Here is a 72,089-nt window from a genome sequence, read left to right on the forward strand (position 1 = left end):
ATAGACATTTCTCAAAGAGTTCAGGGGGTCAGACAAAGAAATAGCGATGTCGTCAGTGAAAAGGCCTATTTTATGTTGTCTCAGGCCAATTGGGATACCCTTTATCTCCGGAGACATTCTTATTGATTCTGCTAATGGCTCTATTATCATAACAAACAATAGAGGGGAAAGGGGGCAGCCCTAACGGGTTCCGTTGGATATATAAAATGGTGTTGACAAAGCCCCATCAACTAGAACTCTGGCAGATGGTTTCACATAGAGGGCCCGAACCGCTCAGAGAAAGTTGTCGCCTACTCCGAATTTTTGGAGAACGGGAAAGGCAAACCCCCAGTGGACTCTATTGAACTCCTTCTCTGCATCCTGGGAAAGGAGGAGAGAAGGCTTCCGACTCGAGTTTATCAACTCCACCAGATTTTGGGTTCTTCGCGCGCCATCCGCTGCGTTTCTTCCTCTCGTGAAACCCACCTGATCATTATGAATGATTTCCGGTAGAACCTCTAGGAGTCTTGTTGCTAGCATTTTAGAGTATATTTTTACATCAGAGTTTAGAAGCGAAATGGGTCTGAAGTTTGCTGGAGATGTGGGAGCTTTTCCTGGCTTAGGGATTGTAATTATTGTGCCTTTTAACATTTCTTCTGGCATTGTACCTAGTTTCATTGAGTCGTTAAACATGGAAGTTAAGTGTGGGGACAAAGAGGAGGCAAATATTTTGTAGTATTCGTTAGATAGACCATCTGGTCCCGGTGATTTGTGGTTTTTTGAACTATTTATGGCTTTGTCTACTTCCAAACTAGAAATTGGTTTGTTGAGGGGTTCTTTTTGTGAATTTAGAGAAGGGAGGTTCACACTGTTTAGGAATTTATTTATTAGGTCTGGAATAGGTTGGGGAGTATTTTTTATCTTCGGTTAGGTTGTAAAGGTTAGCATAGAAACTCCTAAATTGTTCTGCTATTTTTTGAGGGTGGGAGATTTTCATCCCAGGATCGTTAGTGCTATTCATATAGGGAATTTTAGACCTTACCTGTCTCTTTTTAGCTAATTTGGCCATCAGTCTGGAGGGCTTGTCTATGTAGGAGTAGAAGTTAGCTTTAAAATAAGTGAGATTTTTGTTGTAATTGTCTAAAAGAATTTTTCTCAGTTCTCTTCTCATAGAGGTTAATTCTGCGTGAAAGTAATCTTGCAGGGATTCCTGCTGGGCTTTTTCTTGTTTCTTGATATTATCTAGTAGACTGTCTATTTTTGCTTGTTTGTTTTTTCGTTCTTGAATTTTAAGTTTTATCAGGACCCCTCTTATGACCGCCTTGTGGACGTTCCATAAAGTAAAGTAGCTTATGTCAGGCATTGCATTTGTAGAGAAATACTCTACCAAAGCGTTGGCAATTAATTTTTGGGTTGGTAGGTGACTTAAACAGATTTATGTCATTGCGCCATATTCTGGCTGGGTTAAAGGGGGCATCAATATTTAATTTTAAGTAGATAGGGGAGTGATCGGATCACGTTGTTGTTCCTATTGTGGAGCTTGTGACTGAAGTGAGGGTCCACCTATCTACTAAGAACAGGTTGATCCTTGAGAAGGTTTTGTGTCTCAATGAATAATAGGTGAATTCTTTTGAGGAGGAATTAAGGCATCTAAAGGTATCATATAGGCCTTCTCTATGGAGCCAGGGTTGGAGTACGGCTGCGGTTCTTTCATGTGCAGTGGAGTCTGTTTTTTTTTTATCAGGGGTGATATTGAAATCACCACAGATGATTAGTTTACCTATATGATTTTTTTAAACTTTTTTATTTGTTTGTTTAAAAAAGAGATTTGCGCTTTGTTGGCACATAAACGTTGACTAAATTAATAGGGATCTCATTGAGTGTACCTATCAAGATGATACCTTCCTTGTGTGTCACTTATTTGTTCTTTTAGGGAGAAACTCATATTTTCTTTAAAAGCTATCAGTACTCCTGCATGTTTTTTCTGGGCGTTTGCTAAGTAAATATTAGGGTAAAGTTTATTTGTGAATTCGGGACTTGCATTTTGTTTAAAATGTGTTTCCTGGAGACACAATACGTCTATATTTGACGCTTTTGCGTCTTTCCAGGTCATTGCCTTTTTGAAAGGGGAGTTTAGACCCTTAACATTGTGTGAGTAGATTTTTATAGATATGGTAAAGGTTGGATAATTGCTTGTTACATGGGATTAATTTGGCAGCATAATTAACAAACAAAACAATAGTTGTGGGGGGCATGGCTAGCTCATGGAGAACTGAGACGCACGTTTACTGAGCTCCCTGCACCAGCCCACTGAAAACAGTACCCAGACCCGCCAAGACCCGGTAAAATCATACCTGATGCCGAAAGGAAAGAGGAGGGACACCCCAGGAGGAAGCCAAAGAACCCCGGTGGGCTCCCTGTCAGTGTTTCTCCGAAAGACAGCGGCCCCAGACCTGCAAGAGGAGACCGACAAGATGGCGCCGGAGCGCAGCATGAGGGAGAAGCTCCCCACAGTCCTGTGCATGCTCGGCAAGCCCAGCGATAGGCAAGTATGCCTGCACAGAGGAGACCTCCTCTGAAATCAGCAGCAGCAGCTTCACCGGAGGGGAGGAGGAGAGAGAGGCAGGGAAGCTGAGACAAGCACTGGAGGCTGCCGCCACAGCAGAGCCCAATACCCTCCCCCTCCCCCCTGAGCACTACATGCCGACAATAAGGGAGGTAGCCTGGTAGCCCTCAGCACACTTCAGCAAGCAGAGGACAGCAGCCACCCTGCAGAAGTAACCAAGACATCAAACAAGGTACGCAGGGGACAGCAGGAGCAGCCAGGAAAAGATAAGGAAGAGCTGCAGGCTCTATCCAGCAGAGAAAGCTCCCCTCATGAAACACCCCAGACAGCTCAATATTTAAAGGGGAAACCAGCTAGGGATTTCTACCAAGAGAAAGAGCTGCAAAGTACCTCCCATAGTCCACAACCACCAATCCCAGATAAAGTACAGTCCCAGGAGGGAACAGAGGACTTGAGAAATCCCTTGGAGAAGCCCGGGAGCAAAAATCCCCCGCCATCCCCAGAGTCCGCCTCGCCAACTCAATCAGAAAGGGAAGGCAGCAATCGACCCTCAAAGGCCCAGAACGACAAGATGGCACAAAGGGCCGCAGGCACATCTTGGCCGCCGTTACCACAGCGTGCTTCCAATAGACAAGGTGAGGGAGACCAAGTTCTACAGGAGAGAAACACGCAGCGCAAAGGGACGGACCCACAGCACCATTCGATAATACCAGACAGATGCCCCAGCAGTCCACCCGCCTCCACCTCCACTGCCAATTACCATACAACAACACAAACCGCTCGATCACAAAAAGAGGGGGAAGAGTGGGATTGGAAGGAACACCTAAGAGCCATGCCAACCAGGCAAGAAATGGATACCTTATTTCACCGAATGGAAACGGAGCGTAAAAAAGATGTCGCAGCCCTCCACCACGAGATACGTCAGGTGGGCCAAAGAGTAGAGACGATAGAAGAGACGCAAGAAAAAATAGTAGAAACCATCGATGCTCACACTCTGGAACTACACTCCCATTGCCAGCAAATCTCCGACTTGTTCACTCTCATCGACGACTTGGAGAATCGTCACAGAAGGAACAACGTGAGAATTAGAGGCCTGACGGAAGAGATAAAACCAAATCAGCTCGAGAAGTGGGCGTGGGAATTTTTCAACGACATCCTAAAACGACCGCCAGACACAACTATAGAAATGGACCAGATACACCGCTCCCTAGGCCCAAAACCAACAGACCCTAACAGACCAAGGGACATTATCTGTAGAATACATTTTTACAAAGACAAAGACCTGCTCCTACAGAAAACCCCAGCAATAAAAGACCTGGCATACAGAGGAACAAAAATTAGGATCCTACCGAACCTCTCCAGACGTACCCTTCAATTGCGCAAAGCATTAAAGCCATTACTCATACTACTTCAGGAAAGAGACATTCCCTACTGATGGAGCTTTCCATTCCATCTTATTGCCAAGAAAGACGGAAGACAAGCAAGCTTTAGAGGATTGGGAGACATTCCAGGATTCCTCAGCGCATTAGAACTTCCCTCGGTGGCGCTCCCGGACTGGCCAACTCCATGCATCCTTCCAATACCACCTCCAAGACAACCCTGGCAGACCGTAGAAAGACGCTCAAGCAAGCAACGTAAAGCCTCACGCCGAAGAGTGGGAGAAAAATCCAGAAGCCCAACGGGAGACTGAACCAGGACTGCGCCCTCCTTAGAGAGAAGTGTCTCCTTTTCTTTTCTACATAGCTAACATGGTTTAGCAAGATGGGTCTTTGAGCGGCAGGTAGCTACAGTTTCTAGAATAGTTCATACTTTATTTCAGAGCGGGCGGGGGGATGGGGAGGGTGGGTTCTCCATAGGTTATCACTAACCCACTTAGGGTAGACAGCCTAGTAGACAGCTGTTGATCGCCTAGAGTAGGCAGCTTGTAGTTTGAGTTAGGGACCATAGGTCCTGTTTGTCTTGTTTTGTTATTCGGTCATGTTCATTCCTACCCCCACCCCTAACCAGGCCACACCTATCCCTCCCCTCCCATCCCCTTGTGTTCTTTCTTACCTACCCCAGTCGTGCTCAGAGGATATGGAGAATAAAGTGGGGCCTCCGGTCCTGCAACAGCGGTCACCATGGCAACTTTAACTTTTTGCACGTTTAACGCTAAAGGCCTAAACGTCCCCCAAAAGAGGAAGCAAATCCTCTATCATCTTCATAAAAAGGGAATCATGGTGGCCCTGCTCCAGGAAACGCATTTTAAAGCGGGAGGAGTCCCGATATGCAAAACACAAAACTATCCATACTGGTTCCATGGGCCCGACCCGCTGAGGAGAGCAGGGGGTGTATCGATAGCACTACATAGGACCCTACAACACCAGGTGGTTTCCTCCTGTGTAGACCCTGAGGGCAGATTTCATTTCCTCAAACTAGAAATGATGGGCACCATACTAACATTTGCCAACGTTTATCTCCCCAACTAGAACCAGACTTCGCACGCTTCCAGAATTCTCAGAAAATTGTCCGAGTTTGCAGATGGCTCGAAGATTATCCTGGGAGGAGACTTCAACCTGGTGCTGGACCCTGCCTTAGATACGTCCTCGGGTAAGTCCTCTGTCTCCCGAGCAGCACTGCGGGCCCTTAGGAAAACATTAGATTCGCTACATCTGGTAGACATGTGGCGAACACTCCACCCAGGAGTCAAGGACTATTCCTTCCACTCCGCGGCACATAACTCCTACAGTAGACCTCATTATGGTTTCCCAGGGTCTCCTGGACTGCTCTCCCAGCTGCTCACATGGGATCTTTTTATGGTCGGACCATTCCCCAGTGTTCGAAGGGTTGGCTCCGGGGAAAATAGCTCAGAGGGGTCGCTCCTGGAGATTAAATGGTAATCTGCTCAGAGACACTATCTGCATCTCAGACATTAGAGAAAAAATTAAGGACTTTGTAGAAGCCCATCGCAACGATACCACCTCACCTCCTGTGAAATGGGAGGCGCTAAAATGTGTATTGAGGGGTGTCCTGATCTCCCACGGGGCACGCCTCAAAAAGGAAAGATCCACCAACTTAACCGCCCTCCTGACGGAATTAAACATCAAAGAGACTAACAACAAACGCCAACAGACACCCTCAGGGCTCAAATTTCATCCCTCAGACAGCAGATCCTGAGCATCCTAGATCAGAGATCTCTAACATACAGAGATAAACTAAGAAGAGGATCATTTGAATATGGTGACAAATGTGGTAGTTGGCTGGCCAGAACCCTACATCCTAGAGCACCGTTAACCCACGTCCCTAAAATACAGTCGTGCCGAGGACACTTGGTCCATAAGACAGAAGACATTCTGAAAGAATTCAGAACCTTTTATAGTAAATTCTATAACATTGAGTCGGAAACCCCTGGAACTGAGACAACTAACAGCCCAGAAATAGAGACATACCTGGCGGCTAACGCCCCAGGGAAAATCCCAAACATGGAGAGAGAGGACCTGGAGTTGGACTTTACAACACAGGAACTGTCAGAGATAGTCAAAAAGTTAAAAGTAGGCAAAAGCCCAGGGCCAGACGGGTTCACCGCTAGGTTTTATAAATTATTTCAGAAAGAACTGTCCCCTATGGCACTAGAAGCGTTCAATGCAATTAACAGGGGTCAGCCCTTTCCCCCTCAGGCGCTACAAACTCATATAATGGTCATCCCCAAACAGGGCAAAGACGCATCGATTTGCGGGAATTTCAGACCCATCTCATTAATTAATATAGACATCAAAATGTTTGCCAAACTTATAGCCAACAGACTACAAAATATTATACCGCGACTTGTCCACAGAGAACAAGTAGGCCTTGTTCCAGGCAGAGAGGCAAGAGGCAACACCATAAAGACGTTGTCCCTTATCGATAGGGCCAAGCGTCACGGAATCCCCTTGTGCCTAGTGGCGATTGATGCCGAAAAGGCTTTTGATCGAGTAAGTTGGCCCTTCCTCTCTGCTACACTGGACAGCCTGGGACTGGGGACGCGTATGAAACAATGGATAATAGCATTATACCATAATCCCACAGCTAGAGTCAGGGTCAATGGGGCGTTGTCTGAGACCTTCCGAATCGGGAATGGAACCAGACCAGGCTGTCCGCTCTCGCTATTCTTATATGTTCTGACCATGGAGACATTGGCCAACTCCATCCGCAACAATGGGTCCATTAGAGGAATCCAAATCGGGAACATGGAGCATAAAATGGCCCTCTTCGCGGATGACCTGCTCCTCTACATGTCTAATCCCTGTGTGGTCCTCCTTGAAGAGTTCAAAAAATTCATTAAGATCAACAATTATAAAGTTAATACACAAAAAGCTGAGATATTAAATATAACACTTCCGCAGACAGAGGTGTCCCACCTAGAAAAATCGTTCCCCTTCCGCTGGTGTAAAACAAGCATAAGATACCTTGGAATCCAGCTCCCGGGAGATGTCTCACAGGCGTTTAGACTTAATTACCTCCCTTTCGCAGAAGGAATAGAGAGGGACCTAAGTAAGTGGGGACCCTTGCTCCTATCATGGAGTGGCAGAGTTAACGTTATCAAGATGGACATACTCCCTAAATTTCTCTATCTATGCCAGACCATACCGATTAAACTCCCAAGATCATATTTGAGAAAACTGAGAGCTTTAATAACAGCGTTTATATGGAGAGGACACAAACCTCGTATGCATTTCATTCTCTTAACGAGGAGGAAGGAGAAAGGAGGCCTAGGCCTTCCCGACTTCACCCTGTACTATAGGGCCTGCATCTCTAATTGTATATTGGACATACTAAAACATAAATCCTCGAAGTTGTGGGTGGAGACGGAGCAAGAGGGAGTGGGAGGTTACCTACAGGTGGCAGCCTAGATCCCCTCTAAAATGATTAGGACCCTACCCATTCAGTCCCCATTCTGCGTCCAACTCCTTGAGAACTGGGCAAGTTTCGCAGCATCAAAGGGCCTTGTGGGAATACCAGGTCCACTCACACCCCTATCCATCAACCCTCAGTTCGAGACCACCTTCCGGAGCTCCCATATCCTGACACTCCCAAATGATCCAATCCCAAGGCTGAGAGATGTGGTATCGGATTTAGGTTTAAAGCCGATGCAGGAGATCCTGGGAGACAGAGAGACCAAATCAGGGATGTGGCTACAATATTTTCAGCTGAGGAGTTTCATGAACATATTGACGCCACGAGTGAGCGAGTCAAAACCCCAAACGGAGTTTGAAAGAATGTTCCTTTCTCCAGCAACCCATAAACATATGATCTCCAGACTCTACGGGATGCTGCTGTCTCGGGAGACGGAGGGCGAGAACCCTGACTACGTGGGGGCTTAGGAAAGGGAGCTAGGTGGAAATCTCTCCCCTGAGAATTGGAATAGAGCATGGCTCTTGACACACAATCTCTCCTCGGCGGGCAAAGTCCAGGACCTAAACTTTAGAATATTGTCAAGGTGGTATAGAACGCCGGATCGACTTCAGAGGATGTTCCGCCAGATCTCCTCCGCCTGTTGGAGATGTAACGACAGTAGAGGCACAATGCTACATATCTGGTGGGGGTGTCCCCAGGTGTCAAATCTATGGAGGGAAGTGATAGAGCTATATAACCATATCTGCCACGGGGGAGGGGGGGTGTCTCCTACCCCGGAGCTGGCTCTTCTCTCTATGATACCAGGATTGATAAGTACAGCCAAGAGAGGCATCCTCCGATTCTTTATCTTTGCAGTCAGGAGGATCATCCCGAGATTGTGGCGCTCCAGCGTCGCCCCAAGCCGCGTAATGGGGGTTGAGGAGATGCATACACTAATGCATTTTGAAGAGCTGGGAGCAGACGAGCCAGAAGCCTGGGAGGAGCACTACCGTACATGGGAGATCTGGACGACATTTAGGTCCTCGGATGCGCTAGGAAAGGGGTTGGAGACAGGCACTATCTAAAAAGTGGAGGAAGAGCGTTGGAAGAGCCTGGTGGGTCGCCTGTATGTTTAATTGTTTGTCTGCCTTGATTTAATATCCGAATCTCTTTTCTGTTGAATAAGTAGGAAAGCAAGAAGGAAGCCTAAGAAGAAACCCAGCTAGACGACAGAGAGAGAGTAATAGATAATTAAGACCAACAGACAGAAGCATAAAGAGATATATAAGTTGAAACTAGATCATACCAATACAGGGAGAATATTCAATAATGTCCAGGGGAGAAAAAAAAAAAAAAAAGAAAAAAAAAGTTCACCAGGATTCTTCCCTAGATAGTGATGTTTGAAGTCCGGGTATCCCGGTCTTGTTTAAAGAAGCCAAATTGTTGGACTGTTGGACTATAGAAATTGACCCAGACGATGCTCAAGCTGTTCTACTTATACATTGTCATCGAACTCATTATACTGAATAAAGTTCACGACTGCCCCCCCATCCCCTCCCACCCATTACCATTTCCTTCCCTGTTACCCCTCTTTTATTTTTTGCCAATGAATATTTGTTTTGTCAAAATGCTCAATAAAAACGTTTTTGTACCAAAAAAACAATAGTTGTAACACTTACAAAAACATTGATAAGTCTTCTGATAAATGGAGACAAGGATGGATCTCTTCTAGAAAGATGGTTGAAGACAAAAACAGGAGAAGGTCTTTTGTTGGTTGAGGATAAGAATGAAAGTCTTCTGGAACTGTAACTGAAGACCTGTAAACATAAACAAGTAAACCAGAGTAGGAGAACAGGTGTTAAAACCTAGTACATTTGGGGGGAAAGAAAAGTTCGGCAGGTTAGATGCATTGGTTTGGTCTTTCAGTGAGGAGTTGCAGTAAGCGTGCGACGGTTGGAAGCTTTTTAAGATCCTTGGTGTTTAGTTGGATGGGGGTTTTCTATGAGTGGGACACCCATTTTATTAAGGTTTTTTTGCCAACTTCTGGAGAAGAGATTATGTGCACTGCATTGTCTTTGTGGACTATTATTTTAACTGGGAAGCCCCATTTGTAAGGAATTCTGGCTGATCTCAGGGCCGAGGTTATTTGCGAAAAAGCTTTTCTAGCTTGAATTGTGGACTGTGATAAATCTGTGTAGAGGCTGATATTGGTGTATGGAGATGGGAGAGAGCGGAGATTTCTTGATGCTGACATCAGAGCTTCGTTTACGTGGTAAAAATGGAGTCTTGCGATCACGTCGCGTGGAAGTCTGGAAGAAAACTCGATTTCATCAGTCTATGAGCTCTATTAATTGTACAGTCTAGTTCCGTAGAGTTTGGAAGAATGATTTTCATCAGTTTAATAAGGAAGCTTTTTAGATCTGATTGGGCTACTTTATCAGGTATGCCTCTGAACTTAATATTATTTCTTCTACTCCTATCTTCTAGGTTAGTTAGTTTGTTTTTGATAAATTCCACTTCTTCTTCCAGTATATAGTGTGCTTCTATTAATATGTTATGGGAAGTTGTGATTTCTCCCATTTTGTTCTCAATATGATCTGTGCGCATTTCCAACTCCTGTATAGAGTGGTTAAATGTATTTGAGAGAGCCTTGATATCTTTTTGTAGAGAGCCCCGTAGAGCTATGATCATATTTTTAATAAAGTCTTCCGAAGCATGGAGGCTAGAGGAAGGAACATCATTTATTGGGTCATCTTCTGATATAAGTATCTGCTGGCTCGGGTTAGAAGGAGGGGAGAGACGGGGTCTCTGCTTTTCAGGGCTAGCATACGGAGTAGATAAGATGGATGGGGAGTGAGAGCTCACCGATGCCATTTTAGGTTTGTTAGCGGCACTGATGTCGGGCCTTTCGGCGCTGTCACTCACCCGACGTTGAGCTGGTGTCTTTAGCAATTCTCCGTGTAGCAGCTCCGGAGTAACGGCACAGGCAGCTACAGCAGTGGAGGTGTTTGCTGAGTATTGTGTAGTTTCAGTGCTCGCACCGGAGCTCGAGAGTGAAGGGGAGCCATCTTTGTTTGCAGATCCTGCTGGTCCCGGACTTCGGGTAGAAAAGAAGTCGGAGACCTTTTGGAGAGGAGCCCTTACGCTTCTTCTCTTCGGCATTCTCTTCGGTTGATCTTCTGATGCACCTCGGTAAGCTTTTGTGGTGCTGGAATAGCTTTGAGTAGCTGAAAAGGCTGGTAAAGAGCGGAGCTCATTTCTAGACAACCGTCTCTGTCTGCATCTAGGCCACACCCCTGACTAAGGAAAATAATTTGTGACTGCTAGGGGTTCCAGAAAAATGGAAGGATTGTATCCGAGAAACTTTTTGGAGGCATGGCTGAAAACCACTACTGGGAAAGATATTTTGTCAGCTTTCTTTGCTGTGGAAAGGGCTCATAGAGTTGCTACTAAATTACCTCCACTTGTTGCCATGCCAAGAACTGTTTTGATAAAACTTCTGCATAATTAAGATCAGGGCATTATTTTTAAAAAAGCAAGAGAAATGTAAAAGATAATTATGGATGGCCATCACATAGCTGTTTTTCCAGATTATTCAATGGACATACCAAAAAAATGCATGCAGCTATCTTATGCCATTTTATATCCAGCAGGGCTGAGAGTTGTGATGCTGGGGGAGACTCTTTTCTTTGATAATCTTTTGGATGCCTGCTGGATTAATAAACATGAACAATTTTTATTTAACAGTAATAATTAGTCCTTTATATTAGTGCATTATTGGTAGAGCATTTGACCATCTGAAATGAGATTATTTGTTATATTGGTGAGAGTTCCTGGTGCTGCTCCTTCATACCGTGTTTCCCCAAAAATAAGATGCTCTCTTATAAAATAGAAAAATAGTATCTTATTTTCAAGGTACCGGGGAGGGGGGGGGGTGTTTACACTCACCTGGCCAGGGTCCTTTGAGTCCCTTGTGCTGGTCTCCGGCACTGTGGCAGGTTTCCATGTCCTCTGCGCTGACATATCACTCTCTTTCTGATAAAAGGGCTTTGAATACCCCGTCTCCAGCAATCGAGTGCTGTGATTGGATCATGAGTGCCGCGGGCTTAGCCAATCAGAGTCGGCGCTTGATGAACCAATCGCAGCCATTCAGTGATGTCATTTACTGAATGGCTGTGAATGATCAGAGCCGGCACTGGAGGCGGGGTATTCAAAGCGCCATCACCAGAAAGAGAGTAATATGTCAGCGCAGAGGACACAGAAGCCTGCAGCAACGCTGGAGACCAGCACGAGGGACTCAAACACCGTGGACTATGTGAGTATTGATGTTTTTTTGTTTCATGTAGTTTAGCTAGGGCTGATTTTTGGGGAAAGACTTATATTTCAAGCCTCTCCAGAAATTCGTAGTAGGGCTTATTATTGGGGTAGGGTTTATTTTCTGGGAAAGACGGTGTTAGTGATCTTACTGTGATATTGCGATTTTTTTTTTTTTTACCATTATCACTACGCCTAGGCGATTAGAGCCCTGGGGGGTATGGGAATATGTGTATAGGGTTGAGTTTGGCGGGCTGTTTTTTTTCTTCTCCTCCTCTACTATGCAATGCAACCAGCATCCTAAATTATATGTGTAAAACATAAATAATGAATATCACTTACCATGATTCAAGTGGTTAATATAATTTTGTGGTATGTGCAGGGTATGGGAGATACAACTAAAATATACATTTTTTTCATCTATTCAACAATTTCAACCAGCTATTGTTTGCTACTAGAAACATACTCAACAAAAGATACTGCGCACTCGCTTCATCAGTCTGTATGGGCACATTCCTTAAATTCTGTCTACTCAAGTTATTTGCGTTGAGTGAGTGTACTGATTCATAAAAATATTTCTTTATGGAAAATAATTATTGTTGGGTGGCAATATATATTCCCCTCCATATTCCAGAAAATGTATTAAGAAGGTGATGGAGTTTTCGGCTATATCCCCTGCTTTTCTTACATTAATTGTGGGTGATTTTAATAACTTTCTGGATCCCTGTTTGGATAGATTTAATAAAAGCCCTATAGTGGCTTCCCCTTCCCCAACTACTATTGAATTTTATTAATGGAATTAGGTTTATGTGATCTGTGGGGGTTGAGAAATCCAGAAGGTCGGGAATATTCTTGTTATTCCAGTTCACATAATACACTTTCTAGAACAGATCTCCCAATTGGTACTCCATTTATGTTTCCTTGTGTTCGTAGAGTAGAACATCTACCATGAACTGTGGGATCTCTCTCCTCTCCATTTTGCGTTGATTATGAATGGTGGGGGATTTGGTTTGGATTGAGTTTGGAGGTTAAATTCCTTTTGGTTGAACCAGCTTGGTGGTTATGCCAGAACAGAAGAATTATTTCAGATTAATGTTGGTTCTTTCACATTGTCTGTAATGTGGGATGCTATGAAGGCATTTATAAGGGGTGATTATATACAGAAGATTAGCTTACATAAGTCTAAATCTCAGGATGTCAATAGTGCCCTTCAGTAACTAGCTTTAGATGCAGAGCAAGCATATATGTATATTCATACACTAATCAGGCAGAAATTAATAGAGGCACAGTCTCGACTTGAGGATCACCTGGGAGCTGTTTCAAAAAAATAGGTGGAACATCTTTGAGGAAGGGAAGCAGGGGGTCATTTTTCTGACTTCTTTAGTTAAGGCCCAGGAATCATAATCTTATGTGCCTGAGAGGGCCTGATAATTCTTTGGGTATAAAGGAGGATGACATTTTGAGGAAATTTTTTTTCTATTTTTTAAAACCTGTATGCCTCTAAATTAAGTGTGGATTGTGAAAATCTCTATGAATATTTGGCTTGGGTATTATTGCCAACTTTGTCTGATAATCAGAGAGTTATATTAGAGGTTCTTCTGACACTGAATGAGTTAAAAGATGCAGTAGCGACACTTCCTACTGATAAGTCAATCAGGTTGGATGGTCTTCCAAATAAATTTGTGAATTGTTACCAGGATATGCTTCTGCCACATTTATTGATGGTGTTTCATGAATCATTGTATGAAGGTATACTACCACCATCAATGAGAGATGCTAGGATTGTCTTAATTCCTAAACTGGGAAGGGATTTGTCTCTTCTTGATTTCTATTGCCCAGTATCTCTGACCATTGGTGTTACAATTTTGGTGAAGTCACTTGTGAATAAATTACTTTTAGTAATTCATTTAATACATAAGGATCAGTCTGGCTTCATGCCAAGCAAATCAACTGCTATTAATTTAAGGTAGTTATAGCTGAATCTTCAGGCGGATCATCCAGTTTATGAGAGCAAGAATGTTTTTTACTTGACAGTGACAAAACTTTCAACAATGTTGAGTGGAATTATTTATGGGCTGTTCCTCATAGGATGGGTCCTGGTGAGAAAATTGTGACTGTGGTTAAATTGCTCTACTCAATGCCAGGAAGAAGAAGGAGAATAAAGAGTCTTTTTTCAGGACACGTAGTATTGGAGAGAGGAACAAGGCAGGGGTGTCCCTTGTCCCCTATTCTCTTTGCCTTGGCAATTGAGCTCCTGGCTGGTTTGATGAGGCAATCACCCAATACAGTTATATTACAGTATGGGGAAATTGAGCAGCATATCTCATTATACGCAGATGATGTGCTGTATACAGGGGATATAAGTAAATCAATGAATCCTATTATGTCCATCTACTACTAACGACCACATGTCCTTTAGTATGTATGTATGTGTGTGGGTGCTTCTCATGCTCCTCCCCTGATCACATGCTGGTGACATCATCGCAGGTCATACAGCATGAAACATGCAGAGCATGAGAGCAGCCGTGTGCTCACATGAACTTTGATTATGTCACCGTCACATGATCAGCCACTGACACTTAGCTTCACCCCCTGATCACATGTTGGTGACATCCTCACACAGTCACATGGTCTCTGAGCTCGGCCCTGTGATGTCATTGCAGGTCCTTCAAAAGCATAAATATAAAACACACAGCATGCCAGCAGCCCTGTCGTCACAGGACCTGTGATGATGTCACCATCATGTGATCAGTCACATGGTGTCTGACCTCCGCTCTGTTATGTCATCACAAACCCCTGTGGTCTCAGTTGCTATGGATACAGTTGTAGTCACTCTGAAGTTTGTAGTTTGTTTTGAGACACCTGGACACCAGTGTGGAGACTCCAATAAATGACACCTAACAAATGTACACATACATAGCTGGTGGTGCATATTGACCAACAACCCTGAAATATAGTCCTTCACCACTAATAGCATACATATAAAACATACAGCATGCCAGCAGCGCTGTGCTCACAGTCACCGCATGTCATCAGTCACATGGTTTCTGTGCTCCGTCCCGTGACATCATCGCAGGTCATGTATTTTTGTTAGCCATTAAAAGGTATCATATCTACAAGATTTCTTGGTTTCTCTCACAGAGAAGAACAATCACATTGACTAACACAGTACCAAAACTATTTCATTTCAACCAATCATATAAAAACATACACAAAAAACTGTGGGATGTATGGTGTTTGTAACTCTTTTGTCCTTTACATCAATACACCAATCCATCAATTTCACTTTTTACCAACCCCAATCTCTTCAGAAGCTTCACAGGTTTAAATGTTGCAGTATGAGTATTGCAATTTTGTACATTTACTGAAGTTATCTTTTCCATAGCTGTTCGCAATGTTCAGAAAAATTGTAAATAATGCCAAGAGCTTGCTATTTGCATGGAAATATTTAGACCAACTCTAATCTCTTTCACTATATATATATCACTACATTAGTAAGTGGCACATTGCGCCACCAGAAATACTGGTACTATAAATAATACTAATAACTAGTTTTTGATATATTAAGTAAGCTGCCTGGTCTCGCTATTAACTGGAGTAAATCTGTAAATCTTCCTTTAGATCCCATGCCATTGGACTATTCATTAGAACATACGCAATTACAAATAATAAAGAAATTTAAATATTTGGGACTTGTGGTATCTTCTAAGCCTCAAGACTACATTTCTGCCATTTCTGGTTTTCATTAGTTTGAATGTTTGAGGATAAGGTGAAGGCCTGAAATCATCTCCAAGTGTCAATAATTGGGATAGGAAGTCTTATTAAGGCTGGATTCACAAGAACGTATATCGGCTCGGTTTTCACGCCGAGCCGATATACGTCCTCCCCATCTGCGGGGAGGGGGGAGGATGGAAGAGCCAGGAGCAGGAACTGAGCTCCCGCCCCCTCTCTGCCTCCTCTCCGCCCCTCTGCACTATTTGGAATGAAAGGAGGCGGGACGGGGGCAAGGCTAAGTTATGAGAATTAGCCCCACCCCCGTCCCACCTCTCCCCGTTGAAAATAGCACAGAGGGGCGGAGAGGAGGCAGAGAGGGGGTGGGAGCTCAGTTCCTGCTCCTGGCTCTTCCATCCCGCCCCCCCTGCAGATGGGGAGGACGTATATCGGCGTGAAAACCGAGCCGATATACATTCGTGGGAATGCAGCCTAAAATGGTTTTGATGCTACAACTCCTTTATATACTTCAAAACTCTCCAGTTTTGATTCCATCACAATATTTTTAAGACTCCATATGATGTTTAGGAGTTTATCAGGGGACAAGAATTCTGCTAGAATTAAATTGACAACCCTTCAATGGGATAAACGGTCTGGAGGGTTGTCAATTGCAAATGTTTGGATTTATGTTCTGGTATCTCAATTGTAACAGTTGAAGGGATGGGAAAAAGAAACAGGATGGGTGTGAATCATATCTTAGTTTCTAAAATAACAGGTTGTAGCTTCCCTATAAAAGTATGTGAGCAAAGGATGAAAAGAGAATAAAATGGATATATCCAACAACTGCTTTAATAATTAAACTATGGAAAAATGTAAGCAGATTTTACAACTAGATGGATTTACTATATACCGTATTTTTTGCTTTATAAGAAACACCTGATGATAAGACGCACCTAGGTTTTAGAGGAGGAAAATGAGAGAAAAATATTTTGAACCAAAAAGTGGGTTAAAAAATATTTAACAAAATAACAGAATAATATATAAACATGAGCAGCAGTCAACAGCAGCATTAAGAATCATTATTACTGTAATTAACAGATGAGGAGATTTTTTATCTTAGAACAATACACCTCTAGTCATCAGGAAACCCCCAAAACACCTCACTACTGTCAGAACTTATCAAGCTCAGTGGCTCACTATCACTTGTATCAGCATCTTCATAAAGGATACCATCCTCAGTACCATCCAAGGCATTGATGGCTTGTTAATTGAAACATCCAGAGGTTGCAACTGGCTGGCAAGCTCCCCAGGAATTGCAGCTAGATGGATCTTTGCTTTTTTAAAGATCTTTTTGGTGTTTTCACTGTATGTGCCCTAAACTGGTAAAGTACTAGTAGGGCAGGTTTCTTCAGAAGCCCTCCAGTGCATTTGGACAACCCTTTTTGACCCATATTTTCATTCCACTTTTGTCCATCCATCCTTTCTCATGAACATGGACAATAACTCCTCGTGGGATCACCTCTCTTACCATTTTTTTTTCTTTTAAAGATTAACATTTGTGGAAGTTTGGTGCCATCTGCACTGCAGGACAACAGAACTGTGTAATGAGTTTTCTCATATTCTGAGGTTTTCACGGTTGCAGTTTTTGCACCTTTCACATCAACAGTACTATTTGATGGAACATCAAAGGTTAATGGGACTTCATCCATAATTCTAATCTGGCCTATTTCAAAGCCCATTTTCTTAACTTGCATCAAATACAAATTTATGAAAAGACACAATCTTGGATTCATATTTTTTAGGCTTTTTTGTGCAATTCTAGTTTTGGTGTGCATAGAAAGGCAACATCTCATGAACCTGTAGCACCACAATGCTGATCCACTGAAGTCCTCAATGCCTTTCTCTGAACCAAAACGCTTGGCTTCAAATTTCATTTTTATAGAGACTGAAAATCCGTTGTTCCTGTGATGTGTGATCCACTCTTTCATTTCCACGTCTATCTGTGGCCATTTTGCAGTATGCCCACAAAAAGTGTGTCTGCTTTTATCTGCTTTTTGCCGCTCATCCTCCTGTTTCCTCCATTCCCATATCATTTTTTCACATGAAGGCAGCTAAAAATGTCTCTCAGCTGCCCTGTTTCCATGTTATTTGGCATATTTTATTACCTCCAGTTTAAAAGGGATTTTATATGCTAGTCTTTTCTGCTTTGACATCTTCCTAAAATTGGATGCAGCAGGAGACCAATGTAGTTTTTTTAATAATGAAAGGACTGTCAGCACTGTCCTTCATAGAAGAAAGGAGTAAGCTGGTCAGTGAAGGCGGGAGAGTAACAGCAGTTCCCGCCGGCGCTCACCACCAATCAGCGGTACATATGGGCAGCAGTGCAGAAGAGAGAGAACTGCTCTCCTATCTGATCGTGATTTTGTTTGAACAAACGCCCGATCGTGACTTCCAGCTTGAATTTTGGCATGTTCACTTAATGAGACGCACTGACTCCCCCCCCCCACCCCACCCCACACACACACTTTGAGGGGAAGAAAATTGCATCTTATAAAGCAAAAAATATAGTACTTACCCCTCTAGAGAAACCCTAAATTACCACAGTTTTTTTTTAAGTTGGAGGAATTTTCACCACGTGAGAAGAGAGGGGTAATGTTTTTTGGTACAGGTACATTCAGTTTTTTTATAGTGAACAATTTAGATGATGTTCCCATAGTTATTTTTTCCAGTTTCTTCATTTGCGACACGTTTGCTGCATAGGTCCTTTGGTGAATTTTTTGGATGTTCTGGAGCTACAAAGGATGTAATATCTTAATTATATAGAAAGAAGCGTTCTTTTTATTTATAGCAATTTTCAATAAAGGTAAAAGAAAATTAGAAAAAAAATTATCCGTATTAGTGATGATTAATGGGCCGCAGTATTGTGTATTATTCCAATGATATCTCTATCTAAAGGTTAGCAGGTATCCCAACTGTATTTAGTGCATAGAAATTGACCATATACCTACCCATGTACAAGAGGGCAGATAGAAGCACCCCATCCCTCAACATGCAGACATCCCAACTACTAATAGAGCGGCATTGCACTCATACACCCTCCTTATATTGAGGTGGTTGGCTTCTTAGCACTATACTTGCACATAGATAAAGCATACCAAGGGTTGTAGGCTATGCAGGCATACAACCTATTAGTAATGCCATATTTGAGTCCAGCAGGTTGCCCTGCACCTCATTGGTGAACCACACCGGCACTGACACTCTAGGCTTCCCCCAGCATTCAAAGCTACACTGCATGTCACTGATACATACTGATAAATACAAGGTTAATATTTTGGCCAAAATGCACAAGCTCACAAGCCTGCGTCAAGGGTGCTCATTCTCTTGTGAGACCCTACACTAAGATCATTTTAAAATCACTGAAAAAGGGAAAATACAGAAAAAGTCACAGAAAGTGGCCATATACTTACCAATGTACTAATATAAGATGGCTGGTAGAAGAAATAAAACCCTCAACATGCCGACAGCTAAACTGTCTGCCAAGGGGTTAGGGACAGCCACTTATGGTAGTGCAGGGTAAATACCAACATACTTAGTGGTGTAAGGTAGTGAAGATCTTTTGGTTCTGAAAAAACAGCACTCCATTGTGTAGGCTATATGGCATGATAATGAGCAGTGATACCGGGAATAGTTGTGCTCGCAGCATAATGCACCAGAGACCCTATCTGCTGCAGCCACCTCCATCTGGACAATGTAGAGATCTCCATTTGTAGAATCAAAGAGAGGGAGAGAGGAGGAACAGGGTGTTCTGGGTAGATAAATTCAATAGCAGGATACATATAAGGATGAGCTTATTCGGGAATGCATTTCAGAATTGTATTAATGCCTTCCAATGGCCAATACTAGATCTTACAGATACCTTGCTTAAATGGTTTCAAAAAGCCCCCTGTTTACAACTGGAATTTTATGAATGAATCAGCCAAGGAAAAAAACAATAAACATACATAACTGCGAAATTGCAATAAAAGCAATGCACAAATATGAGGAAAATAGGCTCCAAAGCTACACTAATGAATATGATAAAAACAATTAAATGACTAATTAAGATTACAAGGTAAAAATCAAAGAACATTTTGTTGTCTACAAACAATAAAATAGTCATTGTCATTACAACATCACACTGTTTCTAGCGTGTTTTGTAATTCCTTATTGACCTACAGCTAATATCTAGACGTGGTGTTTTTTTGCCACAGAAAAGTGACAACAAAATGCCTGCGGCAAAATCAACGAAGATGTTGCATTTAAAAAAACAAACTGTGACATCAGCCATTTTACACAGGATGATTATTGTTCAAATAACTGTTGAATCATGAGAAAATGAATCGTTTCTTGTAAATATGGCCAATGACTAAATGATGAACGAAAATTTGTTTGCTTATCGTTCATCATTCATTTTATGCAGGCATTAAAAAATCATTATTCTTTGTTTGCCAGCTGTTCTATATAAAAGTTGATTGTTCAGTCATTTGCAAACTATTCCCAGGCATTTCCAGAACCTGACAGACCAACAACGAACTGAACAAGCTATGATGAAAATAATTCTGAAAAAATGCAAACGATTATCCGCACGTGTAAATGGGCATTGTTTGAAAATAAATGACTCGTTTACTTATTTGCTTGTTTTAATGATTAATTGCTCTGTGTACCCTAACACTTGAGATTTCCCATGCCTCTCTGAACTCCACATTAGAATATCCCCATATATATAGTGCCAACAGACTGCCTCTATTAGCAATTGTGACAAACACAATGCAACACATAAACAGAGCAAGAAAACTGCTTCGTTTCATGCAAGCCAAAGAATGAAATGCTATGGTCTGTGTAGCTCATAGAATGGTAGAATTAGAAGGGACCTCCAGGGTCATCGGGTCAAACACCCTGCTCAGTGCAGGATCACTAAATTATCCCAGAGAGATATCTGTCCAGCCTTTGTTTGAAAACTTCCATTGAAGGAAAACTCACCACCTCCCATGGTAACCTGTTCCACTTATTCATCACCCTCACTGTCCAATATTTAATCTATGTCTCCTACCTGTCTGTAGCATCCCATTGCTTCTAGTCTTTCCTTGTACAAATGAGAATAAGGCTGATCCCTCTGCACTGTGACAGCCTTTCAGATATTTGTAGACAGCTGTTAAGTCTCCTCTCAGCCTTCTTTTTTTGCAAGCGAAACATTTCTAGATCCTTTAACCGTTCGTCATGGGACATCCTGTCATGGGACAAAGCTCACCATCCTGGTAACATCTTTCTGAACTTGCTCCAGTTTGTCTGTGTCTTTTTTAAATTGGGGTGCCCAGAACAGGACGCAGTATTCCAGATGAGGTCTGACTAAGGAAAAGTAGAGGGGGATAATTACTTCACATGATGTAGACTTTATGCTTCTATTAATACATCCCAGAATTGTGTTTGTCTTTTTTGATGCTGCATCACGATGAAACACCTTAAAGGATCCTCTGATGCTATTTGTTCCTGGAACCAACATCTGTAATAGAGAAAATTCTTTTTTTCTCTAATTCTTCGGTGCACCATCTGGACAAAGCTCTCCCAGGTCATAAACAAAGACTGCACTATTTTCTGAAGAGTGATGTTTCAGCCCAATCCATTTGGAACAAGAAGGCTAGTTTTCCAGAAAGATAGCCTTTAGTCCCGTGGCTGCCGTGAAGGGCAAGAGCTTGCAAGCTCCCGTTGAGTAACGGTATGTATTTGGGTCCAGATAGCCATAATTGCCCACAAGGGCTCCTGTGGACTGCAGGTTGTCAGGTGTGTAGTGGTGTAAGTATGGACTCAAGACCAGAAAGCCTGAATCAGAGGACAAGTCCATAAACTGTGGAGTAAATTAGCATTTAGTGCCTTGCATTTGAAACAGTTTGAGGTGGGGTAAATTCTCATATAATATCCTCTCACGGGTCTTAGATAAGATCTGTGAATGACCTGAAGCCTCATCTCCAGGAACCTAGCCGAGGGCAAGTATGATCAATGTGGGAGTTAGATCTGTGTCGTCTAAAGACCATTTCCTGACTCCTGGGTCAATGTCACCCTGCTCCCACATATTACATGTTGATCTATATAGCCTGTATATCAGTCCACGCATGCACGCCAACCTAGAAATCCATGTACCACCCGTCAGTGCCCAATCAAACTCTCAGAATTGCAGCAAAAGCTTTTGGACGTAGTGTCTAGCTTGTAAATATGAAAATATCAGGACTGGTAACTCAGGGAATTTCTGTCTTAGTTCCTTGTGAGATAGGATGCGTTTTTTTTTCTTGTGTAGCAATTTGCCTATTGAATCACCCACCAATTAAAAAATCTCTGAGGATTATTGTCCAGAAACTAGGGTTGTTAATGAGGGATAAGTGTGGAGATACATGAGGGGATGTATGACTATCGCAACATAATTTATCCCACGTCCTCTATATCGTAAGTATTAGGGGGTTACGCTTAATGAACATTTTGCAACTGTCTTGGGCCAGTCATTTTTTGCGCCAGCAATATATTTGTGAAATTCGACTGGGAGTATATCTAGTCGTGAATAATATGGGCCTGTACTGCTAGATTGTAGTCTCTTATATGAGGGAAATTGATTCCACCATTAACTTTATGTTTTTGCAATGTTTTTTGTCTCAAAATATTTTATTAAGATTTTGCAATATGCATAAGGTGATTCTTTGATAAATTTCCTATGCAGGGGGCATCTAAGTATCAATGAAAATACGGAAAAGAAATGACCCAAACATAGAATCAAAAATCCACACATTTTGTCGAGGTATGCTGAGTTAGCCGTTCTACTCATAGTCCTCCCTTTCTCTTCCTCTCTCCCCTCCTCTTCTTATATGCAATATGTGTTATGTGTAGCCCTCGTCGTACCTTTCGCCTCTCTCCCCTTCCCCCCCCCCCCAGGCATCTAACATAGGCATGTAGGCCTACTTTATGCAAGAAAGTATGTATGTCTAGGATATTAGATGGCTCTGCTCTATAGAGATCTTCAAAATAGTTGTATAATATCTGAGCCACCTCATCCTGGTTAGTTAATAAATTTCTGGTGGTGGAATGTCTTAAGGCTAGGATTGGCTTGTGTTTTTGGCGCTGCTTGGCTAGATTAGCCAATAAACGTCCCATCCTGTTACCCCATCTATAAAATTTGTTTCTTGTTAGTTGGGTCTGCCAGTGTGAGTGGGTATATACAAATGTGTCCAGGAGGTGTTCTGCTGTCAGGAATGCTTGATATAACCTATCATTTGGGGAATCAATATGTTCTTTCTGTGCCATCAACAGGGAGTTGTGCAATGCCACAAACTCTTCATGAAACTTTCTCCATCTACGAAAAATGTAACCTATAATATGACCCTGCATTACAACCCTTGAGGCCAACCAAAATAATGCTATGTCATCCTCATGTTCCCTGTTATCATCCACATATTTATTACAGTGGAGTCTCAAGTACTCCCTGAAATCCTCCGCTTCCCACAGAAAGGTGGGGAAACGCCATAGTCGCGACAATCTCCGGGAAGGGACCCATTGTATTCCAGTGTGACTGGTGCATGGTCAGGGAGAACTATTGGGTGCATTGTAGATTCACTGTGTTCAAAAAGGGAGGAAAAACTCGATATAGGAGAATGAGTGATGTGCATTGGAGCAGCAGATGTATTCTCTGCTAGTAGTGAAAAGATGGCTAGAAGGCTGGATGAGTGTTTAAACTAGGGACTGGTGGGGAGGGCAAAAAGAGAAATAGGGGGGTAATCCGTGTAGCTAGCGACCTGGGTCTAAGCAATGGGAATGGGGGTCGAGCAGGGGATGGGGTTAGTACAGTTAGAACTGACAGATCAGCCAATAGTACCATTAGCAACAAAACGAATTTAAAGAACGAAAAAAAACTGTATAAATTGTATGACCACGAATGCAAGAAGTCTGATCGGTAAAGTGGGTGAGCTTGACGCGAGAATGGCCGATGAAAACTATGATATAGTTGGAATAACGGAAACATGGCTTGATGATAAGTACGATTGGGCGGCGGATTTACAGGGTTACAATCTCTTCAGAAGAGACCGTGGGAACCAGAAAGGGGGAGGGGTATGTCTGTATGTTAAATCGTACTTAAAGCCGAGACTACAGGAAGATATAGGTGCAGGAGATGAACACGTGGAATCTCTGTGGGTAGAAATACAGGGGGAAAAAAAGAGCAAAATCCTAATAGGGGTTTTCTATAGACCACCAAAAGCAATAGACGAAACTGAAACCTTACTACTAAGGCAGATAGAAGAGGTGTCAAACCGCAATGAAGTAATTATCATAGGGGACTTTAATTATCCAGATATAATATGGGTAAACCAAACCTGCAAATCTCATAGGGGTGATAAGTTCTTGAGATCAATTAAAGATAACTACCTTACCCAACTTGTGCGGGAACCAATGAGAGGGAGGGCCATTCTGGACTTAGTACTAACTAACAAACCGGACCGAATAAAGGGGGTACAGGTTGAGGGGCACTTGGGGAACAGTGACCACAATATAATCAACTTCCAGCTGTCATTCAATAAGAAGCCTTATCAGGGAGCATCAAACAAACTAAACTTTAGTAAAGCAAAATTTGATCAGCTTAGAACTACTATAGGTAACATTAATTGGGACAACACCCTCAAAAATAACAGTACAGAGGACAAATGGGAAAAGTTTAAAAGGATCCTAATCACCTCATGTGAGCAGTTCATTCCCTTTAAAAATAAAAAAACTTCGAGTAAAAGGAAACCAATGTGGCTCGACAAGATGGTAAGGGGGGCAATAAATGAAAAAAAAGAAAGCGTTCAAACTACTAAAGCAAGAAGGCAGCGAAGAAACACAAAAATCGTACAGAGAAAAAAACAAAATATACAAAGATAAGATCAAAATTGCTAAGGAGGAGGCAGAAAGACTAATCGCCAAAGAGAGCAAAAAACTATTTTTCAACTATATTAACAGCAAAAGGATTTGCACCAAGAGCACTGGCCCTTTAACAAATAATGCAGGAGAAATCATTGAAGATGATGGAGGGAAGGCAAATCTATTAAATAGTTTCTTTTTAAGCGTATTCACAAACGAAAAGGAAATGCCACACGAGACGCAGGAGGAAGTGCGGAACCGGTTAAAGAAGATTAAAATGGATAAATCGCCAGGCCCAGATGGAATAGACCCAAGGGTACTAAAGGAACTAAGTGATGTGATAGCTAGGCCGCTATATCTAATATTTGTGGATACTATCAAGACCGGGGTTGTACCATTGGATTGGCGCATTGCCAACGTGGTTCCAATTTACAAAAAGGGGGCCAAAAGTGAGCCTGGTAACTACAGGTCAGTAAGTCTCACTTCAGTAACGGGAAAAATATTCGAGGGGTTTCTGAGAGACGCCATTGAAGAGTACCTCAAGGAGAACAACAGAATAACTCCTCACCAGCATGGGTTCATGAAGGGTCGATTATGTCAGACCAATCTGATCAGCTTCTACGATGAAGTAAGCTCTAGGCTGGACCTGGGAGAGTCTATTGATCTCGTATATCTGGACTTCTCTAAAGCATTTCACACCGTGCCGCGTAATAGGCTGATATATAAAATGAGACAGCTCGGATTGGGTGAAAATGTGTGCATCTGGGTAAAGAATTGGCTCAGAGATAGAAAGCAGAGGGTGGTAATAAATGGTTCGTACTCTGATTGGGCCACCGTCGCTAGCGGCGTGACACAGGGCTCAGTATTAGGCCCCATTCTGTTCAATATATTTATCAATGACCTGATAGAGGGCTGCACAGCAAAATATTAATATTTGCAGATGACACAAAATTATACAATATAACCAATGCAACAGAGGACAAGGTACGGCTACAAACGGACCTAGATAAGCTAGGGGCTTGGGCAGAAAAATGGCAAATGAAGTTCAATGTTGAAAAATGTAAGGTTATGCACATGGGCAGGAGCAACGGATGTCACCAATATACACTAAATGGGGTACTGCTAGGGAAAAGTGATATGGAAAAAGACCTGGGGATACTAGTGAATTGTAGACTAAACTGGAGTAACCAATGCCAGTCAGCTGCTGTAAAAGCCAATAAAGTCTTGGGGTTCATTAAAAGAGGTATAGGGGCGAAGGACGAGAACATTATCCTCCCACTATATAAGGCACTTGTCAGGCCTCACATGGAATACTGAGCACAGTTCTGGTCACCGGTGCTCAGGAAAGATGTTACAGCGCTTGAGGGGGTTCAAAGAAGGGCAACTAAACTAATACATGGAATGAGGGCATTGGAATACCCAGAGAGGCTATCCAAATTGGGATTATTTACCCTGGAAAAAAAGACGGCTAAGGGGCGACCAAATAACTATGTATAAATACATGAGGGGACGATACAAGGATCTCTCCCATGATCTGTTTATACCCAGGACTGCGAAGGTAACGAGAGGGCATCCGCTACGTCTAGGGGAAAGCAGGTTTCACCACCAACACAGAAAGGGGTTCTTTACTGTAAGAGCAGTGAGACTGTGGAAATCTCAGCCTGAGGATGTGGTGATGGCAAAATCCATAGAGGAGTTTAAAAGGGGACTTGATGTCTTTCTGAAGCGGAAGGATATTACAGGATATAAATCTTAGGCCAAATTGAGCCAAAACTTTGATTGTCACTAGAGATGAGCGAGCATACTCGCTAAGGACAATTACTCGAGCGAGCATTGTCCTTAGCGAGTACCTGCCCGCTCGGAAGAAAAGATTCGGGTTACGGCGGGGGTGCGGGGAGCGGCGGGGGAGAGCAGGGGGGAACGGAGGGGAGATCTCTCTCTCCCCGCCACTCCCTCCTGCTCACTCCCGCAACTCACCGTTCCCCCGTGCCAGCACCCGAATCTTTTCTTCCGAGCGGGCAGGTACTCGCTAAGGACAATACCCGCTCGAGTAATTGTCCTTAGCGAGTATGCTCGGTCATCTCTATTAATTGTTAATCCGGGAATACAAGCAGGTAGGAACTATTAGGGGTTGATCCAGGGATTAGTCTGATTGCCATTAGGGAGTCGGGAAGGAATTTTTCCCCCAAAAGGGCTAATTGGCTCCTGCTCTTGGGGTTTTTTGCCTTCCTCTGGATCAACAACACAGGAGGATAAACAGGCTGGACTAGATGGACATTGTCTTCATTCGGCCTTACATACTATGTTACTATGTATGTTAAGCAGTCGCCATGGGTCACATAAGTTGAGTTGATCTATCAGTGTCATTAGTGTGTGCATGGTCAGTACTGGTTGTATGGTCGAGCCTGTGCTGTCAAGGGAGTCGTCTTGCACACTTTTAAAATCACCCCTGACTATTAAACAATCTCTTAGATATGGCTGCAGTGCTTCTATAAGAGCAGAATAGAATACTAGTTGGTTCACATTTGGGTCATAAATGTTCACCAAGCAGTATACTTGTGAGTCTATACAAATTCTCAATATGAGATATCTTCCCCGTGGATCAGCTATAGAGTGCAGTAGTTCATATGGTGTGTTTTTTCGGATCAATATGACAACCCCTCGAGAAGCTGATGTATGTGAAGCTGTTTAGCAAGAGTCTATCCACGGTGCCTGTAGATCACCCCCTCCTCCCTGCTTCCAATGTGTTTCCTGTAGAAAAATGATATCCGTCTTGTGGTGTTTTCAGTGTGTGATACTTTTCTCAGTTTAACGGGTGTGTTACGTCCTGCTACGTTCCAGGATAGAAATCATAGTGTTGTGGGTGTTTCAAATTCTTCTACTTCTGTGTTTGTAGGCATGGTGGGTGTATGATCTGGAAATAATTACTTTGACAAATGCCTCATAATTACTTTGACATATGAAAGGTGTTGTTGCACCTTTCAGTCCCAGCGAGCGCGCAGGTACAACTGAATAATACTTGTGTCATGCTGGGAGGCCCCACATCCCCCTCACAGAACCAATCCCTGAAAGTCAAGCAGGTCAAATGAAAACATAAGAAAAACTTAATAACAATTAACGAAAACATTAGTATTTGCTAGAGTCCCCACATCTATGTTACTTAGAGTGTGGATGGGAAAGAAACAGGAGCGGTATTTCCTCATGCATATTAGCTTCGTAATCCAGCCTCTTCTAAGTGCATGTGTCTCCTAGCTTCCTCTGGGGTGTTGAAGAGAAAGGATCTATTGCTGTCTTGGATACAAAGCTTTGCAGGGTATAAAAGCTGAAAACAAGTGTTCCTTTCATGGAGGATTTGACATATCGGGGTTAACAGCTTGCGCTTTTGTGAGACCACCACTGAAAAGTCCTGTAACAACAGAATCCTCACCCCTTGGATTAGCAGTTCACCTTGACACCTGTAGGCTTGCAGAATAGCTTCTTTTATTACCCAGTGCATGTACTTGGCTATAACTGGATGGGGTCGGGCTATGATCATTGCGGTCATCTCTAGGTGGTCCAATGCAATGAGCTCTTTTTATCATTAGAGGATCAGTAGGCATATTGAGCTGAAGAGGTCGTGGAAGATCCGTAGTCAAGTATGTGATAAGTTGATTATTGGTTACTGATTCCGATATCCTGACAAAACATAGATTATTGTGACAATGTTTATTTTCTAAGTTATCAAGTTTTTCTTGAAGCATTTCAGTCTCTTACTGCCATCTCTGTAATGAGGCCTTCAGAGCTGTGATGGTATGTTCTACGTTTTGGGTCTCCGTCTCCAGTTTTACCAATCTTTGGGGTGCTATCCGTAATTTCCAATAATGCTGAGTTTATAGGTTTATGCAATGTCTCCAATCTACTATCAAATAAAAGGAGGAGTATTTTTGACACCTCCTGTGCCACCAAAGTCACCTGTGTCACCTCCATGTTGTCAGAGACCCCAGCGGCTGAAGGAGAGGCTGTCGGAGAAGAAAGCCCCTATTTCTCAGAGTGAGAGTCAGATATAGCTGTGCCACGAGGCGAGGCAGAGACATAGGCTGCTGAGATCCTGTGTGTTCTTTTTCCTTAGCAGTTATGGAGGATCTGTTTTTTCGTTTTCCGGTTATTGCTGTTGTTTCCGAATCGAGTTGGTGTGCTCTCCATGCCGGTGTTTGTAATGATATTTAGCTTATAAGATGTTAATAAATGTAAAAATTTGTGTGCTATTAGGCGTGCTTTCTATTGATGCCCTCCAAGTAGCTTGACATGACTAAACCCAGCAATCACCCCACTCACATGGACTCTTCACTTTTCCCAAAGTGCACCAGAAATATATAAATTGGAGCTCAAATCACTGGTCTGGCAAGGTCCTCTAAGCAGCTAAACCTAACAATTGTTAAACTCACAGCAACTCTTCACTCTTCCCAGAATGCACTGGAAATAGGCAAATTATCTTCCTGGAGCTCCGGTCTGTGGTCTGGCGATATCCCCTGAGCAGCTAGACCTGGCTAAGCCCAGAAATTGTCCCACTCGCAATGACTCTCAACTCTTCTCAGAATGCATCAGAAATAAGCAAATTATCTTTCTGGAGCTACAATTCTTTGTCTGGCAATGTCCTTTGAGCAGCTAGACCCGGCTAAACCGAGCAATTGTCCCACTTACAGCGACTATTCACTCTTCCCAGAATCCACAGGGAATAAGTAACTTATTTTTTCTGCATGATGCTATCTGGCTGTAGCTGTTCCAAAAGGAAGCTCACTGGAAACTCCCATTAAAGGCAATGAGAACAAAATTAATGTATATGCAGAAGTCACCCCTCTATTTGAATTTTCTTTTAAAGCCCAAGAATGTACTTTCTTCCACCCAAGTAAAAAAAAGTGATGCAAATCACAGTGAAGTGCACTAAGATTTAGTACATTGGAATCTCATTCTGAAAATAGAAGGGTTCCAAATTACCTGTGTCCTCCACTCGCCAAAGTTTAAGGAGACCTATCTGTGCTTTGGCATCTGTTCAGTTGCCTCTCAAACATCGCCCAGTACTCAACGGTAATCATAGCTCTCAAACTCCAAACTAAAAAAATCAGAAGCCCCACTAAGTAATGATGATGTCACTGTGGCCCCACAAAGTAATGCTGACTCATCTGTGGCCTAACTAAGTTATGCTATCCCCCTTTGTACTTCAGTATAGGGACCCTTGCCTCCTAATACTGAAGCAGGTAGAACTTTCACTACATATGCACCGACTGCTGTCTCCCGTCTCGTTTGATGTTCCACTCACTCTCTCTAACATGACCTCATTCCTTCCTCCCGGCAGTACATTGAATGCCAGAGATTGGGGGAGGAGTAAAGTCATGCTGTGAGAGAGTTGCATAGCCAGATGAGAGACAGCAGTCTAAGTGTGTCTGTAGTGAAAGTTCTATCTGCTGCAGTATTAGGAATGGGATGGGTACCAGTTAGAGATGAGCGAGCACCAAAATGCTCGGGTGCTCGTTACTCGGGACGAACTTTTTGCGATGCTCGAGGGTTCATTTCGAGTAACGAACCCCATTGAAGTCAATGGGCGACCCGAGCATTTTTGTATATCGCCGATGCTCGCTAAGGTTTTCATTTGTGAAAATCTGGGCAATTCAAGAAAGTGATGGGAACGACACAGCAACGGATAGGGCAGGCAAGGGGCTACATGTTGGGCTGCATCTCAAGTTCCCAGGTCCCACTATTAAGCCACAATAGCGGCAAGAGTGCCCCCACCCCCCCACTGTCAGCATAAAGATCGCTCTCCTCTGCCATAGCTGTAACAGCTGTGGAAGAGAAGAACGATGTTAGCCCATTGAATTCAATGGAGCCGGCAATACAGCAGGTTCCACTGAAAGCAATGGGTTGCCGGCGATCGCAGGATGAATTGTCGGGAAGGGCTTAAATATATAAGCCCTTCCCTGCAATTCATCCAGAAATGTGTTACAATAAAAATATATACCGTATATACCGGCGTATAAGGCGACGGGGCGTATAAGACAACCCCCCAACTGTTACCTTATACGCCGGGAATACAGCGGAGCAAAGAATAAAAATCATTACTCACTTCTCCTGGCGTTCTGTGGTGCTGCTGCAGACTGTCGCTCCCTCCTGGTCCCCGGCAGAGCATTGCTTTCTGGACACAGGGCTTGAAATCCCCGCCTCCAGAAAACACACGTGCCTTCAGCCAATCACAGCCAATGACAATGATGTCATTGAATGGCTGTGATTGGCTGAAGGCACGTGTGTTTTCTGGAGGCGGGGATTTCAAGCCCTGTGTCCAGAAAGCAATGCTCTGCCAGGGACCAGGAGGAAGCGACAGCCTGCAGCAGCACCACAGAACGCCAGGAGAAGTGAGTAATGATTTTTATTCTTTGCTCCGCTGTATTCCTGGCGTATAAGGTGACAGTTGGGGGGTCGTCTTATACGCCCCGTCGCCTTATACGCCGGTATATACGGTATATATTTTTATTGTAACACATTTCTGGATGAATTGCAGGGAAGGGCTTATATATTTAAGCCCTTCCCGACAATTCATCCCGCGATCGCCGGCAGCCCATTGCTTTCAGTGGAACCTGCTGTATTGCCGGCTCCATTGAATTCAATGGGTAAACATCGTTCTTCTCTGCCACAGCTGTTACAGCTGTGGCAGAGACGAATGATTTGTCTTCTATATGTTCTCAATGGGGTCGGCGCTGCTGCCGCCGGCCCCATTGAGCGCATATAGAGAAGAGAACAGGAATCGCAGATCGCACATAGGTGCGATCTGCGATTTCTATGGCCTAAGAACGACCGTTGGGGTTCTTGAAGCCTAAAATAACTCCTAACGCTCTCCTTATAGCAGCAGCACTTTCCCTGATTTATGTCAGAAGGCATCTGTGGCGAGCCGCGGGCGGGCAGATTTTAATACTCGGGTGACACCTAATCTCGCCAGCCACTCACTGCAGGGGGGTGGTATAGGGCTTGAACGTTGCAGGGGGAAGTTGTAATGCCTTCCCTGTCTTTCTATTGGCCAGAAAAGCGCGCAAATTTCTCAGGGAAGAAAATGAAAGTAACTCGAACATCGCGTGGTACTCGTTACAAGTAACAAGCATCTCAAACACCCTAATACTCGAACGAGTATCAAGTTCGGACGAGTATGCTCGCTCATCTCTAGTACCAGTGGGTGGTTCGTGCGGCCATGAGCCCCCCAGGACCTTAGGCTCAGGGCAGCAGCCCCTTTCATCTCTAGGTAGATCTGCCATTGGTTCAATAACAATAGGAAACAAAGCACTTAATGTTGCTACGAACTTTCACCTGGTTGTAAATGAAATACCAGATGGAGTTTAGCTGCATTGGTTCCCAGGAGGGACTAGCAATCAGATGTACATATGTTGTACCAGCAAAAATGACAAACAAATATAATGCTGGTCCAGGTCCTCATGGATGGATCTGAAGGTATCTAAAGGATTTTCTTTATTCTACATATAGAAACAACACAGCCAGGCACAATGTATTTCCACTCTGGATCGGAGCCTTCATCAGTTAAAAAAAAGAAATCCCTTTTTTAATCTGAAGACGGCTCCAACTAGTACTCAGTGTCTAGGTTTAGCCAGTCAGGAAGACTTCCCTGGATGCCCAATCTCCCCTATTTTTGGAGACTCCTTGACAATCAGGGAGAGTAGGCAAGTATAAAATTAAGATCCAGAGTAACTATTAGAATGTTTTACATTACTCGTAAAAAAAATTTTTCCTAATCAAGTACGAACAGCATAAAGAGGTGTTCTGGTTATGAAAATTTGTTGTCAAATAAATACTAATCAAATATTATTAAAATTTGTAATGTGGTTCTGTTTTTTATTTTGTGTCTATAGGTCTAAAAATGTTATCTTGTTCTGGACTCCAGAAATGTCTACAGGTTGCTTCTAGATACAACTTGTAGGCATTCCAGCGCTATAGGTCAGGCTTGTTCAGTCGGCACGACCAGGGACGTTTTTTTTTTTCTTCAGCTCCCGGGCATTTAGCAGTGCTTCTGAGCAGTGTAGTTACCATGCGCTCTTTCATAAAGGAACTCCCGCTAGACCTGCCTGTCAGCTCAGAGTGGAAGTAGAGCGCGGCATTTTAGCTGGCGCTGTAGTGTAGGAAAATCCTTCTATTTCATTTAGCAACAATTTCCAGCCTCTTTTGTCAACCTGGTAAAATATTACCCATACAGTTATAGCTCATTGCACAACTAGGGACCGCTATCTCATCGAATATAATGTTCATGATAGAAATCCTTTCAATGCTGTGTTCTCAAAATAAAGTCAAAATCCTGAATTTCTATTTACATTTCAGCAAGCCATTTGCATTATTGGTGGAAGTGACTTAGCTGTATAGTTGTGTCTTCACTGTAACCTCATAAACCAACATATTGTCAAGGAACCTTATTCTTTCTCACTTTTTGTACCTTTACACTATGCTCCCCCCCCCCCCCTCCAAAAATGTATTATATTATAAAATGTATGACCCATTTTTGAATTTTTGGGGTGTTTCGTTTTTTTCCTGTTTTGCAAAAATCATAATTTTATTTTTTCATCAGCATAACTTTTTGCTTGTTGAATTGTACTTATTTAGTTACAAGATCTAAAAGGTGGTGAAAATAGCAAAAAAAACCTCAATTAAAGCATTTTTTGTGAGGGGGGTATTGCTTTAATGGCGTAAATGCTGCTGCTGTAATGACATGTTCAATTTATTTAGTGTGACAGAACGATTATGTAGAAAAACTATTTTTTTAAATTAATTGCATTACTTTAAAAAAAAAAAACTTTTTTAATGTGACCAAATTTCTGTCCCCATTTTTTATCCGCCTTTATTTTGCCTTAACTTTCCGTTCATGGAGTTGTATGGTGTCTCTTTTTTGCGGGTTGACCTGTAGTTTCTATTCGCAGCTTTTTGGGGTTCATTTGACTTTTTGTTCACTCCCTTTAATGTATGTTCTTGGAGATGATATGTTGAGAAAAGTGTAATTGTGGCATTGTGTGTTTTTTTATCTGACATCATTCACCGCTCTGGAAAATTAATAAGTCTTTTTACTAAATTGGACTTTTAACCCCTTAGTGACCAAGCCTGTTTGTGCCTTAATGACCAGGCCAAATTTTGCAAATCTGACACGTGTCACTTTAGCATGGAAAAACACCAGAAAGGTTTTGCATATCCAAGCGATTCTGACATTGTTTTTTTCGCCACATATTGTACTTCATTTAGGTGGAAAAAAAAGACCGATAGAATTTGTGTTTATTTATTAAAAGCGCCAAAATTGGGAAAATTTTGAAAAAATCGTCATTTTTTCACATTTCCAACTGCAATATCTCAAATATGTGCAAACATAATATAGAAATTTTTGCTAAGATTTATATTTCCATCCGTTTACTTTATTTTGGGTGCACATTGGAAAAACTTTCGTTTTTTTTAACCATTTAGGAGACGTACAAATGTAACATTACTTTTCAGCATTTTGAGGAACACTTTGTTTCCCTACACCAATCCAAGACTGGAAAGGCTCATAGGAGTCAAAATGATAGATACCCCCACATGTGACCCCATTTTAAAAACGACACCCTTTAACGTATTCACTGAGGGGTGTCATGAGTATTTTAACCCCACAGTTTTTTTTCAGGAGTCAATGCATATTTTGCAAATATGTCATTTTAAAGACAGGACTTTTTTCTATAGTACACATGAAAATTAGGATTTGCACCCCAGAATGGATACCCCTGTTTGTCCCATGCTCAGAAACATACCCATTGTGGCCCTAATCTTACGTCTGGATGTACAATGGGGCCCAAAATGAAAGGAGCAACCGGTGGCTTTCGGAACAGAAATTTTGCTTGAAGGAGATTTAGGCCCTATTGCACACTTGTAGAGCCATTGAGTGACTAAAACGATGGAGAATGCCCACAAGTGACCCCATTTTGAAAAGTAGACCCCTTAACGAATTTACCTCGGGGTACAATGACTTTTTTGACTTCACAGTTTTTGAATGAATCTAAGCCAAGCCGAAGGAAAAAAATTACGATTTTCATTTTTTTGGTAATTCTGTCATTTTAAAAGCAGTTTTTTTGTACAGCACATATATGAATGAAGACTTGCACCCCAAAATGGATACCCCTGTTTGTCCTGTGCTCAGAAACATACCCATTGTGGCCCTAATCTTACGTCTATATGCACAATGGGGCCCAAAATGAAAAGAGCAACCGGTGGCTTTTGGAACAGAAATTTTGCTTGAAGGAGATTTAGTCCCCATTGCCCACTTGTAGAGCCATTGAGTGACCAAAACGATGGAGAACCCCCACAAGTGACCCCATTTTGAAAAGTAGACCCCCTAACGAATTTATCTAGGGGTATGATGACTTTTTTGACTTCACAGTTTTTGAATGAATCTAAGCCAAGCAGAAGGAAAAAATTATGATTTTCATTTTTTTGGCAATTGTGTCAATTTAAAAACAGGTTTTTTTGGACAGTGTACATAGGAATGAAGACGTTCACCCCAAAATGGATACCCCCGTTTGTCCTGTGTTCAGAAACATACCCATTGTGGCCCTAATCTACTTAAAGGAAACATAGCTAGGCCTATAATGGAAGGAGCACCCATTGGATTTCAGGGTACAACGGAATAAATTCTAGTCCCCATTGCCCACTTGTAGAGCCATTGAGCAGCCAAAACGATAGAGAACCCCCACAAATGACCCCATTTTGAAAACTAGACCCCTTAGCAAATTCATCTAGGGGTGTACTGCATATTTTGACCCCAAAATATTTGAATGAATCTAAGCAAAGCAAAAGGAAAAATTACGATTTTCATTTGTTTGGCAATTTTGTCAATTTAAAAACTGTTTTTTTTTACAGTGTACATAGGAATGAAGACATTCACCCCAAAATAGATACCCCCATTTGTCCCGTGTTCAGAAACATACCCATTATGGCCCTAATCTACTTACAGGACACATGGCTAGGCCCATAATGGAGGGAATGCCCGCTGGATTTCAGGGCAGAACTGAATAAATTCCAGGCCCCATTGCCCACTTATAGAGAAAAAAAATTGACTTCCTAAAAATAATCCCTCCCCCCGCCATCCCCATTTTTTTGGCATTCCCTAAATATTAGATAAAGGTAATAATATAAACTGCATTTTATGTCCGAAGACAAGGGTAATTACGGTGGCTGCTTGGGATGGGCACATGGGGCAAGAAAACCGTGTAGCCCCCCTCCTCTCATGTATTTTGGTCGGTATTTCGTAACCTCAGCGGCGGGTATGGGGTGTAAAACGTGGCGCTCTGTGAGGCTTTGTAATTTTGCTGCGGTGTTTCCAAGATCCATTTATAATTGCACCTTGAAATTTTGTTTGTTTTTTAAAAATGTAGAGATATGGTTGTGAAAATAACAAAGGAAAGCTATTTTATTTCTATTCACTGTAGATTACAAAACACAAAAGTCTGTCTATGAAGATTGTAGAGAATGCTATTGTGCATACCAACACTTGGAAAAATACAGATAAGAGAGTCAGCATGTATGTTTTCCCGAAAGATCCAGGGTGTATAAGAAAAATGGCTTCTGCATGTGTGGAGCTACCTGAGCAGGGGGACTTATGAGGTTTCGGTGGTGGAATAGGTACAGGGGTGGCAGATAGTGACAACGAGGCTGGCTTGCCATTGGGTGGTGGGGTCCTAATTTGGACCCTGCAATGTGAGAATCCACCATAGCCAGGATACCCTGGGGTGCCATGGGTATTCATGTGAGCCCAGTCACAGCTCCACCATTACGGGGCTCCCCAACAATAATCGTACATGTTCATGTTGAAAGCAGCCTATTATTAATGCATGATACCAACTCACTCTGAACAACAGGCAACAAGTTGTAGATAGGATTGCGACTCACAGTGTCTCTCCCTTGCACGGTCATTAAAAATAAACCAATATTAACCCTTAGTGACCACCCCATAGACTTTTTGTGTCCTGCTTTAGTGGGCTTTAATCCCCAGGGTCATAAAAACACGCTTGCTCTGGGGATTAAAGCCCCATAGGCTGTGCACATGACAGCTCCCTGCTGTCGGAGGTAGCCGACAACCTTGAGCTGTCATGGAGGGCTACAGGAAGCCCCTCACCCGGTCATGCGATCACCAGTATCCACTGGATACCGACGATTGCATAAAGGTGTGAGAAAAGTTTTAAAAAGTTAAAGATTCAGCTCTCCTTATGGATCGGATTCATGAGAGGAGCTGAAAGTACTCACCCCTGTCCTCTGCGATGATGCTGGATTTTGGGCATGCGCACCAGACGTTATATGTCGGGCGCGTGCGCAGAAGGGCTCGTGGTTCGGGAAATTTAAAAATAGCCAAGAGCAGAGAGATATCACCGGGGACCGTTGTATGCATTTCCCAGTCACATGATCACTGTTATTCAATGGATAATGGTAATCACATAAAGTAAAAAAAAGTTTTACGTATCATCTTGCCTCTCAGATCATATCCATGAGGGGAGATGAAATTACATACCTAAGGCCCCGGATTTATCTGTGGACTTAGCCACAGCTTCTGCGCATGCTCCTGTGAGGGGTTAATTCAGGTTTATGCCTTTAAATAGAGAATGATACGTGTATTTCACAGAATACTTATGTGTTTATAATTTGCGTCTTCTGCTAAAGGTTTAAGCTTATACGTGTAAGGGCTGATGCTTTAAAAATAGACTACAGAGACTCCATTTTGTCTCTTTGCTTGTCTGCTATAATACACATATATATCTGTATGGTTTTCAACTTTCACTTGAGAAAAATGTTAGATTTCAATTATAATGACCCACCTGGAAATATTAATTGGATAAACACTGGGTTCCTGTCCTGTTCTCATCTCTAAACAATTTTAGTAGAAACTTGCAACAAGCTTACAGGAATGTACCTCCCGATTACACCTACACAGAGGAAGGCATACTGATAAGAGGCCGAGATGTTTTAAATCAATATATGTGCTTATTAATTTTAATTGTATCTGGCATAAAGCCACTTGCTTCGAAGGACTGTATAAAGATTGAATACATTGTGGATTAAACAGGCATTTCTTTGGTTAGCACATACGGTCTGTTGTCCATTGATCTCCTCCAAGTATACTCGCATGTTCAACTGATTGGGAAGCAGACAGCATCAGCTGACGGGTCCCCTTGTGACCTCCCTAACAATAGTTGGCGCTCCAACGAGGGACAGAAGTTAACTCCTTACCTGCAGCCGATACCTGACGACCCTGCCTGACGACCAGCCGGACTAGAGGCCACGGGACCCCAGAGCTACAAAACACCGGTGTAAGGTAAGCCCTTGACTTACCACTCTAGCTCTGGGTTCCCCGGACTTCAGTCACGTGTCGACAGACGGTTAGTTGCTGCATATTTATAGGACACTTCTGCCTGTTATTTACGGTGTTCTTAGTAACCGTGCTAGATGGAAGAACCCTTGTGTGTATATTGCCATGCTGTCTGCTGTGTGCTGTAGAAATTATTGTTTTTTTTGCCGGACTCATAATGTTAGCTGTAATTTGTAATAAGATTACTAAAAGCCACCCAGCAAGGCAAGCTGTGGTCCTTCCTCTATCCCCGTAAGTATAGTAGTAATATATTCGTAATATAGATTGCGAATATCCTGCCCGTTGCGGACGTGGCAGAAGGGACTAAAAAGTCCCAAAGTATTTCTGCCAGTTGCGGAGTCGCAGAAGATAATAAATATCCTGCCCGTTGCGGACGTGGCAGAAGGGACATTTAAGTCCAAAAGTATTTCTGCCAGTTGCGGACTTGCAGAAGAAGAAATATCCTGCCAATACTTGCTTGGCAGGAGGGCCCTCAAATATCCTGCCCCGTTGCGGACGTAGGCAGAAGGGACTTAAAAGTCCATAGTATCCTGCCAGTTGCGGACTCGGCAGTAGGGACAATAGTGGTAAATCGAGAGGTAAGTCCATAGTTAGAATGGGGTCTCAGACTTTCCTGACACCCATTGAGATAATAAAATTGGGGGAAGGGAAGGACATCTGTAGGCAAGCCTATAAAATATATAAACAGATAGGTAAAACGGCGGGAACCTTTAACTATGAGTTCTGGCAATAGTACGGGAGAAAGCAAGTTAGCTGTGGGGAGAGAATCTAGCAAGTTGTTGAGAAAAGCAGGTTGGAATTTTGGGAATCTTAGACCAACAAGTTTGGGAAAGATTCAGAGATAGTCAAAGGTAAAATAAAAGTATGTTAGATAGATAGATTGAGGCAAGTGTAGATACGGCAGTTATCAGAGAAAGGGAATCCTTTATAGTTTGTGTTCCTTTGGGACATAAAGCAAGTTCATGCAGAATCTGTGGATAATTATGTGACAAATAACCAATATTGTTTGTCTTGATGTCATGTAATCTAATCTTTGTTATATGTCTTAGTCTTCTTTGTCCTTTTTTTATGTGTTTAACTATTCCCCTGCCATCTGTGTTTGATAGTCTGTGCAGAGAAATATACCTCTTATAATTACTAAGGGTTAATGTTGTTAGAGTCTGAATGTTCTGGCTGCTTTTCAAAAATCTGTTTCATAGAGAGGTAAAATTCAAAGTCAAAGAAGAAAGACAGACGTTGAATGAATTACGTGAATTATATGGTTTTAAAAATAGAAAATATATATAGGGATTTTAAGGTATATTTTTGCTTTTTATGTAAATGTCAGTTCTGTGAGTGGTTGGACGTGTGCATGATTGCAAAATGTGTGTTCCTTTTTTTTTGGACAAACAGTTAAAGTTTGACTGATTCCAGAGGGAGGTGGGAGTGATTGAATGCATTTGTTTGCAAGATGAGGACAGTTGCATCATACGTGTTACGTCCTGTGTGAACTCTTACTAACATTTGAATGAGACTTGACCGCATGAACGGATGAGAGTTAATGACCCGTGTTCAGACTGTAATGAATGTAAAATCTGTGATGTAGGCGCTGTGTGCTGATAATTTGGAAGCCTGCCAACAAGCCACAATTATACTGTCTCTGAGAGAATGTTCTGTAGAAGAAACGCGCAAACAGCCATACCTGTACTTACACCTGCTGCCAAACTCTGCACCTTTCTGGGCCTTGTTTCATACTGCCGCCCATGGATCCACTCTGTTTCCTCTCTTATCCAACAACTCATCTCTCACCCTTTTACACTTTATCCTTTTCTGTACTGAATTTTCTGGCCATATGACGACAGTATTGACACAAAGGCATGGAGGACAACCACGGCCACCTGGATACTACTCCATGAGGCTGTATCCAGTGGCTCGAGGAGCTCCCTCATGGGTTTGTGCGGTGGCAGCAGTACAGGCAATGGTTGACAAATCTTCGGAGTTGGTATTGAACTACCCCTAATGGTCCTCACTAGAGATGAGCGAGCACCAAAATGCTCGGGTGCTCGTTACTCGGGACGAAATTATCGCGATGCTCGAGGGTTCGTTTCGAGTAACGAACCCCATTGAAGTCAATGGGCGACCCGAGCATTTTTGTAGATCGCCGATGCTCGCTAAGGTTTTCATTTGTGAAAATCTGGGCAATTCAAGAAAGTGATGGGAACGACACAGCAACGGATAGGGCAGGCGAGGGGCTACATGTTGGGCTGCATCTCAAGTTCCCAGGTCCCACTATTAAGCCACAATAGCGGCAAGAGTGCCCCCCCTCCCAACAATTTTTACTTCTGAAAAGCCCTCATTAGCAATGCATACCTTAGCTAAGCACCACACTACCTCCAACAAAGCACAATCACTGCCTGCATGACACTCTGCTGCCACTTCTCCTGGGTTACATGCTGACCAACCCCCCCCCCCCCCCCTGCACAACCCAGTGTCCACAGCGCACACCAAATTGTCCCTGCGCAGCCTTCAGCTGCCCTCATGCCACACCACCCTCATGTCTATTTATAAGTGCGTCTGCCATGAGGAGGAACCGCAGGCACACACTGCAGAGGGTTGGCACGACTAGGCAGCGACCTTCTTTAAAAGGGGCGATAGCCCACAATGCTGTACAGAAGCAATGAGAAATCCAATCCTGTGCCACCTCCATCTGGAGCTGCACACGTGGGCATAGCAATGGGGAACCTATGTGCCACACAATATTCATTCTGTCAGGGTGTCTGCATGCCCCAGTCAGACCGCGGTTTTTTATAAATAGTCACAGGCAGGTACAACTCCGCAATGGGAATTCCATGTGCACCCACAGCATGGGTGGCTCCCTGGAACCCACCGGCGGTACATAAATATATCCCATTGCATTGCCCATCAAAGCTGAGGTAATGTCGTGCTTAATGCAGGTGGGCTTCAGCCCACACTGCATGCCCCAGTCAGACTGGGGTTCTTTAGAAGTGGACACATGCAGTTACAACTCCCTGTGGACCCACGGCATGGGTGGCTCCCTGGAACCCACCGGCGGTACATAAATATATCCCATTGCATTGCCCATCACAGCTGAGGTAATGTCGTGCTTAATGCAGGTGGGCTTCGACCCACACTGCATGCCCCAGTCAGACTGGGGTTCTTTAGAAGTGAAAAAAATGCAGTTACAACTCCGTGTGGACCGACAGCATGGGTGGGTGCCAGGAAGCCACCGGCGGTACATAAATATATCCCATTGCAGTGCCCAACACAGCTGATGTAACGTCAGCTGTAATGCAGGTGGGCTAAAAATTAATTTGATTACACTGTAGGCGAGGGCCCCCAAAAATTGGTGTACCAACAGTACTAATGTACCTCAGAAAAATTGCCCATGCCCAACCAAGAGGGCAGGTGAAACCCATTAATCGCTTTGGTTAATGTGGCTTAATTGGTAACTAGGCCTGGAGGCAGCCCAGTTAAAATAAAAATTAGTTGAGGTGAAAGTTTCAACGCTTTAATGAGCATTGAAACGTATAAAAATTGTTTACAAAAATTATATGACTGAGCCTTGTGGGCCTAAGAAAAATTGCCCGTTCGGTGTGATTATGTGAGGTTTCAGGAGGAGGAGCAGGAGGAGGAATATTATACACAGATTGATGAAGCAAAAAGGTCCCCGTTTTTGATGGTGATAGAGAACGATGCTTCCATCCGCGGGTGCAGCCTACGTATTGCTTAGGTATCGCTGCTGTCCGCTGGTGAAGAAGAGAAGTCTGGGGAAATCCAGGCTTTGTTCATCTTGATGAGTGTAAGCCTGTCGGCACTGTCGGTTGACAGGTGGGTACGCTTATCCGTGATGATTCCCCCAGCCGCACTAAACACACTCTCTGACAAGACGCTAGCCGCAGGACAAGCAAGCACCTCCAGGGCATACAGCGCGAGTTCAGGCCACGTGTCCAGCTTCGACACCCAGTAGTTGTAGGGGGAAGAGGCGTCACCGAGGACGGTCGTGCGATCGGCTACGTACTCCCTCACCATCCTTTTACAGTGCTCCCGCCAACTCAGCCTTGACTGGGGACCGGTGACACAGTCTTGCTGGGGAGCCAGAAAGCTGTCAAAGGCCTTGGATAATGGTCCCCTGCCTGCGCTGTACATGCTGCCTGATCTCCGCGCCTCCCCTGCTACCTGGCCCTCGGAACTGCGCCTTCGGCCACTAGCGCTGTTGGATGGGAAGTTTACCATCAGTTTGTCCACCAGCGCCCTGTGGTATAGCATCATTCTCGAACCCCTTTCCTCTTCGGGTATGAGAGTGGAAAGGTTCTCCTTATACCATGGGTCGAGCAGTGTGTACACCCAGTAATCCGTAGTGGCCAGAATGTGTGTAACACGAGGGTCACAAGAAAGGCATCCTAACATGAAGTCAGCCATGTGTGCCAGGGTACCTGTACGCAACACATGGCTGTCCTCACTAGGAAGATCACTTTCAGGATCCTCCTCCTCCTCCTCCTCTTCCTCAGGCCATACACGCTGAAAGGATGACAGGCAAGCAGCTTGTGTACCCTCAGCAGTGGGCCAAGCTGTCTCTTCCCCCTCCTCCTCCTCATGCTTCTCCCCCTCCTCCTCCTCCTCCTCCTCCTCTGGCCATACACGCTGAAAGGATGACAGGCAAGCAGCATGTGTACCCTCAGTAGTGGGCCAAGCTGTCTCTTCCCCCTCCTCCTCATGCTCCCCCCCCCTCCTCCTCCTCAATGCGCTGAGATATAGACATGAGGGTGCTCTGACTATCCAGCGACATACTGTCTTCCCCCGCCTCCGTTTCCGAGTGCAAAGCGTCTGCCTTTATGTTTTGCAGGGAACTTCTCAAGAGGCATAGAAGAGGAATGGTGACGCTAATGATTGCAGCATCCCCGCTCAGCATCTGGGTAGACTCCTCAAAGTTTCCAAGGACCTGGCAGATGTCTGCCAACCAGGCCCACTCTTCTGTAAATAATTGAGAAGGCTGACTCCCACTACGCCGCCCATGTTGGAGTTGGTATTCCGCAATAGCTCTACGCTGCTCATAGAGCCTGGCCAACATGTGGAGCGTAGAGTTCCACTGTGTGGGCACGTCGCACAGCAATCGGTGCACTGGCAGATGAAACCGATGTTGCAGGGTCCGCAGGGTGGCAGCGTCCGTCTTGGAGTTGCGGGAATGTGCGCTGACCCGGCGCACCTTTCCGAGCAGGTATGACAAGTGTGAGTAGCTTTTCAGAAAGCGCTGAACCACCAAATTAAAGACATGGGCCAGGCATGGCACGTGCGTGAGGCTGCCGAGCTGCAGAGTCTCCACCAGATTACGGCCGCTGTCACACACGACCATGCCCGGTTGGAGGCTCAGCGGCGCAAGCCAGCGGTCGGTCTGCTCTGTCAGACCCTGCAGCAGTTCGTGGGCCGCGTGCCTCTTCTCTCCTAAGCTGAGTAGTTTCAGCACGGCCTGCTGACGCTTGCCCACCGCTGTGCTGCCGTGCCGCGCGACACCGACTGCTGGCGACGTGCTGCTGCTGACACATCTTGATTGCGAGACAGAGGTTGCGTAGGAGGAGGAGGAGGGTGGTTTAGTGGAGGAAGCATACACCGCCGCAGATACCACCACCGAGCTGTGGCCCGCAATTCGGGGGTGGGTAGGACGTGAGCGGTCCCAGGCTCTGACTCTGTCCCAGCCTCCACTAAATTCACCCAATGTGCCGTCAGGGAGATATAGTGGCCCTGCCCGCCTGTGTTTGTCCACGTGTCTGTTGTTAAGTGGACCCTGGCAGTAACCGCGTTGGTGAGGGCGCGTACAATGTTGCGGGAGACGTGGTAGTGCAGGGCTGGGACGGCACATCGGGAAAAGTAGTGGCAACTGGGAACCGAGTAGTGCAGGGCCGCAGCCACCATCATGCTTTTGAAAGCCTCCGTTTCCACAAGCCTATACGGCAGCATCTCCAGGCTGATCAATTTGGCAATGTGCACGTTTAACGCTTGAGCGTGCGGGTGCGTGGCGGCGTACTTGCGCTTGCGCTCAAACTGTGGCGCTAGTGACGTCTGGACGCTGCGCTGAGAGACATTGCTGGATGGGACCGAGGACAGCGGAGGTGAGGGTGTGGGTGCAGGCCAGGAGATGGTAGTGCCTGTGTCCTCAGAGGGGGGTTGGATCTCAGTGGCAGGTTGGGGCACAGGGGGAGAGGCAGTGGTGCAAACCAGAGGCGGTGAACAGCCTTCGTCCCACCTTGTGGGGTGCTTGGCCATCATATGCCTGCGCATGCTGGTGGTGGTGGCTCCCCGGCTGAACTTGGCGCGACAAAGGTTGCACACCACTGTTCGTCGGTCGTCAGGCGTCTCTGTGAAAAACTGCCACACCGTAGAGCACCTTGACCTGTGCAGGATGGCATGGCGCGAGGGGGCGCTTTGGGAAACAGTTGGTGGATTATTCGGTCTGGCCCTGCCTCTACCCCTGGCCACCGCACTGGCTCGGCCTGTGCCCACACCCTGACTTGGGCCTCCGCGTCCTCGCCCGCGTCCACGTCCTATAGGCCTACCCCTACCCCTCAGCATGGTGTATTACCAGTAGTGCAGAAACAGAACGCTGTAATTAAATGTGCCACTTATTGGCCTGTGGTTGGAGGCTGACTTCGCTTACGGAACGCCAGGAAATAATTTTGCGCAAGCCTGCTGTAAGACTTAGCTGGCTGCGTATGAATTAGGAGGACTACTACACCCAGCGCAGACCCAGAACACTGAGGACAGTCACAGGCAGCCCAAATAGATTTTTTTCCCCAAATGTTTTTGCAAAGGCCCACTGCCTATATTCAATAAATATATCTCTTCTCTCTCTGCGTCACCGCTACTGGCCCTGGAGTATGTCAAATAACTGCAGAGTGTTGCACTGTGGACTGGAATACAGCAGTGATTTAACAGCCAACACAGAGCCAGGAAATAATTTTGCGCAAGCCTGCTGTGACACTTAGCTGGCTGCGTATGAATTAGGAGGACTACTACACCCAGCACAGACCCAGAATACTGAGGACAGTCACAGGCAGCCCAAATAGATTTTTTTCCCCAAATGTTTTTGCAAAGGCCCACTGCCTATATTCAATAAATATATCTCTTCTCTCTCTGCGTCACCGCTACTGGCCCTGGAGTATGTCAAATAACTGCAGAGTGTTGCACTGTGGACTGGAATACAGCAGTGATTTAACAGCCAACACAGAGCCAGGAAATAATTTTGCGCAAGCCTGCTGTGACACTTAGCTGGCTGCGTATGAATTAGGAGGACTACTACACCCAGCACAGACCCAGAATACTGAGGACAGTCACAGGCAGCCCAAATAGATTTTTTTCCCCAAATGTTTTTGCAAAGGCCCACTGCCTATATTCAATAAATATGTCTTCTGTCCCTGCCTCACAATATATGTGTTCTGTCCCTGCCTCACAATATATGTGTTCTGTCCCTGTCTAACCACCACTTCTGGCCCTGGAGTATTACTGCAGGGCGCAATGCTCTGCACGGCCGATATACAAAAAAAAAAAAAAGTGCAACACTGCAAAAAGCAGCCTCCACAGTACTGCACACGGTTAGATGTGGCCCTAAGAAGGACCGTTGGGGTTCTTGAAGCCTAAAATACTCCTAACGCTCTCCCTATAGCAACTCCACCAAGACAGCACTTTCCCTAAACTATGTCAGAACGCATCTGGAGGGGCCGATTTTTATACTCGGGTGACACCTGATCTCGCCAGCCACTCACTGCAGGGGGGTGGTATAGGGCTTGAACGTCGCAGGGGGAAGTTGTAATGCCTTCCCTGTCTTTCTATTGGCCAGAAAAGCGCGCTAACGTCTCAGAGATGAAAGTGAAAGTAACTCGAACATCGCGTGGTACTCGTCACGAGTAACGAGCATCTCGAACACGCTAATACTCGAACGAGTATCAAGCACTTATTTCTGGCCCGTCAAATCCAGCTACAATGTGCTCTCGTCATTTTTTTTTTTATGTTGCTACTACCTTGAACCGGGCTACTCTTCCAATTAAGTATCCTAGTTCAAAGGGGGGGAGGAGAAGACCTAGGTGATCTAGGTATTGCAGGTCAGCTATTTTTAAATTTTTTTTTCTTTCTCTCTTTTTGCAACAAGGTTCTGATCTTTTTGAAATAGAATAAAAGCCTGATTGTCTAGCGGTAATCGTTGCAAGGGGTTTCAGGAGTGCCAATTCAGCTGGCAGAAACTGAACCGCTTGAGGTAATGTTTAAAGGGTCGTGATGCCTCACGCGCTTCCTTGTGCTGGAAGGTCCTGAAAGCATATTGGCAACTGACGTAATGGGACCCCTGGGAGGTTGTATCAAACTTCACCTGTCCGGTGAGGCTCGTATACACCCCGGGTCTGTAAGTCACCCGACCTTCTGTCAGATGGCAGCAGACCAAGCGACACCTCTCCCTGTCCTCACTCTTATGCACACAGAGGAACAAGCTCTTAGCCCCCTTGGTCCTTCAGTACCCCCTGGCACATGTCCAGGAAGATGCAATTGCAGACACTGTCTCTTCTTTATGTTAACTTAAAGCCCTTAAGGAATGTGTCTTCCCAGCCAATACCCCTTTTGTTCCCCGTTAAAGAGAAAGAGTTTAAAGGGCCAGTCAGACTGTCAGTATTTGTTTGCATTTATTTTCAGAGGAAAGCAGTACTGTTGGACAGTGCTGCCATAAGGGGCACAGAATAGCCCACAACCAGTTTACCAGATGCATGAAGCTGGTATTAGACGCCTTGCCAATTCCCGAGGGCACCGCCCTCTTGTAATATGTTGATGATTTACTTTTTTTTATGTACTCCTGACCCAAATAGTTACCTCAATGCATCACTAAGCCTTTTGTGTATCCTCCATCAAGAATAGAAAAGCTGTAAGTTTACTAATGGAAGCCATCATGTTGCCAGAACAGGTGGCCATAATAAAGGTTACTGAAGCCCCTTGTTAACAATGCATATTTTGAGTTGTTTTTTATAGATGGTACCAAAGTGATGGACGACTCCACACTGGATATGCAGTGGTCACACAACAAGATGTCCTAAAAGCAGAATGCCTCCGCATGTCTCAGGACAAGAAGCGGAACTGAAGGCCCTCACTGAGGCGTGTAGAGTGGTAGAAGGTAAGACGGCAAACATTTACACTGACTCCTGGAATGCATTTGGCATAGCTCATGATTACAGCCCAATATGGAAGGCTAGACAGCTTGTTATCTCAGTTGGACAGCCAATTAAGAATGGTGCAGCGGTACAGAGTCTCATGGAAACCCTACTACTACTACCTGGCAATGGAGAGTTCACACCGATTTCTACAATGGAGAAGCGAGAGACGACACCCTCGCCGACGGCACAGCAAAGGCAGCGGCCCTCAAGCCATGCAAGAAAGAAGAAAAGATACTGACAGCATGAGTCAGTGACAAAACTTTGGACTTTGACAAAACTTTGGACTTTGATATAAACTTGGACTTTGATATGCTAAAGACTTTACAGTTACAAGCCAGCAAGGAAGAAAAAGACAAATGGACTAAATATGGGAGCAGCAGAAATGGGACGGAGTATGGCGAACAGTCAACAGCACTTGCCTACCACAGTCCCTGTGCCCCATGATGGCCCAGTTGATGCACAGAAAGACACACCTATCAAAAACAGCAATGACGTCGACACTGAACAAGAATGGGTGACACCTGGGTTCTCTGTAGCTGCTGCATCATTTGTCCAAATTTTGCATGATCTTTGCCGTAAGCAACAGGGCAGAAGTAAATTTGCCACATAACACTTGCCTAGACCACTCTCCCCATTTCAGGGATTGCAAATTGACTACACTCAGCTCCCACTTGTTGGGAAGTATGAATATGTGCTTGTTGTTGTTGATTTCTTTTCAGGTCGGAGACCTACCCTGTTACCAAAGTAAATAAGCAGGTAATCACACAGGAGCTCATGAATGAGGTAATCTGCAGATATGTAGAGCACCTGTGTGACCAACTAACAATAACCCAGAATCTAGTCTTTTTCTCCCATTCCAGACCCAGACAACTTAAAGGGATCTCACTCCCTACAACCTGGAGACTGGGTGGTCATAAAGAGGCGTGTCCGGAAATCCCTAGGGCCCAGATTCAAGGGGCCCTATCAAGTTCTGCTGACCACACCTACTTCTGTAAAAGTTGAAGGAACTGTTGCTTGTCTTGGGACTAATGGGACTTTTCACGCCCTACTTTGCCCCCCCCCCCATGAGGACATTTTGTTTATTGATGGACTTTTTGGACTCCTCACTAAGGACATTTTGTTTATTGTTGGACTTTTGGACTCCTCACTCCATGCTTCGCCCTTATGAGAGGGTGCAAAATGACAATGCCCAGAACCACTTTGTTAGACACCACCAAATACTGGTAGATGGACTGAACACCTCACAGGTGAAAGACTGTTGGACTTGTACACACACCTGGTGCCACTAGTTTTCCTTTCTTGGCTGTTCCTGTTCCGTCGAAAAAACTGCTTGCATGGACAAATGAAAACTCAGAAACCAGAGATAGCTGGTGGGGTAACACATTTAGTTCTTTGAACCCTGCCAATTGGTTCACTGGTTTAGGAGGGTGGTTCACGGGAATATTACAAAGTATGCTTCAAGTAGTGATGATTTTGCTCGTCATATATATGTATTGCTTTAAAGTTAATCATTTCTTGTACCACACGTTGTAGTAAAAAGGCTTTTGCTAAACTATTAACCCAGATGGACTTTGGGACCACCACATGACTCTAGGTAATCTGGCAGGAGCCGGCACCACTCGGGTGGAGTACCTAGCATGATGGTGGACCCTATGTCCAAAATGGGGGAATGTGAGGGGTTAATTCAGGTTTATGCCTTTAAATAGAGAATGATACGTGTATTTCACAGAATACTTATGTGTTTATAATTTGCGTCTTCTTCTGCTAAAGGTTTAAGCTTATACGTGTAAGGCCTTAGTCAGACGGGCGTTTTTTGCCGCGATTTGCGGATCGCGTGACGGATGCGCATCCGCAAATCGCGTGACCGGTGCGCGCAAGTCGCCCGCAAATCGCCCGAAAATCTGCTCCTAGCCGCGTTTCATTAGAAACGGGCCGGAGCTGTCCAGCGCATTGCATTCAATGGAGACGGCAATACAGCCGTCTCCATTGAAAGCAATGCGCTGCGGGCGAGCCCGGGATGAATTGTCGGTAAGGGCTTAAATATATAAGCCCTTACCTGCAATCCATCCTAAAATGTGTTAAAATAAAAAAAAATTGCATTCTCACCTTCTGCCTGCAGCTCCGGGCAGCCGTCCTGCAGTGGGTGTGAAGGGGGTGTGAGTCAGACCTGCCCCCTGATTGGCTCAGCGCTGAGCCAATCAGAGGCATGCCTCACTCACACCCATTCATGAATTCATGAATGGATGTGAGTCAGACCTGCCCCTGATTGGCTCAGCGCTGAGAGGCAGCAGTCACTCACCCATTCATGAATTCATGAATGGGTGTGTGAGTGAAACCGGCCTCTGATTGGTCAGGCTGTGACCAATCAGAGCAGATCATTCAGCAGGCGGGGATTTTAAAGCCCCGCCGGCTGAATAGTGCCAAGAAGCAGTTCAGGAGAACTGACAGCGGCCGCGGCTGGACTCCGGCTGCAGCAGAAAGGTGAGTATACAATTTTTTTTTATTTTAACACATTTTAGCATGAATTGCAGGGAAGGGTTTATATATTTAACCCCTTCCCGACAATTAACCCCGCGCACGCCGGCAGCCCATTGCTTTCAATGGAGCGGCTGTATTGCCGGCTCCATTGAATTCAATGGGCAAACATCGTTCTTCTCTGTCACAGCTGTTACAGCTGTGGCAGAGAAGAATGATTTGTCTTCTATATGTTCTCAATGGGGTCGGCGCTGCTGCCGCCGGCCCCATTGAGCGCATATACAGAAGCGAACAGGAATCGCAAATCGCAGATAGGTGTGATCTGCGATTTTTTGTTCTATAATTTTTCGGACGAGCGCATAAAAAGCGCTCATGTGTCCGATACCATTGCGAAGCAATGGTTTTTAAAAATCGCCGGACGCATGCGCATGCGCAAATCGCGGCAAAAAACGCCCGTCTGACTAAGGCCTAAGGGCTGATGCTTTAAAAATAGACTACAGAGACTCCATTTTGTCTCTTTGCTTGTCTGCTATAATACACATATATATCTGTATGGTTTTCAACTTTCACTTGAGAAAAATGTTAGATTTCAATTATAATGACCCACCTGGAAATACTAATTGGATAAACACTGGGTTCCTGTCCTGTTCTCATCTCTAAACAATTTTAGTAGAAACTTGCAACAAGCTTACAGGAATGTACCTCCCGATTACACCTACACAGAGGAAGACATACTGATAAGAGGCCGAGATGTTTTAAATCAATATATGTGCTAATTAATTTTAATTGTATCTGGCATAAAGCCACTTGCTTCGAAGGACTGTATAAAGATTGAATACATTGTGGATTAAACAGGCATTTCTTTGGTTAGCACATACGGTGTGGTGTCCATTGATCTCCTCTGAGTATACTCGCATGTTCAACTGATTGGGAAGCAGACAGCATCAGCTGACGGGTCCCCTTGTGACCTCCCTAACACTCCTGTCGCTAAAATGGCAGACACATGCCCAAAAGCCGCATATTGCCAAGGTAATTTAAAATCTCCCTGGGTAACAGCGATCAGGTAAAAGTAAAAAAAAGCTAAAGTTTTACCTCCCGTTATGGACCCGAACCATGAGCGGAGGTGAAATTACTTACCTAAGGCTTCCATCGATATTCCCTGTTGGGATCTTTATCCACAAACCTTTCCCCAGTTTTGGCACATGTGTCTGTCGCCAAAATGGCGGACACAAGCACAAAAGCTAGGGAGGACCCAGGAAATTTAAAATCTCCTTGCTCTTGGCTACTAAACGTAGACAAGAGCCTGGAACAGTGACGGAGGGTCGCAGCAGTCTGCGGTCACGTGATCACCGCTATCCAATGGAATAAGTAAAAAAACTGTTGAAGTTTAATGCTCCTTTCAGTTTGGGCCCCATTGTGCATACAGTCATAAGATAAGGGCCAGAATGGGTATGTTTCTCAGCACGGGACATACAGGAGGATCCATTTTGGGGTGCAAATCTTCATTCGTATGTGTACTGTACAAAAAAAACTGTTTTTAAAATAACACAATTGCCAAAAAGACGAAAATCATAATTTTTTTTCCTTCTGCTTTGCTTAGATTTGTCATTTTTGGGAGTTCTCTGTTGTTTTGGCGACTCAAGAGCTCTGCAAGAGTGCTATGGGGCCTAAATCACGCAAAATCTCTGTTCTGAAAGCCACAGGCTGCTCCTTTTGGTTTGGGCCCCGTTGTGCATACGGACACAATAATAGGGCCACAACCGATCTGTTTCTGAACACGGGACAAACAGGGGTATCCAACTCCCTTCTGAAGCAACAGCAATAAGCAGAGATAGGCAAAAATAGCTGCGCCGAAGACAGCAGACCCAGGTTTGAGGAGACAAGATTTATTGGCTACCGACATCTTCATTTGGCCCTTCATGAGGTATAGCCAATAAATCTTTGCTTCTCAATCCTGGTTCTCCTGGATCCTACAGCATCTGGTTTCACCCAATCTCTGCTTATAGCTGTTCTGACTACGGAGTTGGCCATTCTGTTCAGGAGGCTGCTGCTTCAGCCACTGCACGACCCCTCCAGGGAACCCTATTCCAACTGCTGTGTCATTCCTCACTGAGTAACTTGCCTGCTGCACTATGGAGCGCTATTTTTTTAAATCATGAATAATTGCCACATTTTGCCCATGTAACATAGACATGTTTCATCTATATGGTGCAGCCAGCCTAAGTTTAATAGCCTACCCACAGGAAACATATTTTTGCCATATGGCATTTTACTTAATGGGTGTAGTTTCCTTAGAAAAAGTAATTTTTCATTCAATTCAACACTTGCTCTGCATTGATCAAAGTACTTATTAGGAAAATCAAAAGAAAGACTTCCCTCCATTCATCACTATTGGTCTTTAGAAAGACAAAAGCTTCTTACATGTGGAAACAATGAATGTGTGGTTGGAGATGGGTTTTAGCCAAATATATGGCATATACCATAATGAAGATAAAAAGCAAGAAGATCATTAGCTTCACAGTAGAACAGTTGGTACAACCAGCCACAAGCCACATCGGTGTTACTTGAGAAGATGACCCTCAGCAAGACACTCCAACATTTGATGAAAAATGCCCTTAAAGTGAGTAGATTTGCAACTGACAGACACATCAGAATTAGAAAATTAATGAGAGAGAAGTATCCAGAAATCGTGCACTATTTTCACGTGCGGCACATTGCCAAATCATTATGACAAAAATTAGTGGCCTGAAAGTTGTGACAGCGCAATACTATCACCCCATGAATTAGTGCAACACAGTCCTTTGTATATTTGAGCCGCATCAGGGATATTAAAGGCACAATACTCACATACATGAGTGCTCCATCTTTATTAAATGTGCACAAGTAGACAACGTGTAGACTGTCTTGCCCCTCAGATTGGGGTACGTTCAAGTGCTGCTGCCATTCTTTGTCGTTTTCCATGGATTAGTGCAGTATAAAATATTATTTGTCTGGTGGTGAGTTTTGTCATCATTTCGACAATGACACCCTGGAAGACTATACAAACTGGTTATCTGACAGTAATGCAGCCCATATGAATTTCCAGCAGGTAGTACAAAATATAAATTTAGTCAGGGATATTCATCATCCATATCCGTTCTGTCACTCAAGGGAATTAGAGATGTTCCATGACATGTAGGCTCAAAAGGGTACACTTATGATGTGCTGGTGACCAGGACTGAGGAGGTAATACTGGACCATAACAGTAGGGAGAGTACAAACAGGAACTAAAAATTTCTCAGTATTTCCTGATATGGAGGATTGCAAAAGACACAGGTTTAAATACTTCAAGGCGCAAAAGAAATGAATCACTAAGGTGTTCTAAGAAACGAAATCACTACAATTCACAATATAAATAAATAGACATCGTAAAACTTGTAAGGGAAAAAAACTAATTTGAATGGTTGACAGGATCTCTTAGCCCTCTGCAAACATAACCCCCATACTAGACTTGCAAAAGTGTTAAATTGCTCAAAAATGTGCATGTCATTGCTAGTAGACACGTACATGCAAGTGAATTTATCTGAAATGCCCTTGAATACCTGTGCTAATGCAGCAGTTACTATTTGATTCTGTACAGAAATTGAAAATGCATTATTGTAACAAACAATCTTTCACATTATATTCAGAAAAGTGTTCCAAACTATTATTATTGTTAAATGTTTGTGCATTCATTTAATCATTCATCATTTTTTATCTACACTTTGCAAAAAAATAAATAAGAATGTGTCACATCCATTTGTTTATCATACCATTGGGGTATCCAATTATCATCCCCACTTGTAGCAAGGGAAATACAAAACCCTGGTTACACATATGCATATCCTGACTGGATATATAATCCACTTTGTGCCATTCTATTTTCATCTCATTGGCAGTATATCATGATAGCATCAGATGGATGTACATGAAAAGAGATACAAATAGTAAAATACGTAGATGAGTGGATTAAAATTTTTTAGCCTTATGGTGGTGCCTGTTGTCCATCTTAGATTTAGCCATAGAATATTCAATGGAAAGGGGGTCACTGAATACATGATTTAAGAGTCGAATTTCATCAGAAATTAATAGGTGCAATAACTTCTTTTAATACCTACAGCCATTTTCAAGTTATGGATGACGTCATGTTGAGTATCAATGAGGTTGCTGTGTCCGGGACAAACCATAGACACGAAGAGTTAAAAGGGACCTCCAGAGTCATCGGGCTCAACCAACCCCCCCCCCCCTCCTCCGCCCAATGCAGGATCCCTAAATCATTCCAGACAGATGTTTGTGCAGCCTCTGTAAGACAACTTCCATTGAAGAGCTCACCACCTTCCATGGCAATCTGTTAAACGCATTGATCACCCTCACTGTCTAATATCTAATTTGTGTCTCCTCTCTTTCAGTTTCATCCCATTGCTTCTAGTCTTTCCTTGTACAAATGAGAATAGGGCTGATCCCTCTGCACTGTGATAGCCCTTCAGATATTTGTAGACAACTATTAAGTCTCCTCTCAGCCTTCTTTTTTGCAAGCTAAACATTCCCAGATCCTTTAACCGTTCTTCATAGGACATGATTTGCAGACTGCTCGCCATCTTGGTAACTCTTCTCTGAACTTGTTTGTTTATCTTTTCTTAAATTCTGGTGCCCAGAACTGGACACAGTATTCCAGATGAGGTTTGATTAACGAAGAGTAGAGGGGGATAATTACCCCACGTGATCTAGACGCTATGCTTCTCTTAATACATCACATTCTGTATGTGCTTTTTTAAAATTTTCTTACCCAGATGTAGGACTTTGCATTTCTTCCTTTTAATTATTACTCTTTTGGTAGCAGCCTGCTGTTCAAGCTTGTTTAGATTTTTTTAATTCCCTCACTCCTTTCTCTATTAAATACCTTTGCGTTGTTGGATAACTTGATCAGTTTCCCCTCAATTCCCTCATCTAGATCTTTTATAAAAATGTTGAACGACTCTGGGCCCAGGACCAAGCTTTGTGGTACTTAATTTGAGACATTCTTTCAATTGGATGATCAGCCACTCATGACCACTCTTTGAGTACCATCACTCAGCCAGTTGTGAATCCACATAACAGTTACTTTGTTGATCCCATATCTGGTAATTTTTTCAATAAGGATGGTATGAGATACTTTGTCAAATGCTTTTCTGTAGTTCAGATGTACTATATCTACCGCATTTCCCTGTTTGCTCATCTCTCCAAACTGGTTGGTTGTATGGGTGCCATTTGTGTGTTTTGAGGATCCTTACAACAGTTGGTTGACTTATATCATGCTCCAATGCCAGTCTTTTTGCTTTTATATGGACCCTTCTTGAATTTCTAGGGATTGGAAACACTGCTCAGACAACCAGTTCTCAGTTTGTCCTGGATACTACCAGTTTCTTTAATCTTCTGAATTATTTTACTGAGAGTTCATACACTCACTGGTATGAGTGTATGATTGAAAGTTCTTGATTGAAATCCTCAGCCATCTCACACAAACTTCTGTTACCAACCATCAGGATAACAGCTATTCTATCCTGGATTGTTAACAACAACTTCTGTCACCTGAAAATACATGTGATTAGTGTTTTTCATACCACATAATTCAACATTAGAACTCTACTATTACTCAACATGGCATCATCCATAAATTCTCTCACATTGGAAAAGGCTGTCATGAAGGCATGTTGTTTTTACTGCTGAAATAATTACACATTTAAGAAGGAACCCTTATAGATACATTTTAAGTACACTCTCATGGGCATGGCTTTGGGACAGTCATATGACCTCTGGCTCTAGGATTTGCTTCATACACACTCCATGGCAGAGGCGTAACTTGAAGATCCCAGGCCCCAATGCAAAACCTATAACAGGGCCCCCATGTATAATGCTTTATTCATAGTACTGGGCTCCCTATATGGAGAAGAGAGGCTTTATGGGCCCCCTAAGGCTCCTGGGCCCCGGTGCAACCACATCCCCTGCATCATTTATAGTTACACCCCTGCTCCATGGCATCCCACACTTCAGACCCCATGCCACAAAGTTCAAGCTGCAAGTCTGTGCCAGTGTGTTCCTGTCACTAAACTGTACTTTTTATGTGTTGCACTAGGGCTAAAGGTGCGTAAGCCGCGCCCTAAATATTCACATGATCATACAAAAAAAGCTCTGCCTTTTGGCCCGCCCAACTTCATTTGCCAACACTTTCCTATCACACCCAAATACACACTTGTGTTACCTCTTTCCCAACAATGAAGTGCGCGCGGGTTGCTCTGCAGGTGCCAGGTGCCTTTAATTTGAGGTCGCTCCATCTCTTTTGTAACTGGATCCAGCTCCACACAGTCCCATACTTGCGCACCATCGCCCGTCGGATGTTCCTCAATATCCTTGTCTTATGCTTGTGGGGGTGCAGGTATGGTCCATATTTGCCATCATAATCGAGCTGGTCCATCATCTGGACCAGCAGACGGGTTTTGCGCCATCCTAGGGGTGATGTTCGGCCAGACATCTTTTGGTATTGGTTTACAAATCCAAAATGGCGCTGCCCAGGCACTATCCAGAGTAAAAGGCACGCATGGGATACACGTTTAATGCGCGGGCTGGGGCACGCACATATGATGCGAGACGCACAGTTTACTCCTATCGCATTTGTCTCCTAGACAATATTCGCCGCTCACCTCCAAAACTGGCATACATTTACATAGCATGTTCGTGCGTAAGTATAAGAGAAGATTTTATGCAAAAAATTTGAACACAGAAAAAAAAAGGCGAATAGGCTATAATGTGAAGCATACAACGTGCCTCAACAGTTGCCTTAAATAAATAAAACAACATGCTTCATGGGAGGACAAGTGGATAGACACAGGTGACTAACACCAGCTAATGTGCTTTGTGTGTAAAAAAGCATTGAGGACTATGAGGCAATGGCCAAAGTATACAACACCTATTCCTACAATATTCCTCAAGCTTTTTAGATGTCTGGCCATTATCTAGTGATTGCCGCACAGTCTTTTGTCCATGGGTAAAGTGTCGCAGTTAAGTAAGGAAAGGTTGTGCGATATTTGTAAGCAAACATTTTAATGCTTTTAATGCTTGCTTGTTAAACCCATAACATAATGACTGTAGGCGTGTGTTAACCACGGCAGCCTCACTTTTTGTTCCAAACCAAACTAAAACCAAAGGGGACTTGACCTTAAAAAAATAGCCATTGATAAGAGCCCTGAGCTCAACAAACATTATTAGATGGAAGGGGGGGGGGGGGGGGGGAGTCGAGAGGAGTTTTCAGGATGAGGCTATTGTCCGGTTGGTCCTTAATTTTTACTTTACTTACACAATTTAGAGTATGAAAAACAATCAATTCCCGAACCTTCCTTCAACCACTGTATCAAGTTGGGATGAATAACTGCCTTTGGTAGCTATACATGTGCTCACTGCTACCAGTTTAAAGACTCAACAAATTCTAACACACAATACAACACGTCAAATCAAAAATGTATTTTTATTACACATAAAAAAAAAGGCTTAGTAAGGAGCCTTGCAAAAGACAACTTTTATAACCAAATAGATCATTTACATAATGAAGATTTATGTCCCACGCCTGGACGATTTCATGGGCCTTTGCGCCGAAGCCCTTCCTGCCCTGGGCAGCCGCCCACGGTGCCTGATGGGAGGCAAAGAGGGTGGTGAGGGTGGCTGCTGCAGAACATCAGCCTCCAAATCAACATCATGCGAGTTGGCAGGTGGGCCAAGAGGGCATGAGGGTATATCATCCCTTGGGTGGTGCAGGGGAAGAGCAAGGGACCTCAAACGGTCATTCTGCTGAACAGAAGAAGCTCTGGTACCAAAATGGCTGCTCCCTTCTCCGTGCGACAAATCACCTTCACTGTGGGTAAAGCCTGCAGGAGAGAGGGGTGGGGCTACCCTCAGAACCCTGTGTTTGAGAGGCAGGCTCCAATATTCGAGGGCCACCTCTCAAATGCAGAGTGCTGCCAATCCAGGTTAGATGAGGTACTGTGAGATGGTGAGGATGCCATATCGGGGTCCTCTTCAGAAAAATCCTCCTGCCATGATTCCTCACCCACATAGCTACATCTCCTAAGGACATAAGTGGGAAGAAAACACATTAGTATCAACATATACTCAACATTTTGTAATCTCAATTAATGAACAAGCCTTAAAGGGGTTGTCTCGTGGCAAATATCAAAATTTTACATTAGCCCATTCCCCCTGTCACCCCCTGGCATAAAATAGCAATTTAAAGCGGGTTTTAAACAACTTGCTACTCACCGATCCGACGAAATATGAAATTATAAAAATCTTCTCCCTAAGATGGCCGCCAGTCCTTTCCCAGGGATGCACTGCGGTTTTCTCCCATGGTGCACCGCGGGTCTTCTCCCATGGTGCACCATGGGCTCTGTGCGGTCCATTGCCGATTCTAGCCTCCTGATTGGCTGGAATCGGCACACATGACGGGGCGGAGCTACGATGACGACGCGGTGACCAGCTCTCCGGCACGAGCGGCCCCATTCACCAGGCAGAAGCACGGACTGCGCAAGCGCGTCTAAAAACGCCAGAAGACATCAGAATTAGACAGATCCATGGAGACGGGGACGCCAGCAACAGAGCAGGTAAGTGAATAACTTCTGTATGGCTCATATTTAATGCACAATGTACATTACAAAGTGCATTAATATGGCCATACAGAAGTGTATAACCCCACTTGCTGCCGCGAGACAACCCCTTGAAGTAGGGACACTAATTAGCTGAGTCTCATTAGTAGCATCCATTGTGCAATAGATGAAAAGGAGACTTGCTAGAGGCAGGTGTATTTTGCCTATGTGGGTTATGTGGACTTATGTTTAGGGAAACATAACAAGTCTAAGGGCTAATGCCCACAGCCGGATTTCTGCAGCTATTAGGTTCTATTGAACCTAATAGCTCAATGTCCAATGTTGAACCTAATAGCTCAAATAGCTCAATGTTCACGCTGCGGAATTCCATTGCGGAATTCAGCAGCATGAAATAACCCACGGCATGTACTTTTTGTAGTCAATGAAAGCCCGCCGTCAGGCTATACTTCCTCTGTAGCACAGCGCATCCGGAGGTGAGTATTGGGTCCTTGGGGGGGGGGGGGGGGGGGGCGCTGTGATGGACTCCACTGAGGCCTGTCACAGCCGTGGGCATGAGTCCTAAAAATATTGATAATATGTGTTGCTGAATGACATAGCTTTATCAAAATTAACCAGACAGCCCATGTCTCTCATAAATATGGACAAAGACTATACAGCCATGTGGCAGAAACATTAAAATGATTAAGGACTTCTGAAAGACTTAAAGCAGACTGGCAATAAAGTAACTATTGGCGTGACCAATTTTGAAGGCCCACAAAAGACCAATTATAGGGTGGGATGTGTAGTCTGTGGCTGCAGACACTGTGGGAGGACAAACCATGCATTTAAATGGGTACACAATCAATGTGAGTTGCTTTTAAGTGTCTTTACAGGAATGGTTTATACAACGCTTGTGTACAAAGTGGTTTTTTTTACATCACCTACTGGTGGCCCATACTGATTCATTTCTACTTACTGGGAAAGGTCCATAATTGGCTGCAGAAAATTTAATTTGTAGGGCTGCGCTCATGAGCAATGCTCTCGTTGTTTTTGGAGGTACTTGTGAAATGCATCGCGTATGGAGCACCACGATGTCATAACTTCAAAAACTAAAAATGGATAATACAACACAAAACAAAGTAATCAAACAAATGTCAACGCAACATAAACATAAGAAAGGCAAAAAAAACCCAAACAAGAACATGTACAGTATCAGGAGACAAAATAAAGTCACAGCAAAAGGCCCAATGCATAAGGCAATGGCATTCAAGTGTTTTAGGCCACTAGGTCAGACTACATACATATAATAAAGGCACATACACGGCAACCATAGTTCATGTACACAGGGTGAAAAACACAGACTCATTAAACAGATACTTATAAGCAGTTTGGTGGTGATGGAATGATAATTGGGACATAATGTGGTTAGGCAAAAGCAATACTATAGTGTGACCAGGGGGCAAAAACAAACAATACATTCAATACAATACAATACAAACAATACAACAAGACAAAGAATACATTCAACTCACTCTTTTGTTGCCGGGTATTGTTGTTGAAAGAGCGTTGTTGTATTCTATAGGTTGCCTGGGCTACGTACTCCCACAGCAGGGTCTTCTGGCCTCGATTCTTATTGGCGCTACATCGTGTATCCCACAACGCCGGGCGACTCTCCACAGCGCGGAGCATCTCTTTTTTGTCCATTTTGTCTTTTGGTATAAATGTCAGCCGTACTTCAACCCCACAACCAGGAGACTTTTATAGTGGACACATGGATGTGGGGAACATACAACCCTAATTAATCGAAAACAGTTGTAAAAATTTGAAGGTCATAGCTTTGGGGGAATGGAAGCGCCCAGATTTACATATGCTTTAACAAGGGGAAGCGTTCTAAGCAGGTGTGGAAACACACAAAACAGGGTCAAACATAATTACAGACGATTGCAACATTCAGGTGGCAATGTTCAAAATTCCATCAAGTGAAACAAGTATGTAAAAAGCGTAATATTATATGTTTTGGCATTAAAATAGGCCAACTATTTTAATTTTAGCCCAGAGCAGCTGACCTAAATAAAATTGGGTTTGGTAATGAAAAAAACCTCAGCTAAAACAGATATGTCTATGAGCCTTTGCCAGGAGGCCCACAGACAATGCAAACCTTCTTTAAATGCCTCCATTCACACGACCCCTTTGCCCAGAAGTTACACTCCTGATTGGCTGGAATCGGCACATGTTACGGGGGCGGAGCTACGCGGTGATGCGTACAAGGGGGCTGAGCCAAAACGCCGCTGCTGCCGAGCCGAAGGGAGAAGACCCATCTGCACAAGCGCGTCTAAAAAAGCAAGAAGACACCGAAATTAGACGGAGCCATGGAGACGGGGACGCCAGCAACGGAGCAGGTAAGTGAATAACTTCTGTATGGCTCATATTTAATGCACGATTTATATTACAAAGTGCATTAATATGGCCATACAGAAGTACTTAACCCCACTTGCTTTCGCGAGACAACCCCTTTAATGCATTGAAATATTGCTATTACCTTTTGCAAGATGACATGTATATGAAAATAGAATCATATTATCTGTTCTGGGATGAAACTGATACTTTTATTTGTTACAGGACTCATCTGTTTTGAAGGCAAAGATTCCAGGCATCAACTTTAGCTATTTTAATAAACTTACAATACTCAGAAATTTAGAATTGCCTTCTTTTAATTACCTGAGAACGAACTAATGAAGCCTAAAACATACCATTTAATGTGAAGCATGATACAGTTACTGTGGGTGTATGATATTGCAAGCTACTTCTAACATTGCTTCTATAAAGAGAATAGCTTTATAACTCTGTGGTAGTTTGTTCAAGCTGATTCTGTTTTCCTTCATGTATGCGTAGAAGCAGACTGAGAATTACTTTGTCCCTTAGCAATAAGGTTCATGAGCCCATTTACTACCCACAATACAGGTATTTCTTATGTTATTTACAAAGCCTTAGGGTGAAGTCCGGTTAGCAGTTTCTTGTGCGTGCCTATGTGCGCAAAAAAAGCACATCTGATAGAACCATTGGTTCCCTGTGTAGTGCTCAGATGTCTGTCTTTTACAGGCACAAAATACTGGCACCTGCAAAATATAGGACATCCATGCATGCTGGGAAGGTACATGCTGCGTGGAAAGATTCCCTGCGGGAGGTCCCCTCATCACTGAACACTGTGACGGTACTGTTACAATGCTCAGTGACGAAGCGACTCTCTGCAGGGATGAAGGAATTCCCTGCACACCGCTGTCACAGCTGTGGGAGAGGATCGCGATCTTCTTCCATTGCTTTCAATGGGGCTAGCACTGCAGCCACCCCATTAAAAGCAATGGGATGCAGGCAACCGCCACAGTGATTTTCGGGGAAGGGCTTGAAATATAAGCCCTTCCCTGAAAATCATTCCTAGCTGGTGTAAAAAATAAAAAAAAATTATACATCACCTTCCGAGGCTCCTGTGTGTCTTGTCGCTTAGTCCCTGGCACTGCTCTGAAACACTTTCTGCTGGCCCGAGAATTTAAAAATCCTTGCCTCCAAAAAGTGCTGGTTTAATTGGCTGAGCAGTCAGCCAATCACAGGCTGAGAATTCAAAAATCACTTTTAAGATGTTCATTAATTTTAGCCCCTCCCCCTTGTCTGTAAACACCTTATTTTTTAACAAATACCATTTCATCACTTAACCCAATTGTCTGTGACCTACAACCTCACTTGTATATATTGTATCTTTATTGTATTCATAGCTGGATGATTTCATTGTTTTATATTGGTTATTTCTTTTAAATTGTTTATGTATTATGTTAATGCAAGCGTGACCCGATGTTCAGTCATTGTAGCGCATGCTTCATCACTGTTGGGAACACTGTAAGTGTCTGCATTAGAGATGAGCGAGCACGCTCGTTTAAGGCTGATGCTCGAGGAGGATCGGTCTTCTCGAGTAACTGATTACTCGTCCGAGCAAATGCAGGGGGGGGGGGCGGTGGGGGAAAGTGAGAGAGATCTCTCTCTCTCCACCCCTACTCCCCCCCACTCACCCCCACCGCCACCCCACATTTGCTCGGACCAGTAATCAGTTACTAGAGAAAACCGATGCTCGCTCGAGCATCAGCCTTAAACGAGCGTGCTCGCTCATCTCCAGTCTGCATCCATATTTACGTTTGGTGCCATTTGTGTGCTCCAGGGACATAATCCACACACACACTTCTGAAGGCCATACAAACTTGGCTCCATGGCTGAACACACGCCAAAAGGAGTGATTGGTGGGAAAATGTAACCACTTCTTGCCATTGCCATTAGTGTAAATGTGAGAGAGCCCAAGAATTCTATAAAAATAATGCAACTTTACTTTCTTTCATTTTAGCTTGAAATAGGAGGCTGAATCTCTGAAATGCATATCATTATATTTTTTTGTACTTCTCTTATTTATTTATAATAAAAATGGTGATAGCTCAGAACTGTGGCTTTGGATTTTAACACCATGCCGATGACTATTTATAAGGCATACCTGGATTTTAGGGGGAGCTCTCTGGTCTGTGACCCTCCACAAAGTGTGATTTGATTTTATCTTTTATGGGGGCAGCCATCTTGCCTGAGCTACATTTAACAGTATTTAGAGCATATGCTTTACAGCAGCTTCATGGGCCATTCACACAATGGACATGAGCCGACCCATTGACTTGAATAGGAGAGTGTTCATTGTGACCTTTGTGACTTTTGCAGAGGTCAATTTGAAGAGAAGAGGAGTAAATAGCCACAGCTTATTAACAATTATAAATGGCGGATTCTGTGTTCTGTGTATCTATATATAGGTGTTATCTCTTAGTGTAATCCTGCCTGTTATATCAGTGAGATGATTGCTGCAAAGCTTCCTCTACAGATGAGGAAGTATGTGTCTATTATTAGGTCCTGTGGTCTGTGTGAAAAATGCAGGATTTCAGGATTTTTAAAAAAATATAGTTTGTGACCGAAAATTAAAAGAACGGAAACTAGAACAAATATTCTACAGACCTGTGATCCTGACTTCTATACCAGGAAACAGCATGTATGCAAGTACTTGGAAGAGAATGGAGTAATTAACCAGAGCCAGCATGGGTTTGTAACAAACAAGTCATGCCAAAGAAATCTAATTTCCTTCTATGACAGAATCACCGACTGGGTTGATCAGGAAAATGCGGTGGATATAGTATATCTTGACTTTAGTAAAGCATTTGACAAAGTATCTCATACCATACTTATTGAAAAAATGACCAAATATAGGATTAACAAGGCAACTGTTAGGTGGATTCTCAACTGGTTGAGTGATCATACTCAAAGAGTGGTCATAAATGGCTGCACATCAAACTGGAGGAATGTATCAAGGGGGGTACCACAAAGCTCTGATCAGTGGTGTTCAACATTTTTATAAATGATCTAAAAGAGGGGGTTGATGGGAAACGGATCAAATTTACTGATGTAACAAAGCTAGGAGGGATAGCTAACACTAGGGAAGAGAGAGAGGATTCAAAACAATCTAGACAATCTTGAACAGTGGGTGGCAACTAACAGAATGGTATTTAACAAGGAGAAATGCAAAGTCCTACATCTGGGCAAGAAAAATGAAAAAAGTACATACAGAATGGGAGGAATTGGGCTAAGCAGCAGCACATGTGGAAAAGACTTGGTTATACTAATAGAACACAGACTGAACATGAGCCTACAGTGTGATGCAGTAAAAAGGCAAACACAATTCTGGAATTTATTAAGAGAAGCATAGAGTCTAAGGCTGCCTATCCACGGGCGTTCTTGCATTGCGTTATCCATGGCGATAATCCGGCCACGGGTAATGCAGTGCACGCTTTCCATAGCATCGCTATGGAAAGCACAGCCCCCTATCCATGAGCAGAGAACCATAGCGATTCTGTCAGATAGTCTCACCGCAGAGTACTGACAGGTCTCCCCCCTCATCCCCCACTGTGGAATATCGCTAGCGATATTCCGCAATGGCCGTGACCAGGGGGTCTAAATCATGTGAGGTAATTATTCCACTCTACTCTTCCTTAGTCAGACTTCAACTGGAATACAGTAAAAAAGACACAGACAAACTGCAGCCCGTTCAGAGAAGAGTTACCAAGATGGTGAGCGGTCTGCAAATCAGGTCCTATGAGGAACGGTTAAAGGATCTGGAAATGTTTAGCTTGCAAAAAAGAAGGCTGAGTGGAGATGTAATAGCTGTCTACGAATATCTGAAGGGCTGTCACAGTGCAGAGGGATCAGCCCTAATCTCATTTGTATAAGGAAAGACTAGAAGCAATGGGATGAAACTGAAAGGGAAGAGACAGGGATTGGATTTTAGCCAGTGAGAGTGATTAATGAGTGGAACAGGTTGCCAAAGGAGGTGGTAAGTTCTCCTTCAATGGAAATTTTAAAACAAAGGCTGGACAGACATCTGTCTGGGATGATTTAGTGAATCCTGAACTGAGCAGGGGGTTGGACCCGATGACCCTGGAGGTCCCTTCCAACTTTACCATTCTATGATTCTATTCTGAAAAAATGTTTTTGTTTTTTTAAAATTTATTTTTATTCAAAATTTTGTAGTACAAAGTATAGACAGTAGAGATGAGCGAGTGTACTCGGAAAAGCACTACTCGCTCGAGTAATTTGCTTTATCAGAGTATCGCTGTGCTCGTCCCTGAAGATTCGGGGTGCCGCTGCGGCTGACAGGTGAGTCGCAGCGGGGAGCAGGGGAGAGCGGGCGGGAGAGAGGGAGAGAAAGATCTCCCTTCTGTTCCTCCCCGCTCTTCCCTGCAGCTCCCCGCTCCGTGCCAGCACCCGAATCTTCAGGGTGAAGCACAGCGATACTCGGATAAAGCAAATTACTCGAGCGAGTAGTGCTTTTCCGAGTACGCTCGCTCATCCCTAATAGACAGTCTATATCTAGGCCACATAGGATGAACACGATCTAGTAAACTCCAAGATATACATAAGTTGAGTTCACAGTACAGACAACCATGTAGAGTGCTCAATTTGAGTATGCGCGACCGTCATAGCACACAGAAAGATGAAAAGAAATACTGATTATAAAAACAAAGCAAATAAAAACACAAAATAACATGGAATGGAGTGGGGAAGGGAGAGACAAGGGAAGGGGGGGGGGAGTAGGGTCAGGTGGGAGAGTGGGAAAATCGTCTCAATGAGTAAAGACGTCCAAGAGCCTCAAACTGTGCCAAGGACTCCAAATCCAAAGGAAATTACCGTGAGAGTTCTTATTCCAACTCGATAATTCTTCAAGATTAAAGATAATGTCGACCTTCTCCTTCCATTGTGCCAGAGAGGGAGGGGCATCGCGTTGCCAGTGTAAGTAGATCAAGGCTTTGGCTGCATCAATAAGAAATACCATCAGCCTATCTTTAAGAGGGTGAAACGTCGAGGTCGGCCTCCAAAGAAACACCACCTGGGGCGAGAGCGAAAAGTTTGGCTTAATCTTTCTCAGCACATCCACAACCCACCTCCAGAAGGGCGTCAGGATCGGGCATCCCCATCATATGTGAAGATATGATCCTTCCCCCCTATCGCATCTCCAGCATCTGCCATGAGGTGCCAATTTATATGCAAAGAGCCCTTGCGGTGTCTTATACCACCTGACTAAAAGTTTATAGTGTGATTCCCGAGCTAAAATGCACAGGGTGAGACCGAAAGAAGTACCCAAGATTAACTTAGTATCCCTCTGTGTCAGGGAGACGCCCAGTTCCTTTTCCCATGAGATGATAAAGGAGGGCTTGGCTGTAGCCTGAGGGATGATGAAATGTTTGCATAAAGAAGAAATTTTCCTTGCGTTGGGATTGGTTTCCCTCAATGCTCTTTCAAAAGGTGTCAGGGGTCTCGTAGATCTAAAGGTCTTGAGGAACTCTCCCATCACTTCAACCACCGAAGCTCGATGCAAAAAGGAGTGGATCTGAGACGGCAATAAAGAGTGCAGAATTTCAGACGGAGGTAGGTGGGCTAAGACCTGTAGGTCCCCCCACGTTGAACGCTTTACATTTCTTCCAAATCAAGGCAGTGCCTGAGTCCAACTGAAGACCCATCAATCTGTATTTAATGCTCTTCACAGGAGACCACAAGTCCTCCATGAAAGTATCGCTATTATGACCAATGTCCATCTTAGGGAGTAGTCTGTCCTTAATCGGATGTACCAAGTCCATCCAGTAACTTATATGGGAGGCCCGGTAGTAATCGGGCATGTTGGGGAGGTTGATGTCTCCTCCCTCAAAGCCCCTCCTTATCATTAGACTATATGCCAATCTTGGTCTCCTCTGCCTCCACACATAGCCCGAGAAGGTGGAACGGAGGGTCTTTAAGAAACCTGTTGGTTAGTGGATAGGAAGCATCCTGATCCTGTATAGGGCTATCAGAAGACTATATGATTTCAGAATGTTCTTCCTGCCAAACCAAGAAATGAATTGGACACATAAGTGCTCACAAGATTCTTGACTTGGCTTAACAGAGGCACAAAGTTAGCAGCGTAGAGGTCTTCTGCTTTTTTAGTTAACTTGATGCCTAAATAGTCCAGTGAGGTCTCCGACCACGCAAAGAGAGAGGCGGAGCTAAGGACCCTACTAAGGGAAAGGGGTATGGAGATATTGAGAACCACAGACTTATGAAAATTAATTTTAAAGTTCGAGATCATGCCAAATGCGTTCAGGAGTTTGACAAGTCTGGAAAGACCTTTTTCAGGGTTTGTTACTAGGAAAACAATATTATCTGCGAAAGCCTCTATAAACAGCAGTTCGTCCCCTATGTGCATACCCCCAATGTCAGGATCTTGTCTGACCTGTAGTAGAAGGGGTTCTAATGCCAGGATAAACAGTGTGGGGGAAAGAGGGCACCCGTGACGGGTACCGTTCCTGACGTCAAAAGGAAGAGACAACATGTCATTTACGTTTAGTCTCATATAAGGACAGGCGTATAGGGAGAAGACGGCAGAGACAAAGCCCGCCAGGAGATTATAATGAAGCAGAGCTCTCTTCATATATATCCAATTAACCCTATCGAACGCCTTTTCAGCGTCAGTCCCCATAAAGGCCAAGGGTATGTTGTGGTGCTGAGCATAACGAGCTACATGAAGAAGCCTGCGGCAGTTGTCTCTGCCCTCCCTTCCCCCAACAAAGCCGGCCTGCTCCCCATTAATCAGTGATGGAATAAAAACCTCCAGGCTCCTAGCCAAAAGTTTCGCCCAGAGCTTAATGTCGAAATTAATAAGCGAGATGGGCCTATAACTGCTGCAAAGAGCGGGGTCTTTATTGTCTTTGTGTATCAGAGTGATATGGGCTTCCTGTGCTTGTTTGGGTAAGAGGGCGACCGAGAGGAGGGCATTAAAAAGTTCAGTCAGTCTAGGAACTAAAGCTGATTGAAAGGTCTTATAATAAGGGAAAGTTAGACCATCGGGACATGGGCTTTCATTGGGCGGGCAGGAAGCTAGTAAATCTTTTACTTCGGTCTGTGACACAGATATCATCAAGGAGTTCGCCTCATTGTTGCTCAGTTTTGGAATGGGTAATCATTGCAGAAAGGAATCAATCCGCTCGTTCGCGTTGGAAGCGTCCTCAAGCGTCAACTGTCCCTGAAGGTTGTATAAGTCAGAATAAAAAAGCTGAAACTGCCTGGCTATATCCATGGTGGAGGTAACCAGCCTGCCCAAGTGAGATTTTATTGAATTGATCAAATTTTTGCCCGCGCTTTTTTAATTAATGAGGTCATAAATTTGCTTCCTTTGTTACCCTGTGCATAAACAATATGTTTCATATTTAAATGTTTTTTGTTAAACTTAGATTCGAGACAAAGCCGCAGTTTTCTCCTTAATTCAGTCACTCTCTCTAAGTTAGATTTTGTTTGCGAGAGTTTTGCCATCTGTTCTAGCTTAGCTATTTGTATAAGTCTATCATCGATTTCTTTCTGTAGTCGTTTCTTAACTCTGGAGCCCATAGCTATCAAAAGGCCCCTCACATAGGCTTTATGAGCTTCCCACATGATGGGAATGCCCACCTCTCTGCCCGAATTGAGTAGAAAATATTCTGCAATTAAGTTGGACAGGGTTGTGTTTTCCTCTTTTGAATTCAAGAGAGAAGCGTTAAGCCTCCATCTCTATTCCCTAGGAATCTACTGTAGGGGGTGAAGCACGACGTGGATAGGTGCGTGGTCGGAGACAGTCACTGGATCTATTTTAGCCCTATCAAGAAACGCGAGGAGCCCAGAGGAGATAAATAAATAATCCAGTCTCTGAAACGATGAATGAACTTGGGAGAAAAAGGAATAATCCTTTGCTGTAGGATGGAGGAGACGCCATGCGTCAACAATTCCCAATTCCTGCAGGCTTCTATTTAGTCTCCTCAGTCTTACCTGAGATATCTGGGAGCGGCCCACAGAAGAATCCAGTAAAGGATTTAAGGTGACATTAAGGTCTCCCCCTAGAATTATCTGACCTACAGCGAAGTGTCTCAGAACCTCCAGCTGTTTAAGTAGCCAGTGGACCTGATCTACGTTAGGCGCATATAAATTGGCTATAGTGATTTTTGTGTTGTTTATAACCCCTTTAACAAACAATACTCTGCCGTCCCCGTCAGTATATTGCAAGTCACATATGAAATTGACGGTTTTATGGAAGAGTATTGACACCCCCTTAGAGGTAGATGTAGGGTGAGTGTTGTTGAAGCTCTGAGGAAAACGTATACCTGGCAACATGAAGCACCTATTTCTCTTGAATATTAATCTGGTCATGGTGTTCTTTGAGTGCTTTTTTGAGTTCTACTGAGTGAGAGGTAATGGAGGCAGTAGTGGTTTCTAACTCCTCCACCTGATGACCCATGTGCCTGAGATCTTCCTTGATTTCTGCCAGATCTGTTCTTAAAGGGTGCAGCGCTTGAGAGAACAAGTCTCTCATGAATGCTCTGGAAACATTCTCTCCATCTTCCCCGTCAGTGGAGGCCCCATCCTCCCCTCCTTACTGTTAGACCCTGTAATCTCCAGAGTCGGCGCCATTCTGGAAGGAGTATGAGGTGAATGAGCGCTCCGGTCTTTAAGGTAACGCTGCATGTCAGCTTGCCCTTTGCATGAACGGGAGTGCTCTGGGGGTCTCCCCCTCTCTCTCTGCCGGTTTTTCCCATCTGTGCTGCTGCTGGCCGCTGTATCCGGTCCCCGAAGGTGCCACTGAGACGCAGCTCTGCACTTGGACCTCCATCTCGCTCAGCGGTCAGGCTTCACCCCCCTGAAAAAATGTTTAACACAAAAGTAGGATTTATATAACAGGTAATTTTCTGATGACAAATTCCCTTTAACTGAAAGTTCAAAAATTTGTGGTTTATTTCCATCTCTGCAGTATAAAGGTCAAACATAATATGTAAAACTATGTACACTCTTATCTACTATTGTATTGCTTATGTTATTGATTTCAATAAATAATTTATTTAAAAAAAATTTCCTTTAACTCTAATCAATTCAGATAGTTCGACACCTTTGAAAAAAACATTTGCTGCAATAATTACTGTTTGTGTGTAAGACTAGTTATTTAAGGAGATTTCTGGAACTAAACAATTGATGACCTATCCTCTGGTCATAATAGTTGATGAATGGGGTCTGCTGCTTGAGATCTCCGGCTATCAGCTGTTGGAAGAGACCACAGCATGCTGATGAACGCCGCATAATCTTCTCAGACATGTAATGTCATGTTCATTGGTCAAATAATTTGAAAGTTAACCCTTTCAAATCCAATTTGTATCCTGGTTTTCCTAGGGGGCTTACTCTTTTTCTGCTGTTAGATAACAGCGCTATCTGCTGACTAAAGCTAGTACTGCATGAGGTGACATGTTGGATAGGCTCCGACAGCAGAGAGGCTGGCAATATACAGTAAGAGAACCCCGACGGGCATCTTGCAACATCGGAGATGTACAGCCTTAAATCATAATGTCTTCACAGGTCAGACAGTGGATTGGAAAGGGTTAATGGGATTGAGCTGCTATAACAACAACAGCTCTTATACAATGGTTGCAATGGACCAAAACCTGAGTCAGCTGACTGCCTGAGATTATCAGTAGTTTAGTCCAAAAAGCCCTGGAAGACATTTATTTTTAAGTGTCTTTTGGTACCTTAGTGTGTATGTCTCAAGCTTTCAGTCATGTATAAACACATACAGTAGCAGTTTTCTTTCTACTTTTAGACATATTAATATGGATCACACCTATTTTAATAACAGGACAGCAGACCACACAAAGCTAAACAAGTCTATCTGTAATGATCAGTTATCTTTATCTATAAATAAGCTGCACCAAAAATACATAGAACCAATATAGTGGAAAAATGAATAATGCCAAATTATTAAAAATTAGGGGGAAAAAAGCTTTATTGATCTCCCAAAAATATCATAGAAAACATAAAAACATCAATAGTTCTGTCTTGGTTTCCTAAAGCACCTAAGCATCTCCAACTTGTCCATGTTACCTATTTATAGCAAAATTGCCTTTAGTGCCAATTAGTATGTTGTGTTATGCTGTTAGGACTTATTGTCCATATTTCATAAGTAGTGGCAGCATCGGTAATCCTGGTTGTGGACTCTTTGGGGTATGTGTTAGGCCAGACTCACACGAGCGTATCTCGCAGTTTGCGATTTCCAAGATATACGCACCTATGGGAGATTGGTACAGTGTATTACACGCACAAAACCCATGCACACAATATGCAATTGCCATACACTCATGCTCAATTTGTAGCCTGTGTGAGAAGCAAGTGCGGAGTTGAACTGTAGAGTAAAGTTTACTCCTTATAATTGTAGCCATGTCATGATGGCAGAGAGGGGTTTTCATAACGGTGTTGCAGCCTCAGGGCCTTTTTTACACAGTTTGATTGTCAAGCTTAGGAGTGCTTGATAGTCGTCCCAGAAATAATCACTTCAGTGCTCTCACACAGGACTGCTCATCGCTCAGTGAATGGGCTGAAGATCACTTCTCCTGCCTGCCTACACAGTAAATGTGCAGTCATGGCATCGAGTGAACACGTAACATTAATTGGAAACTGAATGGTAACAATACTTGATTAAAAAATTATATCAAGTATTAATTGTATTGAGGCACTAAGTAGACTTTGTATGTCAATATCAATTTGGAGAAAACTATGAACCTTCACATTGACATCAGCTTTTTACGCCTACTATATTTCATTATATGTCATTTGTGTGTGTGTTTTCTTGCTGATCAACACTTTAAACCTGAATTATACATATTATTTATACAATTATATCCCAATTCCTAAGGTCTTTTGCTGCTATAAATATCTGCATCTCATTGCTATAATAAATTTGATTTCTATTTTAAGTATAATTTTTGCCTAAAGGATTGTATTTGAGAATGTGACTTATTATCAAGTTTTAATGGATTTCCTCTTTTCCAATCCCTCAATATCTGACCCTACATGGACTTAGTGTTGTGTATACAGATCTGTTTTCATGTCTCTTCCATGTATTTTTCCTCAGGCACTGCAGCTGTTGGTTTTATCTCCTGATAAAGGACCAGTTGTAGCTTTGAAAACCTATCTAATTCCAACTCCGACTGCACCGCAAACTCTGCTAGAAATCTTCTGCTACTAAGAAATCATTTCATTTAGTACTTTTTGTATTTTGGTATTAAGTATTTGAATCTGCCAGCAATTGTAGCAATCATCTCATCCATTAACTATCCAGTGACTTCTACAGCCAATTTAATTTTTCATCAAATGCAGTATTCCTATTCCCATTATTTATTAAACAAAAACTAATTTAATTCCCATTTCATAGCTTCTCCAATGGCTGCAGTCTCCTCATAAAAGTTTAAAGCACCTAAACTTAGTATAAAGTTACACTTTATCCACTTTATTAGAGACACACAGCACTGCGGAATATGTTGGCGCTATATAAATAAAGATTATTATTATTATTAATAATAGTGCTTTGGACCTTTGGCCTTCAGAACCAAAGCAATTTGTTGCGGCATCCATCCTGAAACGTTCCCCACACTATTACTCCAACCCCAACAGCCGGAGCGGTTCACATCTCACAG

This window comes from Eleutherodactylus coqui, chromosome 3, assembly GCF_035609145.1.
Source record: "Eleutherodactylus coqui strain aEleCoq1 chromosome 3, aEleCoq1.hap1, whole genome shotgun sequence".
Lineage (NCBI taxonomy): Eukaryota > Metazoa > Chordata > Amphibia > Anura > Eleutherodactylidae > Eleutherodactylus > Eleutherodactylus coqui.